The sequence below is a fragment of the Lissotriton vulgaris genome, chromosome 2_1, assembly GCF_964263255.1.
Source record: "Lissotriton vulgaris chromosome 2_1, aLisVul1.2, whole genome shotgun sequence".
Classification (NCBI taxonomy): Eukaryota; Metazoa; Chordata; class Amphibia; order Caudata; family Salamandridae; genus Lissotriton; species Lissotriton vulgaris.
Window position 1 is genome coordinate 276,572,253 of NC_141687.1, and position 72,089 is coordinate 276,644,341.

Genomic DNA, 72,089 nt, shown 5'->3' on the forward strand with positions numbered 1-72,089 from the left:
TTAGTCACGCCCTCTCCCCTCACGTCACTGACGGTGACGCCATCCCTGAATCTTCCCCCCTGGAGGATCGGGTACTGGACGGCCATATGCCGGACAGTGCCATTTCCTTGACCTACAAGAAGCTGATCAACGTGAGGGTGGACTTGCTTGAACGGTTGCGAATGCACTGGGTGAATGACGGTATAGAACTGGATGATGAGGAATGGCAGTCGGCGGCGTCTTCTCCCAGGGAGGTGGCCATATCGGCGAGACTACGTCTGGTCCAGCTGAAAATCCTTCATAGGGTATATGTTACCGGCCCCAGGCTCATTCATATGGGGCTTTCCACGGATGGCCTGTGTCGGCGGGGTTGCGGTCTGCTGGCCACCTTCCTCCACGTTCTCTGGGAGTGTCCTGGTGTGGCCCGATATTGGAAGCGTGTGCATGATGTGATGGAGGAGGTGACGGGTGTGGCCCTGCCAGCCGAGGCTCGCCGCTGCCTCCTCAATGTGTGGTGTCCGAATGACTACAGTGTAGCCCAGACTCGGTGGGTAACCTTAGGTAATATGGTGGCCAAGAGGGACATTGCCCAGAAATGGGGTGCGCCCGCACCCCCGTCCCTTACCCTCTGGATGAATAACATGGACTGGTGCATGGTGCGGGAGAAAACGGTGTATGTGGCCAGGGGCAAGCCCAGAGCGTGGAGATCTGTGTGGGGCGCCTGGAACTCTTACCGGGGCGATTTATGTGAACCCCCGCCTGACCCGGAGGTGGACGTCCCACCCTCCCCATAGAATGCTACCCTTCCCGTGATTCCAGGCAGGTCATCCTGAAGTGAGAGCCCCCCATCGTACTCTCGTGCTGCACATATGTACCTGAGTTGTGTTGGATGTGCGGCCCCCGGCCCCCTCCCACGGTGCCCCTTTACTATGTTTGCTCTGCCCTCGGCCACTTCTCTTCTTACTTTTTCTTCTTTCTAACTCTTCTGTGCTCCGGCACTTCCTTTTCGTGGCCTCTTGAGGCCCTTCCCTTTCTTTAGGTTCCTATATTGTTCCTCATTATAAAAATTAAACCTGATTGCTTCTGCGTGTTGTTGTGTACACGACTTTCTGTGCTATCTTAATGCTGCCTGGCCTCCGGGATGTACGGCTGAATAGCGGTGTACTTTTTCTATAAATAAAGGTTTTTCAAAAAATAATTAAAAAAAAAAAAAAGTTCAGCACAGGATCAACATGGACAACATTGAACCTGCTTAAAACTAGGTCAGTGTTGAATCAACATGGCAACATTGAACCTGCTTATTACAATTTAGTGCAGAATCAACTTGGAAAACACTGAACTTGCTTAAAACAAGTTCAGAGCAGAATCAACAGGAACAACATTGAACCCACGTAAAACCAGTTCAGCACAGAATCCACACGGACAATATCAAACTTGCTTAATACCAATTCAGTTCAGCATCGACATTGACATCATTGAACTTGCTTAAAATCAATTCAGTTCAGCATTGACAACATTGAACCTGCTTAAAACCAATTCAGTTCAGCATTAACATGGACAGCATTGAACCTGCTTAAAACCAGTTCAAAGCAGAATCAACACGGACAGTATTGAACTCCGCTTAAAACCAGTTCAAAGCAGAATCAACACTGACAACATTGAACTTGCTTAAAACCAATTCAGTTCAGCATCAACATGGACAACATAGAGCCTGCTTAACACCAGTTTAGCACCACAGAATCAACTTGGACAGCACTGAGCCTGCTTTAAACAAGTTTGATGCAGAATCAACATGGACAACATTGAAGCTGCTTAAAACCAATTCAGTGCCGAATCAACATGGACAGCATCGAACCAGCTTAAAATAAGTTCAGTGCCGAATCAATATGGACATAATTGAACCTGCTTAAAACTAGGTCAGTGACGAATCAACAGGTGCAGCATTGAACCTGCTTTATACCAATTTAGTGCAGAATCAATTTGGAGAACACTGAACCTGCTTAAAACCAGTTCAAAGCAGAATCAACACAGATAACGTTAAACCCACTTAAAACCAGTTCAAAGCAGAATCATCAACATGGACAACATTGAAGCTACTTACAAACTAGTCACCTCAGAATCAATTTGGGCAGCGCTGAACCTGCTTAAGCAACACATACAACAATGAACCTGCTTAAAACCAGTTCCGTGCGCAATCAACATTGGCAACATTGAACCAGCTTAAAACCAGAACAGCATAGAATCAATATGGATAACATTGAACCTGCTTAAAACCAATTCAGTTTAGAATCAACATGGACAGCATTGAACCTGCTTAACACCAGCTCAAAGCAGAATCAACACAGACAACATTTAACCCGCTTAAAACTAGTTCAGCGCAGAATCAACACAGGCAACATTAAACTTGCTTAAAACCAATTAACTTTAGCATCAACATTGAAAACATTGAACTTGCTTAACCCCTTCCATTCTGATGACGGCCCCCGTCCGTCATGCAACACGGTGGGCGTGTGCTGATGAAGGCTGGGGGCGGTCATGATCCCGCCCACTCTTCAGAAGAAGTGCAGCACAGGCGCAGAATCGCGCCCGCGCCCAAGGGGTTAAAACCAATTCAGTTCAGCATCAACATGGACAACATTGAACCTGCTTAACACCAGTTCAATGCAGAATCAATATGGACAACATTGAAGCTGCTTACAAACTATTCACCATAGAATAAAGTTGGTCAGCGCTGAACCTGCTTAAGCACCACGTACAACAATGAACCTGCTTAAAACTAGTTCAGCGCAGCATCAACATGGGCAACATTGAACCTGCTTAAAACTAGTTCAGCGCAGAATCAACATGGACAACATTGAAGCTGCTTAAAACCAGTTCAGCGCAGAATCAACATGGACAACATTGAAGCTGCTTAAAACTAGTTAATTGCAGAACCAACATGGACAACATTGAAGCTGCTTAAAACCAGTTCATTGCAGAACCAACATGGACAACATTGAAGCTGCTTAAAACCGGGAAACAACACTTACAACGCAACTTTTACAACGCACTACCTTTACAACGAAACTTTTACAACGCAACATCCATTACAACGCATGTCATTACAACGCAACCATTACAGCGAATGTCACTACAACGCATGTCATTACAACGCAGTCATTACAACGCATACCTTTACAACGCATACCTACACTATCCAACACTTACCCTACTGTTGCACCCCCTGGAGTTAGAATAGTAATTTTTACCCCTACACTATCCAATACTTACCCTGCTGTTGCACCTCCTGGAGTTAGAATAGTAATTTTTACCCCTACACTATCCAACACTTACCCTACTGTTGCACCCCCTGGAGTTAGAATAGTAATTTTGACCCCTACACTATCCAATACTTACCATAAATGCAATAGAATGGTATGCGTTGTAATGGTAGTTTCAAAGAATTTGTTGTAATGGCATGCGATGATGATGCAGTTGATGAAGCTTTGCAAGCATAGGAAGTTCTGATTTTGATAGTAGAGGATCTTTTATGAGAATTTCCTGGCAGTGGGTTTTCCCATAAAGAATAAATACAGAAGGATGCCATTTCTTATAGAAGTACCCCACGTAATTCATATCGTGGAAGAATGGCCCTTGGTAAGGATTAACTCCTTTGAGATATATATGAAATTTTCTATTTGTGAAACAGACAAGCATCTACACTAGTCTTGACAAAGGTGGTGCGTATCTGGCAGCACACCGAAACGCTCCGACGCCACAGTTTAAGTTAAATTCGAGGAACTATTTTCTCAGCATTCACTGATGCGATTCTGACGTAGGTGCAATAGATTCTAACGAATTAATGTTTTTTGATGATTTTGTAAAATGTCACTTGATTGAGTCTCTTTCGTGTATTTTTTCCTTTTAGGAGGCGATTATATGTATATTTGAATAATTTCTACCTAGGAAATGTTAATGCTTTTGTTTTTAATTCTAATATCTATTGATAATAAATGTATTTATTATTATACAATTTATAACAGTTTGGGTCTATTGATGAGACTGATGTGTTTGTACTTATAACTATAAGGTTCCCCCTCTGTGGTACTGAGCATGGATGGAGTGTTAATTGTTAAAGATTGAGTGTGACTGAGGATTGTACTGGTTCTAAGGGAGTAACTATTTTATATACAGAAGCAATAGTAACAAATGCCGTCTGCTCTGGTGTATGTCTTCAACAAAACCTAAGAGCAACAGTAGCGGTGTTAGGGATAGGGACCCACCCCTCAATTACAATGACAATCGGGTTCAGGTCAGACCAAAAGGACTGTATTGGGGGACAGTTCCATGCCAGGCGCATGAAATCTGCGGGGTTAGCCAGGCATTGAGGGCATCTTCAGGTGTGAGTACTGTCCATAAGATGTTGGGGTGTAGTAAACTCTATTTTGGAAATTAAAATGTATGAGTCAATCAATCAATCAATCAATCAATCAATCAATAAACCTTTATTCGGTATTTGGAAAACACCATAAGAGTACATATTTATACATTATTTAAAAAAAACCAGTTAAAATATGTACATAAACGTCACCTGCTCATCACAAAGTTTATATATTGAGATAGTCACGGGAAAATCATTCATCACAACCCTCTTGTATTCCTTAGTCTTAAAGCAACTTTGATAAAATGTATAATACAAAATAGCGTTAAAGGATCATTAGCACTTTGCAAGAATAATAGGGCAACCTTTGCATGTCTAAACTTGGCCTGTTTTAAAATCCCTACAAGAAAATTACGCCTTGGTAATACATAAAATGGACAAAGTAATACAAAATGAAGGGTGTCCTGCGGAGTGTATGAGTCAATATCTCTGGTATACTGAAATTGACCCAGTTTGTTCCCAGCAACACCGCCATGCGCCATGTTTTCCATGTGGATTGGGCCCCTAATGTCACATCACAGATGTGAAAAGGATCATTAACCAACTTTTCCCCCACTTGCATTTTTAAAGCGCTTTCACGTACAGATCTTAGGAGTGCTGCTCTAACTTAAGAGGGAAAGGATGGGTGGGGTGTTTACCTCCACTGAAAAGAAGAGAACAGACATGCGGATATCACTCGCAGCAATTGACGAAGCCACATAATGTTTGGCAAACGTCTCGGTCAATTCTCAAGTTTCTAGTTTACTCTCAAGTCAATCTTGCTGTAGATCTCAGGGCCAGTCCACTAGACACAGCAGGCCACAAAGTCGATTTAACAACAATATTAATACATATGTGATTGTAATGATTAATTTACTGGGGAGTACATGGGTCCTATGTGTTTTAAACATGAAACCAGAAAAACAGAATTCTACCCTTGTTTCTGCACTGGATTCATTAGTGGTTCTGATTAAATGTATTTCGTTGGACATCAATTCCTGATCTGCTAGATTGGGTGCCCTTGACAAGGGGCCGAAGCCACAGTATGAAAATGACATTTAAATCTGATCTTGATATGTCATCTGAGTTCATCCACACGGTCTGTGTACAGAGAGGTAGAAGTAAAGCTGACCACTCTATAGATTATTATGGACTAGGTGTATCCAGAACAGAGGGGGAGCAGCCTGCGGTAACCCAGCACTGGGCTTGCTTTGGTCATTATATTGTGCTGCATGCAATGTGTACTTTGTCCGTCACACTTACAAGCTTGAGTTGACCACTGGTTTTGTCAATAGCGAACAACTGTTCTTTATGGGCTAAGAAATGTAAGGATTGTGGCAGAAAGGGTGAGAAGCAGCAAGTTATAGTTATTGGTATCAGTGGTGAGAGAGTGGGGATGGTAGTGGTATGGATTGTGATTTTGGGTGAGGTATGGGGAGTAATGTAATGTAATGTATGTGTCTTGTAAAGCGCACTGCTGCCCTGAGGCGCCTTGGCGCTGTAGACCGCTGGGGAACCTGTCCTGGCTATCCCTGTGAGATGGTCCCTACTGGGTATCTCCAAGGTGAAACCAGGCATCCTCGGCGAATGTGGGGGGCCGTTGTAGAGATGAGGCAAGATAATGCCCAGAGTTGCCGAGTGTGATCCCTGGTTAGAGTAGACATTGAGGCGAGAATTATCGAGTCCGCTGACCTTGGTCCACGACCGTGTCGGGAATTGAACCCTGGTCCCGGGCCGTTCTTTTGATTACGGGTCTGCCGCCTCTAACCAATGAGCCACACCACTCAGTGACTGTGTGAGTGTGCACGTTGTGAGTGCAAGTTACTGAGGTGGGTAATATGAGTGTGGGCTCGAAAGGAAGTGGTGTGTTTGTTGGGAATCTAGTGTGGCGTGTGAGAGAGGTAGCTGTAGGTGTGGTGTGGGCATCAGTGTGTGGTGATGTCAGCATGGGTGGTGTGTGAGAGTAGAGCTGAAGGTGTGCATGCAGGGTATGGTCTCTGTGTCAATGATGGTGTGGCACTGTTACACATGTGGGAGTATTGGTGTCAATGTGAGGAGGCCATGTATTGTGGGTGAAAATGTGGCCTTTAATGGGGTTTGTGGTCGCTGAGTGTGTTTCTTTTTGTGGGAGATGTGGGAAATGATGGTCGTGTATTGTGTGTTTACTGACAGTGTTTGAATCAGTGTTGGTTTCAGTATGTGGGTGTGTGAGTACATGCATACCCAAATATGTGTATGTGTAGTTGGATGGGTGGTTGACAGAGTAGGTGTGGTGTGAGTGTGGTTTTACATTTGGGTGGTGGAGATGTAGGTGTTAAGGACAGCATGTTTGTGTTGTGTGGGGTTGGTGTGAATAAAGCTGGTAGAATGGTGTGAGGTGGTGTCAGTGTGCATGTGACTTGGTGGGGTGTGAAACTGGGAGGCGGCATTGCTGTGGGTGAAGTATTGCTTGCAGAAAGAGTGGGTGATGCGCTTTCTGTAATTGTAGGTTGGTGGTGGTATGGATATGGGTAAGGATGGGGTGCAAGCTGGGTGTGGCATTGGAAAAGGGAGTAGGTGTGTGCATGGACGAAAATGAGAGAACGCTGTAGGTCGGTGTGCCCGTGGAGTTGGGTGCAGGCGTGTGGGGAGGTTGTGTGTGTGAGGGGGGTTGACCGTGTGGGAAGTGTGGGAATGCTGTAGGTGATAGTGGGCGTAGTGTTGGATGTAAGAGTGTGGGGGAGGTGGCGGTCTGTGTTGGAGTGTGGGTGTGACTGTAGGTGGGGGCGTGAAGAGGTGGTGGGGTAGCCAGGGTGTAAGTTCGGGTTGGTATGTGAATGTCGCCGTGATTTCTACGGTCAACAGTTCCCTGCATACCCGGGCCAACAAGCTATCGGTCTGCAGTCTGAGGATGCGCAGGTTCGTTTTCAGCAGGTATTGTGTCCATTTGTTTTATTTTTTATTTTTAAAGGGGCCTCCCAGCCGGCCGCCCCCTCCCTCTGCCTCCGTTTCCTGAGCTCAGAAGCCGTCGAGGCCCGAGATAAGGATCGGCAGACGGGTCAAGGTGTGAGCGGCTTGTGTTGGCGTTTCCTCTTTGCTTCACCAGCCCAGACCCTGGCGCCACCTGCAAATAAAATATCAAAGTGGCGTCGTTTGTAATGGGGGCACTTTGCAGCCGGCCTTTGTCTGGTGATGGGACAGGGTGCGGGGTGGGGGTGTTTGCATGTCTTATCAAACGTCTCCGACTATTGAGTGGCAAGGCCTCCGCCTTAAAGGGCCAGAGGCTCCCAGCTATCTCCGGGACTTGCCAGAAATCACCCGGCCGCCGAATCTCCCAGATAAACGCCAAGTCCTCTTTGTAAACACAGCAGCCATTAATGTTATGAGGGGCCTGCTTCAGCAGTGTGCTTGCGTGCGTGCGTGCGGCCGTGCTTCCGTAGTACGTCAGAGTGCAGTACAGGGTGTGTTACCCGTGTGCCAGGGGTAAGGGACTTACGTGTGGGGAAAGGCATTACATGTGTGTGGTTCGAGAGACCGGCTGCATGTGCGTTCGTCGCCTGTGCGTGAGCTGTGCGCTGGGGCCAGGCAGGGGTATAGAAGCATGTACTATGTGGCACCAGCAGGCAGGACCGGTGCAGGCCTCTCCTCACACCAAGTGAAACGTGTACAGGAGTTGGTGACTACACACACGCCAGGCGGACATACACGTGTACAAACACCGTGTCCTTCACGCACGCACAGGCAGAAGATCAGCACACACTAGGCAGACAAACAACCATACCCATAACACACAAAACAGGCGCGTACGCACCACGCACTGGATATAAACACACTCCAGGCAGAGATACACTCGAAGATACACCATCCCTTCATAGACAAAGCACAAGCACATTATGCAAGGAGGACCAACACATACTACGCAAGCATACACAATACTCCCACATTTAAGCAAACACACCTATAATAAGCACATGGCATGCAACCATACGCCTATGCAAACCATCGTCTCCGACACACCTCAACACACTTACACCACACACACAGGGAAGACAAGTACACACACACAAACAGGAAATATATACAAACATCAGAAACCCCTGCATAAACCACGGAATATAAGCACGCACTACGGAACGGGCAAAAACTCCATAATTTTTCCACACAAGATAAATAATCCTCAAGCATGTAACACAAACACGTGTACCCACCACACAGAATGCTGACATATGCACAGACATTGCACTCATTATAACACTACACAGCAGACAGACACATACACTCACGAAACGAACGGTAGGGCTATTCACCATGAAAACCCTCTCACGTACAGGGGGCGCACAAACACCCACCCACACTCTCAGAAGACATACAAACACCATTACACGTGGTATCTGGACTTTAGATAAGCCGGCTCGGGAACCACACTGATCTAAAAGTGATAAGATAATCGGTTCAAATATTTATAAAGATGTCTACCCTTGCTCGGAAGAGAGTATTTTAAAGTACAGTCCGTAGGGCAGTAGGACGTACAGCCTGCAAGTGAAAGACGCACGTCTACTTGCTACTGTGATTTTACTATAGTTTTCAGTTAGTGGTTGTCTGCGTTCTTTTTACGACACATGTTACACAGAGACATCGGAGAATCTTTGAAAATCATCATTAGTTTAACATTTGCATTCGTCGACACCTTTATATTTCTAGGTTGTTGGTAACAGCGATCCCGTTAGTGTTCTGTATTGTGACCCAAAGTCACTACAAAGCAAACTCGCGCCGGCTTCTGAAGTGAGGTCTGTCATTATTTTCTGCCATTTGAACATTTTTGTTTTAGAGAAAGGGCCTGAAAGGTATCTTCAACGGTGTACAGGGGCACCTTCTTCCATTAAAATATATTTCTATTGTTTGAATGTTATGGTACACGCTCGTCAGTACTCCTACTGGACACACTATGACGCTCCAGAAGAGAGATGGGATACTAAAATAAGTGTAGATTCTACAGGATTAGGCCTGTCGTGTTTAGCTGTTGTCTTGTACCCGATTACCCGCAGGTGCGCACGGATACCTCTTAGGTTCGGGGGTTATCAATGTTTTGGACTTGACTAGACCCGAGGGATCGCCTTAAACCTGTTTTGGTGGCCTCTCATTAAAAAGAACACATTATTGTGAGTTATTACCCTTACAGAGTCCACAAAGCCTTCCATTGCCACCCCACCCCACCCAGCACTGCAAGAGGTTGTAGCGTCATACCCTCCCTGCATATGGCTCCATATACCAACTTGACCAATGTTCCCCAAATCTCCAGCCCTTCCCCCGCACCTCGCACGCTCGCAAGCACTCCCCGCCAACGCTTCCATCCCCACCTGTACGCCGTGGCCCACGTCACGCGTGGATCAGGAGGACCCCCGCAGACCTTTGAGGGCCGCTTGCACCGCAGGGGGAGGCCCAGCCCTGCTTCCGCGACCATGAACACTCCTGCCGCGCATACGCGGCCCTGACTCCCGCTCTCGCAGAGGCCTCTGGGTCTGCTGCAGGCGCGCATGCGCACGCACAGCTCAAGCAGCCAGAGCAATACCGAGCCCCAGTCCAGGCAGAGCCCTGCAGGTCCCTGCCACCAACCCTTTGATAGGTATTGATAACGTTTTATATAGCGCTAGCTTGACCCGTGGGTATCAGAGCGCTTTACATACACAAAGGAAAAGAAAAAATTTGCAGTGCATTGCAGGATAAGAGGGAGCATAAAGATATGATACTCTCCGGGAGGTCAGTGGATCCGACCTGCAGTGATCAGGCCGGAGACAACTGCCAAGGACGCTTCCTTCCCCCTTCTTTAGCACCCAGGTCTACCACCACTCACTGAAATCTAGCAGGTAAATACAGTGTGGGTGCTTCCGGTCCAGGCACAACAAAACACACAAGCTACGAGCCCAACAGTCGTTCAGAAATATGAACGCTGTCGTCAGCCCTGAGTCAGTGCTATGCTTCCCCAGGGCCCCTGGTCTATGCCACGTTTCTCCAGACACCTGGTCTATGCCAGGCTTCCCCAGGGCCCCTGCTCTATGCCACGCTTCCCCAGGTCCATTCCACACTTCCCCAGGCCCCTGCTCTATGCCACGCTTCCCCAGGTCCATTCCACACTTCCCCAGGCCCCTGGTCTTTGCCACGCTTCTCCGGACCCCGGGACTATGCCACGTTTCCCCAGGCCCCTGGTCTTTGCCACGCTTCCCCAGGCCCCTGGTCTATGCCACACTTCCCAAGGCCCCTGGTCTATGCCACACTTCTATAGGACCCCTGGTCTATGCCACACTTCTCCAGGGTCCCTGGTCTATGCCACTCTTCCCTAGGCCCCTGGTTTATGCTACACTTCCCCAGGCCCCTGGTCTATGCCACTCTTCCCAACACCCCTGGTCTATGCCACACTTCCCCAGGCCCCTGGTATATGCCACACTTCTCCAGGGCCACTGGTCTATGCCATGCTTCTCCAGGACCGTGGTATATGCCACACTTCTATAGGGACCCTGGTCTATGCCACACTTCTCTATGGCCCGGGTCTATGCCTATAGGGCTCCTGGTCTATGCCACGCTTCTCCTGGCCCCTGGTCTATGGCACGCTTCTCCAGGGCCCCTGGTCTATGCCACGCTTCTCCAGGACCCCTGGTCTATGCCACACTTCTCTAGGGCCCCTGGTCTATGCCACACTTCTCTAGGACCCCTGGTCTATGCCACGCTTCTATAGGGCCCCTGGTCTATGCCACACTTTCCTAGAGCCCCTGGTCTATTCCACACTTCTCTAGGGCCCCTGGTCTATGCCACACTTCGCTAGGGCCCCTGGTCTATGCCACACTTCTCTAGGGCCCCTGGTCTATGCCACACTTCCCTAGGGCCACTGGTCTATGCCACACTTCTATAGGGCCCCTGGTCGATGCCACACTTCTCTAGAGCCCCTGGTCTATTCCACACTTCTCTAGGGCCCCTGGTCTATGCCACATTTCGCTAGGGCCCCTGGTCTATGCCACACTTCTCCAGGGCCCCTGGTCTATGCCACGCTTCCCCAGGGCCCATGGTGTATGCCACTCTTCTCCAGGACCCTGGTCTATGCCTCACTTCTCTAGGGCCCCTGGTCTATGCCCGTTATCTGGCACCTTGCCTCACCTCTTCGTGGTTCTTGCAGTCAGTTTTCGTTGTGTCTTGTGAGTCCCAGTGCTAGCTCGCCTCTTTTTTGACCAGGTTCACCTGTTTCTGTACTCCTGTCACTAGCGTCACTTTTTCCTGTAGCCATGTGAACTAAGCTGTCATGTGACCCTTGGCTAGTCTCGCCCCTTTCCTCAGCCCCTTGGCCAGTTTCACATTTGTCTGTGAACCTCTTGCTTGTTTTTTGTGGCCTTGTGGCTGGGTCCATCTGTTTGTCTGGTCCCTCTTTCGCCCTTTTCTGCGGTTCTTATAGTCGCACCTCTCTCTTCCTGTATCTCAGGAGCTACTTTCACCTTTTTCTATAACTTGGCTAGTTTCACTTTTTCATAGACCCTGGCTAGCTGAAGGCCTCTCTGCTGGCCGCGCCCCTCTGTCTCTTTCTACATCCGGGTATCCACATTCAAACTGTGTGTCTGTCTCTGTCTATCTGGACCTTGGTCTGTTGTCACTTTCATTCCATTTACCTAGTTTGTACCCACTAAGGCTCATTCTACCGTTTCTATGGTGATGTGTCTCCGCCCCTCGCTGTCATGTGCGGGGCACCCGCCCCGCCTCTTGGTCAGTCTCATCTTCGGGGTTCTCTCGGGGTTCCTTTGGACGTCGATATTACTTTTGGGCACCAGTCTCCTTCTTCAGTCTCCGCTTGATGTCTGTCTTCCGCTTGGAGGTCAGTCCTTTTAGCGGATGTCAGTCACACGTTCCCCCTCATTCTCACTTCCACATGCATCCCCCTCTTGGAAGTCAGTCTCACTTTTAATGCAGGCCTCGCTTCACATGCTAATCTTGCTTTAAGTCGTCACCCACCCCTATGGACGTCAGTGCTACTTTTGGACATTGGTTCTCGTCCTTGGTTATCTTTTTTTCTTTCTTGCTCCTTGCTCCTTTAAATTCCATTTCCAGTGATTGGTTCATACATGTCAGGTTTCTCTTTGAATGTCGGCCACACTTAGGGTGTGGTTCCCCTCTGGATGTCAGTTTCCCCTTAGATGTCAGTCATCCTTTGGCTGTCTCTTTCCTCTTCCGAAACTATTCCCCAACATTGGCTGTCAGTTTTCTGTTTGGATGTCATTTTCCCCTTTTATGTCAGTCACTCTTAGCATTCAGCCTGCTCTTTGTATGTCAGCCACCCTTAGATGTCAGTTTCCTCAATGAATGTCCGTCGCCTTCTGGGTGTCAGAGCCGCTCCGCGTGTCTGTTGTCTCTTTGGGTGTCATTCCTCCGTCCATGTCAGTTTCCTTTAGATTGTCCTTTCCTCCTCCTCCTCTTTGTATGACACCCTCATCTGAGCCCCCGGGCAGGGCTGCCCTCCCCCTCTGGCGGGGTGATGCTGGTGGGGCGGGTGGGAGCCGCGCCCCACCCTCCCCGGTGTCTTCAGAGTGCCCTGTGGTGCCCTGGCACTGCGGCCTGCAGCCCACTGTCCCCGGCCAGGCTGTGAGCCCTGCCCCCCTGTGCTGAGAGGGAGCTGTTGTGGGCGGGGCTTGTCCCCCCTCTCCCCTCCCCATTGGCTCCTCTCTCACTCTGTTGACATGTTTCCTCGTTGCTGATGCTCCCGACACCTTCCCCCCTCTCTCCGCACCCACCGGGCTCGGCCCGAGCTGTCAGACCCCGCCTATGGAGAGCCACAATTGGTCGGAAAAGCGTAAAATCAGCAATCAAGGGGGCCTGGTTCATTAGTGCGGGGGGAGCCGGGCAAGGAAGACACATGTGAGCAGGGGAGTGCTGTGTGCAGCCGAGCAGCAGCAGAGCTGAGCCCGGGACCGCCTGGAGCAGCAGCAGCAGGCGCCCGAGACAGCGCAGAGACACCCCGGAGCCGGCCGGCCTGCCGGGGAGGGCACGTGTGAGCCACGGGCACAGGAGGAGCCGGGACAGGCACCCTGGAGAGGGCTGGAGACACTCGTGAGTGAAGGAGTCCGTGCAGCAGCTGAGCGGAGATCAGACCTCGGAGCCCCCTCACACACCAGGATATCCCATAACAGGCAGAGACACTCAAGGAGAGGTCTGCAGCACCGAGAGACCCCGGACCCGGCGGAGAACCCCCAGATTCTCTCCTGACTGAATTGAAGGAGACTTTGCAGGGCGCAGGAGCCCTTCGGTCCATTATCATCTGTTAAAGTCTGCGGAGCCAGCAACTTTATGATGGAAGTCTGAGCGGAGACCATCCCTGGACTTTGGCTGCTCTTGGACGGAATCTGCCCCCCCTGAGCACAGACTTCGGAGGCTCCCAGTCCAGCACCCACAGACTCTCGACTCTCCTCCCCTCCAGGGGCTCCGTCTCCGGGCCCTCCTGATCCCCCGGACACAGCCGCTCCCCGGACACCCCTGCGCCTCCACCCACCGCTCGGATTCCCCCCGGACCTGTGGATGCCCCCATGAGAGACCCAGCCTTCTCGGGGACTGCCATGGCCTACCACCCGTTCCACGCGGCGCCCCCCCGCCCGGCCGACTTCCCCATGTCCGCCTTCCTGGCGGCGGCGCAGCCGTCCTTCTTCCCGGGGCTGGCGCTGCCGCCCTCGGCGCTGGGGAAGGCGGACGGCGGGCTGTCGGAGGCCGGCCTCCACGCCGTGTCCTCGGCCCTGGGCCACCACCAGCACCAGCAGCAGCAGGCGGCCGCCGCCGCCGCCCACCTGCGCTCCCTGAAGAGCCTGGAGCCGGACGAGGAGGTGGACGACGACCCCAAGGTCACCCTGGAGGCCAAGGAGCTCTGGGACCAGTTCCACAAGCTGGGCACCGAGATGGTCATCACCAAGTCGGGCAGGTGAGCCGGGGTCCCCCAGCGCTGCTCCCCGCCCGCCCGCCGCCACTTCTAGCCCTATTCCATAGGATGCGCCCTGCCCCTTACATCCGTACACCGCTTCTTGCTGCTCCTCATCGCCCTCACTTAGTACAGCTCCTTACACTGCTCCCTGCCACCGCTGCTTAGTACAGCGCCTTACACTGCTCCGCTTCTTGCTGCCGCTGCTTAGTACAGCGCCTTACACTGCTACGCTTCTTAGTACAGCGCCTTACACTGCTCCGCTTCTTAGTACAGCGCCTTACACTGCTACGCTGCTTAGTACAGCGCTTTACACTGCTACGCTTCTTAGTACAGCGCCTTACACTGCTCCGCTTCTTAGTACAGCGCCTTACACTGCTCCGCTTCTTAGTACAGCGCCTTACACTGCTCCGCTTCTTAGTACAGCGCCTTACACTGCTACGCTTCTTAGTACAGCGCTTTACACTGCTCCGCTTCTTGCTGCCGCTGCTTAGTACAGCGCCTTACACTGCTACGCTTCTTAGCACAGCGCTTTACACTGCTCCGCTTCTTGCTGCCGCTGCTCACCGCTTCTATTTACTGTGCTCTTTGACGCCGCTTCTACCGCTGTTCCTTGCCCGCGTGTTCTGCTGGTTCCGTCAAACTGCACCTTACTAACGAAGCCCCTTCGAGCCGCTCCTTGCGGCCTGTCCTTACGCCGCTTATTACAACTGGCTCTTACCGATGCTTCTCATTACTACGCTTAGATTGCTTTTTACCGATGCTCCCACCGCCGCTTCTTACAGCCACTTCCGCCCGGCGCCCGGTGGGCCAGAAGAGACAGGCTGCGCCTCTTATACCCTGGGTTTCCAGGGGCAGGAGATCTGAAAGCGCCCGTCCCTTCTCCCAGGATGCGGGGCGCAGGGCACGACTCCCCCGCAGCAACAGAGAGATCAGAAGCCAACCCGCAGGGGGGCCCCTCTGCTCGGATGGCTGAGGGCGAGTGAAGGGGCTGAGGTCAGTGGGAGCCCCAGAGACATTACACGCATGTGCAGCGGAGAGGTGATCTGCGGGCTCCCGTGTTTCCCTAACAGTGGCCGGGTTCCCGCAGAATGAAACGGACTCCAACTTTCACCCGTGAATAGTGGTGAATACCGCCGCGTCGAAGGACACCCGTGTGTGGAAAGAAAACATCTGCTGCATAGCGCTTGAAGCGCTTCAGAGGCTTCCTGTAGTGTCTTGTATTTGTCAACTCCCACGGAAGAGAGAGTGTCGGGGAACAGGAGGTGACTCCACACATGTACAATGTCCCCCTCTCTTCATGGCTCCCCTCCACAAGGCGAGGGGGGCATTAAGTAAAACCTCTCTCCCATCTTTACAAAGTAATAACAGAAACCATATTCCAGGGCCTAGACACAAGATTAACATTACCATGTTTCTGTGAAGGTTGAATACTCATGTACGCATGTTTGTATGTGTGCGTGTGCGCACGATCACATAAATAAACACACCACATGCTGCGTGTTCGTCCCACCCGCTCCAGACCTGCAGGAAAGCACACCTCGGCATTTATTTCCGTACAGTAAGAACCACGAACCATGAAATATTAACAGAGTGGGTCACGGGGCAGGCAGTGCGTGATTAAACTCCAAGGCGCCCAAACATTCAAGGTTGGAAGACGGGGCGAGGCGCCTTTATTCACATTTGAATTTCTGGTTATTACCATGTGAATTCCGGCCCAGGCCTCGTTTCTGGCTCTCGGCGCCTCGTGCGTACCGCAGAGGGGCCATTCGGTCAATGTTTGTTTACAAACATGTGAAGCAATATGTAGAGAAGAGTCAGAATGGACACACGGGGAGAAGAGGCTTTAGGTGAACGAAAGTACATTCAGATTTCGCCGGGGGAGATACGGGTCTGTCGTCCACCCGTTAATTATTTCAGCAGCAGACAAAACCCGGCCTTCCTCTGTGCATTTTGGCAATGTGCAGTGTTTTTCTCAGGAACTTATATTTTTCACGCGCATCGGTGCCTGCACATTTGCGCACGGCTGCAGAAAGCGCCCTGAAGAGCGGCGCAGGCGCTGGAGGCGCGCTGTCGGTACTCATCTCAGACCTGGTGACTCGAGGTCGTTGGGTTCACAGGCCCGTCCATGTCCGTGCACTGTTCACGCACTCGGGCCCGCATGTGACTTCGTGCGTTTCTACCCTCCCCCCCCAGTGACAGCCCCTCGCAGTCGTTGTGTGGCTGCAGAGGTAAATCACGCAACCTGTCACGCAAGGTGTACACTATGCGCAGTCTGTGTCCAGAGGTGAGTGAAGGGCTGCCTGTTTCTGGACACACAAGGGTGTGAGGTCCCCAACTGAGACATAAGGTGTGAATTCCCGGCCGGCCTGTATCTGATGCCCACGCCCGAGGTGCTGTGTCTCTGCCCCCGGGTCCCCTCGTGTCCGTGGAGCGCTCTGCCTGCTGCCGGACCTCGGGCCTGAGAGGACGGGGTGGCACCCGGCTCGAGGCTGCGTGTCCCCTCGTCCCCGGCGCCCAGGGACCCAACACGGGCAATGCTCTCTGTATGTCTCTGTTGCCGCCAGGTAACGCACCCATGACCGCGAGACGTATGTGATTGCACGTGTGCGCACATACGTGCATATCTCTCTGTGTCTGGCCCCGAGCGCAGGCCCCAGGGACCCCGAGACGTGCGCTCAAACACATGCAAATCACTGCACATGTGCCTGGGCCACCAGAGGTCTCAGGACGTGTCATAGACATGAGCGCATACACAGGCGTGTACACTGCAAAGGTGCGTAGGGACATTTGTGCGATACGATGAGATTGTGCAAAGGCGCTATTGCCCAGTGAAGGGTGTCTTGGCGCTGAGCTTACAATATTTACGAGAGTGAGGAGGTAGCGGCGCAAGATATGGGTTTATTTTATTTTAGTAGTTTTATATAGCGCTAGCTAGACCCATAAGTGTCAGAGCGCTTTACATACACACTATAAAAAAACAGAAGGACATTACATTGCATGGTTGGCCGGCAGCAGGGAAGCAAACCAGAGATAAAAAATACAGCAGGAGAAATGAAATAAACAGCGCAGCTTTGTGATGCCTAAAACGAAGAAAAGTAATCCGAAGTTTGCCTTGCTATGTTTATAAAATGAAAATGCGTGTATTTATGTGTGTGTACCTTTGTGTTTATGGTAACTTAACTACACGTCCTTCATAGAGGAGGATTTGCCCTTTATATATAGGAGTGTGCGTGTATACATTGTAAGCACTTATCTTATTTGAATGTATGCCTTATGGACGCGGAAATGTTTGTGTGCGTCTCTCTCTCTCTCTCTCTCTCTCTCTCTCTCTCTCTCTCTCTCTCTCTCTCTCTCTATATATATATATATATATATATATATATATATATATATATATATATATATATATATATAATATATAGTACAATTCTGTTTGCATGGGTGTGTATATGCATACTATGTGCTTCTATACTATTCTCAAGCTTGTCAGTCCGTATATGTCGATAACGGCTCATATCGGTTTGTTATCTTTTCTGATACACGGTAATCCATGCAGATGGGGTATTTGTGTACATATGTATTTTTATAGAAGAGTTGTGTGTGTAAATATGTATTATTTTCATATAAATATTGTGTGTGTACACTGTGTGTGTGTGTGTGTAAGGGCGTGTGCTTATGTAAAGGTGTGTTCACGTATTGTGTGCGCATACTTGTGTTTTCATGCTTGTGCAAATGCGTCTGTTCGTTTGCGCGGTGTGTTCATGTACGCGTTTTTGTAAGTGCGAGTTCATATGTGTGTAACTTTAAGGGTCTGTGTAAATGTCTCTGTTCATGTATGTGATTTATCGGCGTACAAGTGGCTTTCTGTAAATATCTCTTTTCATATATATGATCCGTGTATGTGTGAGCGCCTTTGTATAACTGAATATATGAGATGTGAATGTTAAAATGTTTGTGTTCGAGAGGCGAGTGTGTATAGGTGTGTTTGTGTAAAAGTTTGTGTAGCTATGCGTGGTACTTGTAAGAAAAAGTGTCTTTGTGTACAGATGTATTTATGTTCATGCGTGTGTCCGTCTCAGTGCGTGTGTGATGTGCGGATAATGCTGATGTCTGTTTTGAGAGGGGAGCAGTGTAAACATGGGAGCTCTTGTAACACCATGCTTCTTTTCTGTGTGCATGTACGAGTGACAGTACCTCATGTTTGATTGGCTGTGTTTGATTTCTGTGAACATGCACCTTTGACAGTGAAAACGTGCACCCTCATATAATTAAGTGTCATATTTGGGTGGCCGTGTTTCCCTTCCGTGTGCATGTACTTGTGGCAATTTACACACACGCATGAGGTCCCATAAGCGCGTCATGTTTGAGTGACCATGCTTTCTTCTATGTGCATGTACGCGTGGCAGTGTGGACTTGTGAACGCCTGCAAGCGTCTCATGTGGCGTGGCCGGGCCTCCTTTCTGTGTGCATGTACGTGTGACAGTTTAAACTTGTCGCATGTTTGAGTGGCTCCTGTGTGTCATGTTTGAGTGGCCTGCTTTCTTCGGTGTGCATGCACATATGACAGTTTACACGTGTGAGCTCCTATGTGCATGTAGCTGTGACAGTTTAAACGTGCGAGCTGCTGCGTGTTATGTACGTGTAACAGTTTGCACATGTGAGCTCCTGTGTGCATGTACATGTGACAGTTTACATGTGAGCTTTTTGTGACAATTTACACATGTGTGCTCCTGTGCATGTTTGAGAGACCTGCTTCCTTCTGTGTAAATGAAACTGTGACACTTTACACGGTTGAACTCCTGTGTGTTAAATATCCGTGTGACAGTGTACACGTGTGAGCTCCTGTGTGTTAAATATACTTATGACTGTTTACACGTGTTTGCTCCTGCGTGTTAGATATACACTTATGACTGTTTACACGTGTTTGCTCCTGCGTGTTAGATATACGTGTGACAGTTTACACGTGTGAGCTTTGTGTGCATGTATGTACGTGTGACAGTTTACACGTGTTCTCCTGTGCATGTTCGAGTGACCTGCTTCCTTCCGTGTGCATGTACGTGTGACCGTGTGAGCTCCTGTCTCTCGTGTGCGAGCCGCCGCACCCCCACTGACCCTCTCCCCTTCTCCCCCGCAGGCGGATGTTCCCCCCCTTCAAGGTGCGGGTCAGCGGCCTGGACAAGAAGGCCAAGTACATCCTGCTGATGGACATCGTGGCGGCCGACGACTGCCGCTACAAGTTCCACAACTCGCGCTGGATGGTGGCGGGCAAGGCCGACCCCGAGATGCCGAAGCGCATGTACATCCACCCGGACAGCCCGGCCACGGGCGAGCAGTGGATGGCCAAGCCCGTGGCCTTCCACAAGCTGAAGCTGACCAACAACATCTCGGACAAGCACGGCTTCGTAAGTACCCAGCGCGGCGGCGGAACCTACCGCCCCGGCGGCGGACCTGACCGCTGTGGATACTACCAGTATTACCACCTGTGCCGCTTGCATCTCAGGGGGTGCTTCTGGGCGCTAGTTAATGCTCTTAACATTATTAATAGCATTATTATGATGCTTCTTGCCCCCAGTCTGCATTATTATTGTAAATCGGATTATTCTCATCGATAGCACGTAGGCATGTTGTTTTAAATGCACAGAACACCACGGCCGGAGTATTCATTTTACAAATGATGACACACACACGGCACCTTAAATAAGGCGGGTGCTCCCCCCGAGATCTAATCTTTAAAGATGAATGCTACCGCATAAGCATCGCCTGTAAGTTGTGCAGCCCACACCGGGTCCTGCCTTCCTGCACCGGCCCTTGGAGCCCGAGAGATCCCCCTTAACCCCCCAAACCCAGCGGCAAACACCCGAGCACGAAACGTGCTCTCGTGTAATCCCATAATACGACCACAGATGACAGCCCAAGAATTAACATGTCTTTAAAACGTCGAGGGTGAAACGTGTAACAGGTCTAAAAACACGGTCAACCCTGTCCCGGTATCTCCCTTTGAAATGTAAACGAAATACTAACCAGAACTAAAAAGTGGGGTTCCCAGTATGATTTTAGAAGAATAAATTAAAAGTGGCAGAAATGAAAGTTCCCAAGTTTGTTGAATCAAGAATTGTAGATGTTATCTATTTTTAAAATAATTTATTGTGCAGTTATTTCTATCGTAGTGCCTCATAAAGTGTATGTCGTAAAAGGACCTCCGTTTTGTATATTAATCGACCGCCTTTAAAGCCCGGCAAAGAAATCTCACGTATGTTTCCCGATTTTTTTTTTATTTCGCAGCATATTTCGTGTTTTCCCACGACCAGTATTTTTAGCGCTGTTCAGAAGACCTACTATAAAAAAAATGTTGAAGATTTCACGTACTTCGTTCCGTTGAGATACCAGATGGCCGAGTCTAACAGGACTTCATGTCTCGGTGAAAGCAACAGACTTTTTTTTGGGGGGGGGGGGGGGAGCCATGTGTAGTGCCCCTCTGAGTCTGACGTCATCTGGCATTAGGCATGAACTCCCGCCATCTCTGTTTTTTGTCGCTCTTCCAGGCCTCACATTTTTCTGTTGACATTCTAACCACACACTTCCCTGTACAAACCCCAGGATCGGAGGCCCGAGGGTTTATGGGAGACTTAAAACGCGGCAATCCCGGGAGTCTTAGCTTCTCCTGCCGCTTTGGCAGGGCCCACCCGCCGCCCGCACGGCCGGGCCGCGTCCCCTCTTGTGATGTGCGTGTGACTTCACCAGTGCTCGAACATCCACGGTTACACACTCGCTGGTGAACAGTGACCTCCGATCGCCACCCCCTCACTGGACGGAAGGGGGCGACAGAGCTGATGCCCCCTGCAGCAGGGATCGGCTTCCCTTGTGTTGTTTGTGCCGTATTGAACCCCCTCACCGCCCCCCCCCCGTGAAGTTTGCGTGATCCCACCAGTGCTCGGACACAACCGGTTCCCCGCTCACTTGTGAGACCGCGAGCTCCGCCCCCCGCTCCGGGATCGATCGCGAGAGGCGATTCGGGCGGTATTGGCATCTAATGAAGTGATCGTTCGATCCTTCAAGGGCTGTCGGTGAAGGATGGACGCAAAGCGGCGAGGCGTGGGGGGAATAAAGCTGTAGGGAAAGAGGTCTGGCGGGGGGCGCCAGGGAGGTTTTAGTCATCTATAGCGCTAATTTCGGGTCCCATCATAGGTCAAATGCTGCCAGGTTTGCTCCCGCCTTTCTCCTCGAGTACAGAGCCCTATGGCTAAAATGCATGACGTAATCAGATTCATTCCCTAGGATAATATGCGGTCTCTATGGTAATATACTGAACACGGAGCCCCTAATTGTGGGGGTTACCTGTGATAATGCACACTCCCTAGTGTGAATATACAAACCCCTGATCATACACCCCCTGATAATGGATATTGTGATTAATAAACAGTCCATATGGCGATATACGTTCTACGTGCTGATAGGCGGTCCCGAAAGCCATATACCTATATGTCTCTGTCACTAATATACGTCATCCGTGGTATTGCACGTCACCATGATAACATACATTCCATCTCCTAACACTCAACCCCTATTATGATCACTTTTCCCCCTTGGCGATATACAGTCCCCACAGTGACTCCCTATGTTGCGTGTATGTATTGTGAAATTACATTTTCCGTGATCATATACACCCCTGCTGAGGAAGGATAATCTACATCCGTTTTTTAAAATCTAGATTTCTACGCTGATGTACCTGGTCATGCAAAATCATGATGATAGAACATGTATGACCTCAAGGCGCTATACAGATTGCTCGTCTATATATTGCCCCTCTTGAATCTCCTATGTCTGTGGTCAAACGTAGTGACAGGTCATTTCCGTTCGCTGGGGTCTTGGCTAGTGCAAAGGCCCCCCCCCCCCACCCCCCACCCCCGTTAATGGCACTTTATTTGTTCACTTCGGTGGTTGTCTGCACTTGTAAGACTTTTCGATGCCTTTGCTCTGGTTTTATCTCAGAACCTCAATATATATTTATTTAGGATGATTTTTTTAAATACATCGAAAGAGGTGATTATTGGGGATGTGAGGAATGGAGAGAAACAAATCCTCGTTCTTTTCTGGGATTTAATTTACCCAAAAACAATTGTCAAAGAGGGTGCATTATTTTAATTACCTCCAAAGACGCATTTAATAGAATTGAAAATTGCATTTTTGAGGGGGAAAAATCACCTAAAATGGGTATCCCGGTTTTTACATTTTTTAAATTCTTGTTCTACAAATTCGACTGCCCGTTTTCTTTGTTGTGGTAACATTCCCAGGGTTGAAAACTAGTTATTGAAAACTCTTTCTATTGGTGGCACATATTGCGATGTTCAGAAATGTGCCCTACACCAGGCCCACTCTTGTAGAAGAAATATTATTTGTAAAGTCTCCAAGGGAACTTAGGCGGGTCGATGGCATTTAATTCAAGGGCCGTCGGGGTACCCTGTTTCTACTCACAGGGTTAATGCAATTAATCTACCAAGATGTTGATAGCAAAGATAATGGTATCTTTGCAAAATATCTCGTTATCTCCGCCTCGAGCCTGACTTTGAAATATGTATAAATACAAACTTGATTGAAGAATGAAAGTTGATAAAAATTCAAAGATGACAAAAAAAAAAAAAAATCCTAGTTTTAAGCATTTTGGTGGGTTTTTGTGGTGGTGTGGGGGGCGGTGATGGGAGGCATGATGTATTCCAGTGTTATGTTTTTTTTAACTCCTCTACACTAAAGGACCTTCCAGTGCAGAGAAAAAAACATTACACCAACAATAAGGTTCTAGAACATTCGTTTGTGTGATGATGTCATCTTGGGTTTTGAGGTGTATTGTGACATCATCATTGGACGGCCCTTATAAGGAGTCATGGAAAGCGTTGCTTAACTTCCTGTATCTAGAACTCTATCGAACCCATGGTTTCTGGTAGCGGGGGTTGTTAAAGCGCTGCATGCTTTCTCGGCGCTAGGTGGGGAGTCTGCGCACAAACAAATGGTTGACTTATATTTCTATACAGAAGTCTCTTGCTACCAAGCAGTAATATGTATTTTCACAGATCCACGTTTGGTCTGGTACAAGGGACACAGAGCTCCGACAAGAACACCCAACATACAATGTAAGGATTCTGAGGCCGGTCTGCCCATGTGCACATCCATGAAACATGCGTGTAACCCTTTTCTTGCTGTACTGAATGTGGCCCCTGGCTAAGAGCGCCCCCGCCCTTGATGTATGGAAGTGAGACGAACAATGTTTACTGAAAAGATCATGAATGCCATGTATAATGTAACTATTGGGAAGCGCTCCAAAGAGGAAGCGGGAAGGGATACTTTTGGGGCACACTGGGGTATAAATGTGAGTTCCATAATTTATCTGCATATATGTCTGTTAGTTACTATATCTATCTATCTATATATATGTATATATATATATATATAGATAGAGATATAGAGATATAGCTATATATCCATATATATGTGTGTGTATATATATATATATATATATATATATATATATATATATATATATATATATATATATATATATATATATATATGTTTTAATCGACGGAGGAGTAATTGAAATATTAATAATAGTTAATGCTATTAATAACAATTATTATTAACTATCTTTTTTATAAACCATGCTACAAGCTGGGTTCAGTATGATCGTTGAGAGCAGGTGCTATAATTTCCCCTGTTTGTATAGAGCTTTGAAGAACAGTTCATTCTGGTGATAAGCGCTGTATGTTAATGTTTACATGCCGTATAGTACCTCGTGTGTGCAGGGGCGGGCTGTGCGATTTAAAAATTATCGATGTTGCGTTTTAAGAGGCAGGAAATGTGCAATTTCCTGCTACCAGGATGCGCAGCCTTTCAAATGAATGATATGATGTATCGTTTTTTAAAGTTATGACTGTTTTTATTGTTATGTTTTTATAATCAGAGCGCACTCCTAGCTATTTACATATCTGGTAGAAGTGAGGGCCCAGGAGCCGGGAGAACTAGTTAATGTGGTGGATATTCAGCAAGTTTTCAGTCCCCTTTTCACCTCATTTCTCCTAAGAAGGGTTTTTTTTTAACTATAATATATTTTAACTATTTACTCACCCGAAAGATGACTGCAGAATTATTTCCGTTTCAGGGGCTTCTCTTTGATGTATATATATTTTGTTGCCTTAATTTTCTTTTTATAGTGCTGTTAGTGCGGTCACACAATTTTGCAGACACATTGCGCCCTGTGCAAAGTGACCTGACCACCAGCGCTTTGTTTCATCAAACCATTTCTAGCTTTTATTGAGTACTAAAATGGTTCTGATCTGAAAAAACACTAAAAGTACCTGGCAGGAAACAGAGACTTTCCGCTTTCCAGGTCGTCTTAAATGCAGCCAGACTCCACCAGGACGGTGGTAACACGGGCTCATGTCCCAGGCCGGCCTTTGTCTCGAGCTTTTAAGGTTGACTGGCATTCACTCGTATAAGTGGGCTCCCTGTTCTGAAGTGTCACCCCCTCTCCAGCGCCCCCTCCAATCCATCTGAATGATCACAGGCCCACTGCAGTAGTGTGTATGTTCTGACCTTTTTTTTTAATTCATTGGTGTTGTAGTGCCCATTCCAAATATACTTTTTTGTTTGACTATATATCTATCAAATGTCATTCTTATTGAACACGTGCAGTCACAAATATAACAAGATAAGAGTGTTCTGTAAACCTTTTGGTGCCCCCTTCACCCCCACCCGCGAGGTCTCTCTCTTTATAGGTCCAGTGACCCCGCCAGAGGCGCCCCTGGGGTCGTCAGTGAGGGGTCCTGTATGAATGTGTGCATCATGGATGGTTGTAGCGTTGTCATTGCCGCTCGCACCGTAGTCTCGCGAGAGCTGCGGATCCCTGGCTGACCTCGGATGTGCTCTTTCTCCTCACAGACCATCCTGAACTCCATGCACAAGTACCAGCCGCGCTTCCACATCGTGCGAGCGAATGACATCCTGAAACTGCCCTACAGCACCTTCCGGACATACGTGTTTCCCGAGACCGACTTCATCGCCGTCACGGCCTACCAGAACGATAAGGTGAGCTGTGGGGGGTCTGGGGACGCTGCATAAACACCCCAATAACCCTGTCTGTCCTCCCCAGCAACGCATGCACACACTTGGGAAACACGCACTCTACCCGGATCCACCCTGCCCGCCTAAGTGGCGTTTTAAAGGGACGCATTTTATATTGGGGGTTTTGGACCGGTGGCCTCGTGTTCACCGTACAAAAGATTGAAACGTTGCACCTGTGTATTAGGTATTGTGCGTCCACACACCTGACTTGTCAAATAAATACAGAGCCCCTTTCCGATCCCTCCAAAGCAAACCCCGACCAGTGAAAAACACTAACAATTGTCTGTCACCTTATCTACTCTAATTTTTTTTCTCCCTGTTGGCTGTTTTGTCATAACTTTTTTAGATTTTTTAATTTTTTTTATTTTGTATTGTTAGGATTTGTTTTCATTTCCTTCTTCTCCCTCCAGTTTATTTCTGTTTGAATTATTCTTCATTGTGTTGCAAGAGGACCCTTTACTCCATACCCCCCATCACCATTTTTTAAGGTAGTGCGTGCTTAGCTCCAATATTTCTGTGTCTAATCTAGCTCGTTTAAAATAGTACGGGCCGTGCCCCCCCTCTGCGTCAGTCCCTGTGTGCCCCCCCCCCCCTTCTTCCTCCCCCCTCCTGCGGGGCCGTGCACCCCTTGTCACTGCTGCCCTCGGTGTGGAGGGGCCGCCGTCCGTGGCCTGCGTGTCACTGCTGTCCGGAGACCCCACGCCATGTGTCCGTCCCTGTGTGCACTGCACACGACAGTCCTCGCAGACCTGCCGCCTGCGAGTGTCTTCCTCCGTGTTTACACGGGGAATTGGCTTCTAAAGGGCCTGGTCTCCCCCTACCGGCCAGAGTGAGGGCCCCTCTCTCCAATCAATGGGCGTCCGAGCCGGCTCTGCAGGGCATCGACCCTCACACTCTCGCGCCCCTTCCAGGCTCGCCCTCTTCCGTCTCCCTGCTCCTCTCTCTACCATGCTCTTTCCCTCATACTCGCCCCCTACCTTTTCCCGCCCCTGTTAACGGCTGCAATCGCCGGACGTTATTTGGGTTTCTTGGCAGCCTAAAGTTCATGGCATCGAGGCGCTATCAGCTGAAAGATCATTTTGTGCGGACGGTCAACCTTAGAGGGGGGCGACAGATTCTAAGTTTCTGCTCCAGGAACAAGGTTTGCTTTCTCACCACGGTGGGCATGACTCACAAGAGCCCCCCCCCCCCCCCCATATTATCTGCTTTATGCCTTGGCATATTTTTGTGTACATTTCTCATATTAAGATGCTTTAATAAATCAGGATGCAGGGGTTACACTTCTGCAGTGGGATGCCTGTGAGATTGCAGATACCCTGGCTTTCAGGCGAGTTGGCTCCCTATGTCAAGTATTTGATCCCGGAGGGCAGTCAAAGGTTTCTGGCTACTGTGGCAATAAACGGAAATCTGACCTTTGCAATTCAAGTATATTAATACAGTGGTCTAAATCACCAGCGTTACCCTACATATTGGTACTAGGATTATTGTAACTGGTGCAAGCAAGTGTACTTTAATATATATGACTGCTTCCGCATTTTCCGTAAGTTACCATAAGGATAAACAGAAATGTAAAACCGGTGCCTCTCACCCTAGCTCTATCTATCTAGGCCACTAAATCTGCAGCCCCCCGAGGCCTGAGACGAGGGGGCCACCCGCCGGAGGACCGCGCACACCATTAACCCCTAGCACACCCCACACTCCCCAAACATTGAGCCCCAGACAGCACTGGGAGCTGAGCGCTTGTTTCGCGGATCCCATATAGCGCTGCGACGCTGCATGCATTTCCAAATGCCGACTGAACCAGGGGACATATTTCAAAAGTCTGAATTATTAATCGGCCCAGTGTCGCCAGCGCCATGTCATTCTTCTGAGCAGATAAGAATAGTTTCTAACCAGCGCGGCGCTGCTCGGCCGCCATCTTCCCCTCAGGGGGCCCTGAAAAATAACTTCCTCTCATTAGGAGCGAATAAATAATTCACCGCAAACCGCAGCATCGTTTTTAATAAAGCATGCGGTGTGTTAAACCGGAGATCCTCTGTGCGTTAAAGGGTTTGAGACAACAGAGGCCTTGGCTGGACCCACACACTTTCAACTGCCTTTATATGCCCCCCCCCCTCCCTTCCATGATTAACACAGCAAGGGTGGCCCCCCAGGACTAGTGGCACAGCAAGGCTGCCTTGCGCCCTAAAGCACGAAAAAACTGCAGCTGCCTGCCCCAGAGCAGGTACCAAAAGCTGTCTTATTTGGGGTGCAATGGGTATCGGCGCCACTGCACCTGCTGCCCAGTGGTAGCTACACCCCTGTCTAGGAGGGTATGGGGAGGTTATCTGGTAAATAAATCGTTTTTCAAAATAGGGTCAAACACATTTCAAATGTGTCGGTTATAAAAGTTGTACAATTTTCATTTCTCTCTCCACTCCCCTACTGTTCCACACATTCGAATCAACCACCATTAACCCTGATCGCTTTGTTCTTTCCAGATCACGCAGCTGAAAATCGATAATAACCCGTTCGCAAAGGGGTTCAGGGACACGGGCAATGGGAGAAGAGAGAAGAGGTAGGTTTGTGGTTTTTATTGGTCTTAGAGTATTTTATTTCAGGAAAGGCCACTCGTTCCAAAACTCAATTTTCTTTAACTCCCCCTTCAATAAAGTTGATGCTTTTATGACAGAAATAAACACACGTAGAGGCAAACCCCAATGAGCACTTAGTCACTTTTTTATTTATTTAACATTTTGCCTAGGCGGTTTTGCAATTGTATTGATGTGCGGTTCTCCCCGTAGTTAAAGCTTTAAAAATTGCGTATTTTTTGTACATATTTGTGCGTTTAATGATGTGCTTGCGGGAAAGAATGCTTTCCTTGTGGTGGACATGCGCACTCGGTAATAGGGGCTGATGTGCTGATTTCGGTGGTGGGATATATTACAGGCGGGAGTGGGATATAAGCACAGGTACAAAGTGGGTAGTTGTGTGCCGTTTAAGCGGTGTGAGGCCGGATTGTGGCTAGCACAATGTAGAACATGGTTGTAAGTAAAGATGGGTTTTGTTGTGGGACGTGCAGGCTGAGGGTTGAATATGTGGGCTTGAGTCATGTGTGTATGTGGTGGCTTTATGCGTGTTTGTGGCTTAGTGTGGGTGAAATAGTTGTGTGGGAGTGAGGGCTCTTTGTGGGTACTTATGTGTGGAAGGTGGTTGCATGTGAGGGCAGGCTGTGTGGGTGGTTGCATGTGGTACTAGGAGTGTGAGGGTATGTAGGTAGTTGCTGTGAAGGTGGTGATGTGCCAGTGTGGCGGAAAGGTCTGCGCAAGGGGATGATGGGTGGGGACTGTGTGCGGTCACCTGGTATATGCTTGCTTGAGTCTGTTGGTAGTATCCATGCCTGACCTGGCGGTCTTTGCCCCCCTCAGGAAGCAGTTGACTCTGCCCTCCCTGCGGATGTATGAAGACCACTGCAGACCCGACCGAGATGGGGCAGAATCGGATGCCTCCTCCTGTGAGCCTGCCCTGGGCAGAGATCTCCTGAACTCCCCCTTGAGCGCGGAGCCCAGCCCCCTGAGACTCACCCGCAGCATTCGAGGTAAGACCACTGCCCATCTACCCTCCTCTGCCCTCCTGCGTGAAGTGTCATGCACAGTTCACCCTCCAGGCACGGTGGCATGCTGCTAGCATCCTGTGAGTTCAGTCTGTGGTTGGCACATTATAGCAGGTTCGAGCAGTGCCCCCTAATCCAGAAAGACTTCCAAACATTCTTCTTTTGTTTAGGTCTGCATAATGAGAAACAGTCAATCCAATTGTGCAGACATTTAGCCCAAAGTAAACATGTTCACCAAGGTCACCACGTGAATCCCCTTTTATACATGTTCACAACTCGGTTTGGGAATATGATTATTAAAGTGATTTCCCATACATTATAACTAGGGCTCCCAGTTTTCAGTTTTTCCTGATTTTTACATATAAATACAGACGGAAAACCATTTATTTTAATGTCTGTATTTATTTTTAAATACAGAAAAATAAGGAAAATAGGCCTTCTCTGGATATTTTTTCTACTGTCAATACTGACTGTCAGGTCAGTAGGTGTGCAGATTGAGAGGTAGGGGAGATTAAAAAAGACAATAGAATTCCTAATTAAGCTTAATTAAGTGCAGAGCTACAGTTATTTATGCTATTCTACAATGCAAGAGTTTTCAGATGACGCTATAGCACTGTGTAGTGCTAAAAGTATGCATTTATCAGTTAAATGTGGAAAAATAACTTTCAGCTTCATTTATAGAGAAAACACAAAAGAAAAATGGATAAATAAGCAAAAAAGCAAACAATAAATATAGCTAAATACAGATGGAAATGTCAAAAAAATAAATACCATAAACCGGGAACCCTAATTTTAACTCACATTTGCGTATTGATCCCCAAGAAAGCTATACAATAACATTCAGTGAGTCCTTCTACCTGCATCTTAAAGCATCTACAGGCAGTATGTGTTACGACAGCTTTTTAGGCCTCCTTGAGTCTGCCGTTTTTACATTTGTAGACTCTTGTACTCTTCGTAGCGTTTGTCTGGGCCCTCTAAAGTAGAAAGTATATGCAACAAGGTGGCTCCCCTCTATACTATAAAATACGGTAGTGCCCCAGTGGCAACGATGACGGGTTCACAGGTACATCCGTTCGATTGTACTGGTTTACAGAACATGAAATAAAGTCTCTTGAATTTCAGGCCTGTTCTTCCCTTGCCATTAATTGCAAACCCGCGAGCACGCACCCATATACAGCAGTACCTTTCCACACACCATATCCCCACGTGCCCCAACACGCCCACTCCAACACACTTGTACCGCTCACACGGTTACACCAGCAAACGGGCACCTGTACACACTTGTGCGGTACAGAAACACTCAGACTGTCGCTGCGTCACTGACAAACACTTAAAGTATACACACTACATAGAACTCTTTGCGCAACATACAATGGAATACATGCACACATACGTTTTTGCACTGCCTTGCATCACATAGACACTTTAACATGTGCACACTCATGTTATCTTTGTAAAATTAAACACTTGCACCTGTAAAAACTTACACTGTTACACTACCTCTTTACACTGACACTTACACACAGCTACATAGAAACATACAGCTTTGCACAGGCATATGTGCCACACACTCTTAAACATTCACACATTACCACCTTATGCTTTTAACATTTGCACACACACACACACACAGACATACGCACTCTCTCTCACACACGCAGTCACTCTTGATATGTCGAGGTAGGCCATGAAAAGTAGACAGGCTGTTTTTTGTTTCCATTGTGCTGTCTGTCTGCTTCCCATTCACTCACTGTCACCTGTCTGAGCCGCCTGTTTACCTGCCCTGTTTCCAGGTCACTTTCCTTGACATGAATTTAAGACCTGCTCTGGGCCTTTTAATTAACTTGTTCCACATAATGTACATACAGCTATGATTTATGAGACACTTGACTCCTGGGGAGAGGGGCAGTCAGTTCAACAACTTGCATCTGCAGTGGCAATGTTCCAACAATAAAATCCCAAAGTAAGGAATTTAGTATGTGATGGAACAAACGTGTCTTAAGTCTGCTTTCTTCTGTTTCCTGTTCCACATATTACCGGTTTGGTTAATGCCCCACATATCTGGTGTTTTCATTCGTGTGTCTTTGGGTATCTATATAAATACACACTCCCTCTCACTTTGGTCTCCCATGTACGCAACGTCACTGTATATCAGTGGTGTCAAAATAAGTCGTCCTCACAAATTATGTCAAACGTGAATTAAACAACTAATTCCGGAGCAAGACCTCATTCCAACGAGAGAGAGATTTACCAATGGCTAATCTATGTTGTATGCAAATCACCACCTAGGTGGTGATGTGTACTGTGGCCCTACAGTGGTTGCTCCGGCTTCTAGTGACGTTTGAAAGGCACTCGCCTTTTAAGACTGCAGTCCAAAGGTAGGTCTGCCTAGTCAGCTGGAGGTTTGGGTCCTGGACTCTGGTCTCATGCTCCAGAAGTCCCATAGTCACCTGGAACCATAGCCCAGCAGTGGGGTCCTGCTAATGCCCTATCAGGGTTTCACATCCTCCTGCTTCTGGGTGTCGGAAGTCTTTATTGCATGATTAAAAAAAACCTTTGCAAGTTACAGAATTTTAAGAACGATATATGCTTCTGGGTGAGCCCAGCAATGTGCCTATTTGTATTAGAGAGAAGGAAACCAGAGGCCCGCTTGAATTTCCCCTAATGAATCCTTTACATCTCGCGAGTTCCCAGACTTCATCCCTCTGGGATCCAGTTTGGTTACTCTTTCCCTGTAGGTTAGGCCTGGTAATTGATGCTCCGCTTTTTTTGTTTCAGCTTAAACTCTTTCTAGCACCCAATGTACCCCACGTATTTTCACAGCCCATATATTTTCTGTTAGGGGGAGTTCTGAGCCAAAGCCCACTGTTGTATTAAAAACAATTGACTTGTAAGATGTTTCCCATTCATGGGAAATGCAGCAGCTGCATTAGGTCAAAAGCCCTTTCAGGTGAGAGTGAATGGCTTTCCAGATTGGCGTTGTTTGTACAGAGGCTGAGCTTCAGAATACAAAAGCGCCTTTTCTTTCTGGGTTGCTTGTAGGTTGCGTGACCCTAGTTATATGTGAATCCTTCTGCATGCGATAAAGAGACATAGCTTGCATGCAGTATGTTTGTTGCTAGTTGTAAACAATCTTCCCTCTTTTTGCAGATGAGAAATCTTGTGTGGACAGTGACCAGGAGGACCTCGACAAACCCGACGACAGGTCGGTGGGCAGCCACAGCCCAGAAGGGGAGGCTTCTTTACCCAACAGCCCTAGGCTTGAAGAGAAGGGGAAGGACCGGCCCAGCCCGCAGAAGAAGGACCTATCTCCAGACCGTCACCACCACCACCACCCACACCACCACCGCAAGGACAGCGATAGCATTTTCAGCATCAGACACTTGGAGAAGGACAAATTAGAGAGCAGAAGGAAGGAAGAGCCCAAGAAGGACCTTGAGTGTGGGACCTTGGGCAAGGAGAGCTTCTCACCGCTGATGGTGCAGACAGACAGTCCTCCCCACCTGAGTGCCAGCCACCTGCAGAGCCTTGCCCTGTCTGGCTTTCATGGGCAGCACTTTTTCAATCCACTTGGTGCCGGCCAGCCCTTGTTTATCCACCCGGGACAGTTTGCAATGGCGCCTGGAGCTTTCTCGGCCATGGGGATGGGGCACCTGCTGGCCTCCGTGACTGGCGGGAGTGGCCTGGACAATGGAGCTCTGTCCTCGCTTCAGGGAGCGGCCGGGGCCACCTCTCCCTTCCCATTCCATCTCTCCCAGCACATGCTGGCGTCTCAGGTGAGAACCGTCCCCTGTTTTAACCGTTCATCTTGTGAAGTGTGACTACATATGCCCTTTTCTCTTTCCCTCCTCCAGTTCCACTGTATATAACCCATTAGTAGGAACAGCCCTACATACAGATAACTGGTCCTCTGTCCTACTTGTATGATGTGAACCATATTTAACCCTTTACGGCTGAATAGGGGAGGGGGCTCTTGGACACAGGGGCCCTCCTGACCCATCAAGTTGATTGAATTTGATACACAGACTTCAAATAACCTTTGAGGGCTTCCACCGCCGCAGAGACGAGGGCCAGGTGGTCCCATTGATGTGGGGTAAGATTTCAGATCAACTGGAATTGAGCTCCTCAATGAACCCTGCTAATTCTACCCAGGAGGGGATGTGAAGGCTGTCACTGGACACCGGGCCTGTATTAATCATTCACTTTAATTTGAAGGAGTGGTACACTGTCTGCGTTATGTGCCGTAGCCCTTATGGCTTGAAATGGCCGCTCTGCCAATCTGCACTTTGCTCAATTCTTTGCATCTCTTTTTACATCTGGCGTTAGCCAAGACCTTTTAGTTTTTCTTAAAATTATTGATTTAATGTACTTTTTGGGGGATTCATTCATTAGTCCCTTGTGTCATTCACATGTTCTTCTGTCCACTACAGCAAATAGCATTAGGCAAAGAGTCCACCCACTTCAGCCATTGGCTAACTTCACTGTGAGTGACACATCTTTCACAAGGAATACATCTGCATCCAAATTAATTTCCTGCTGTTCTAGGGACTTTGATGCCAATGTGTGGTATTTGACAGAAAAAAATATTTTTGCTTTTGGCCAATTTTATTTCTCTTCATATATTGGCACAGGTTCAGTAGCTCACCCAACAATAATGTTTTACAAAAACCATGACAAAACAAAACAGGCACTGACAAAGATAAAAGGCTGCTGGCGAACACCAGACCTGCTCCTCCTGTCAACACTGTCTCAAGTCCACTAATTCTCCACCTCTAGCTGCTCCATTACAATGTGCTGCATTTTATGAAAGTCGCCTCTCTTCTCCATCTCCATAGATATGTCTCTATAGTCTCTTCCTCTCTCTACATTTCTGGACAAATATGTGCTCATTTTTGGTCCCGATCTGTTTCTAATCTCACATTTATAATAATACCAATAATATTGATCAGTTACACATCACCCACAACAAACCCATTGACTTCTAAAAACAGATGGGATTGTTTCCCTTCGTAAAGGATCACATTTCATGACCTTGGAAGGCCCATGCCCATATTCAGTCCGGTACCTACAGGCTACTCACCGGTCTCAGCTGCAAGCCTTCTTCCGGTTCCTACTGTACTAGCGGAATCCGTCACTAAGGACATTTGCATGGCTTTGCGGAATGCATTCGGGATCTGCTTTGCACGATGGTCATATGTGAGAATAGTGACTACAAAAAGTTTGCACAAAAAAAACCATAACCACAATATAAATCTCAAAATAACAATCGGGTAATTAGTGTATATATATATATATATATATATATATATATATATATATATATATATATATATATATATATATATATATATATATATATATATATATAAAGAGAGAGAGAGAGAGAGAGAGCGATATATATATATATATCTATCTCTTAGAAGAGATTGAGTGCTTGATTTGTAATTTGGTGGCAGGGCCACGTGAGGCATATCCCCTTCTGCCGTTTTACGAGTGCCATGAAATAAAAAACACACCCACCACGTTAAGTATCGTATACTTATGTATACATGCTTACTGTGTCGATATTTAGGTTACTGATATCATAATGACTACAAGATTCTATAATATATCATCGAGGTAAATTGATGTGGGGTGAAGTAGGGCAAACCATACCTATCAATATATACTTACTGTGTCGATATTTTTGCCGTCCATATTTCGGCCACAATATTTTTGTAGCATGATCTTTAGGATTCAATGTTCTGCCGCCACTAAAACATTATTAGTCTCTTCAGACCTCCAGCAGTACCAGGGAAATATCCAGGAACGACGCGTTGACGTCACGGGTTACGTGGCTCGCCTCGCACAGAGTGCGTTCTGCGCGAGGGTCTATCCTGGGCGGAGAGGCAGCCTGGGCACAGATGCTGTATTTTCTCAATTTTACCCGCTACCACTCCCGAGCAGAAACAAGTGCATTTCAGTTTGGACTCACACAGAAGGGTCCGACACGTTTCTGAGGGTCATCAATCTCGGTCTTAACTTAGCGGAATAGTTTTATTGTATATTCTTCTGATGTGATAGCTGCGGAGGCCGATGACGCACCTGTGACACGAGGCCCTGTGGGGCCTGGTGGGTGCCGAAAGCCCCCACAATGGTGCTCGACTCGAGGCTGTTTAACCAACAAGCATAGCTCGGGACCGCGCCTCACTCCCAGCCAACAGGCAGGGCATTGTGGGATACTTCACTCAGTCTGGGCGGAATGGACAGTGCTTACATCTAAACAACGTGCGACAATATGCGCATAGAAGGCGGTCAATGGCCGCTGGGGCATAATACGACATGATGAAAGAAAAATACACGCACACACAAATGCAATATTTTATATATACACACTCATACACGCACAACAATAAATACTACAAAAAGACACATAATATTTTATACACACACAAAACTATAAAAACATACCCAAGCACATATATAATATTTTATACACATGCACATATGTAAACATGTACAGTTATAACATGAAACATTCAAAGTTTCATCTCGACTGTCTGGGCTCACGGCTGGCCTCGCATCACCGACAGGTCAGGAGTGGGGATGTGCGCAAGACCTGCAAACTTTTTTAATAGCTGTAAAAAACTATGTGGAAAGTTTTGGAACTTGATAAAGGTTATGGCGTTTTTTCACTTAGCCACATTAGCTTTAAAGTCATATTTTTTTCGACCGTTTCTATTTCCAAAGGAACATACTTTTTAGAATACAATTCTCCTTTGCAATACTATTGTGTGAAGAAAAGTTAAGCAAAAGGTAACTGCAGGTAAAAAAAATCTGTGTGTTTGCCATTATGCACAAAGGCTGTTAAAAAATATAGAAATGTGTAAGGAAAGATTAAAACTCCATTTCTTATCTAGTCTGGGTTTGACTAGAGTGAAAACGTTCTTGCTATGCAGTAAAAATATATCTCACTATGTAGAGAATATCTTTGCTGGAGAAGTTAAACTGGGAAAGTCTGCAAACGTTGAAAAAGGGCAAAATTAGGAACCATCCTTGCAAGGTTGGTAAATAGAGTACCAATAAAGTAAACAATTTACAGCGCTTGGAACCAGCAGCAGTGAATTATGAAGCACTATATAAAAAAATGATTAGTACAGACCTGTTCCCCAAAAGTATGTACATGCCTGATCCTTATAAAGTGAATCACTTCCATCACGCCTGAGTCTTTTCTGCCCAGAGCCCTATGGAATGAATCACCCAGGTCTCGCTTGCCAGATCTCTTTTACAATCTCTTTTAAGAAAGCTACGTCAATGACTAACCCAGACCTTACAAGAGTGAATCAACGTGGATCTAAGGCCGTCCTGTTATATCTATTTCACGCCATTGATTCATGGGCCGGGTCCTTATAGGATTGACACTGCAGGTATATCTCTCCGGGATTCAATGCAATTATTGATTTTGGTATCAGCCTGAATCCCTTTCAGATCCATTCACGGAGTCATTGTAGACTGGATCCCTCCTCTGGTGATTGCTCGGGTCCCCTCTAGAGAGCATCTGTTTCCTTGTTTGTGGGGATTGAGTCCACCTAAGAAAGAATCAATCATTTTTTGTGTGCAGACCATCATATCTTCAGGGTCCAATTTAACAATCCCCGTCTTAGTGTGAATTCAATGTTAGATGTGGAGGAACAAGATCACAGGAAATGTCAGTGGAGAACAATAACTGCCTTTCTTGAAGTCCTTGCTAACAACTCCTGGGCCTTAACCCCTACTGCATAATGGCCATATTATTTTATTTGTAATCTATTTTATCTCCTGCTCTCATTTTCCTTTTTACCTTACACCCTTTCATTTTTCACCCAATCTTATCGTATTTCTTTTTAAATTTCTGCGGTACTCCCCAATATTTGTTCTCCCACTTCATTCATTACCCTTTTTTATATTCCTCCCTTTTCTTTCTCCTTAACCCTGTTCAGATATTTTTTTCCTATCCCTCTATCTTTTTACATTTCTGTGTCCCTGCCCAATATTTGTTCTCCCACCATTTCATTGTCTTTTTTTTCTCCTATTTCGACCTTTCCTTTTTTAACTCCTTTTCCTTTTTTCAAGAATCTGTGTTTCCATTTTCTTTGTGTTTTACACATTTTTCTACATTTTTATTTACATTACACATGAATTTTATTTTTACACTGTCTCCCTTTTCCGATTTTGCTCTCCCACCAATGCCTCAATACATATGCTCTAAAGGAGTTTCTCTCATTCAAACAAAATATGTGAGGTTGCCTTTCCTGTCCTGGTTAACGAGCACCTTTCCACCTGGGGAGCTACTTTTCTGCTTAACACTAACACCTGCTTAGTGAACTGAAAGAACCAAAATGATCTAAAACACGCCAATGTTTTTATTTACTCAACTATTTCACATTTTGCACAAAATGGTTTTTGGCCCAAATGAATAATATATTGTAAGTGTTGTGTGACCAATTGCTTTTCCCATTTTCAACTCGATGTAGCAATTGGGAGGTTTGTAACTTTTAAAAGAACAATGCATATGTATTGTAAATAGTATTGGATGTCATAAAAGCACATAAACTGCCATTGACTGTTTTTTACTGAAGCATTTCGCATTGGAAAGGGTTTAAGTAGTTTCCCTTTTGTAGCAAATAATACCAACGACGGTGCAATGTTCGATATATTGTCGAAGAGTTCAAAGATGTATGTTCCAAAGAAGCCAATTGTGTACGTTCTTGGTTTACAGATCTTTGCCATAATTACATTATCTCATTGGTTTTATATAAGTCTCATTACTCACACCTGTCGTTCTCAAGCACTGTAAATTACACGTTTTACTATAACCTAATTTAATTGTGCTTAATTTGCCGATCTTTAAAAGATGGAAAGCTGAGTTGTCCTTGATGGGATTCAAACTCGTGACTTGCAGAGCACTGCATGTCTCAGGAGCGAGCTTTTAACTCACGAGACATCCTGCCAGTATCTTTACAGTGAAAGTGTAGAAAGACTTCTCCATGTAGGTTTTATTAAAAAAAATTCAATCATATAAATGCATATACACAGCATTCGGTAGTGGAAATTTGTAAGCTGACACGTTCAACAAATAGCCATTTTCCTGCCTCATAGTATGTAATGTATTTTGATGCCAGGCTGGTGAGTGGTTCAGTGCGATCTGAAAGCAATTGTAGTTCACCTTCCAGTTAGCTGGTAAGATAACTCGGTGTGTTGTGCCCATTACAGAGATCTGGCAGAACCAAATCAGTAGATCACTTTTCAATGACAAGAAAATGCATAACATTTATTTGGGCAATATTATTTTGTTAGAATAAGACTATTTAATTAGTTTTGGTGGCTATATCAACTGATACTTTTAAGGTTAGGACAATTCATATAATAGAGGAGGTTACAGTAGTGTTTGGAACTTGTTTTAAAAAAAACTCTTAGAAGTACTGATGCCACGAGTTGTCTTAGCTGATAAGGCACCATCAATTTGTTAGGCAGATTGATTTTTGGGAAAAAAGCCCCCTCTTGCCTAATGTCTGTGGATAATTCTGAAACCAATGTAGATGTTCAGTTTTGTCAGTCGCTTTAACTTCAGTGGCTTTGAATGCGGATTCATTAGATTCCATCCTTAGTCAGCCAAAAATGGTGCTTTCACCTGCAGAGCAGAAATCCTGCTTTCACCACATACTTCTTATTGTACATGGTGGCTTCACGGAGGGATCGTACTGTCTGCAGGGCCATCCATTCCAAAGAGGAGGGAACTGCCATGGACAGCAGACTTAATCCTCCTTTATAGAGATGCTGCTTGAGCATACATTTCGAATTACATCATGGAGAAATATCCCTTAATGACCCTAGAGGTAGCCATCTGTGATTGTAATCAGTCCCCCAGAGCCGTAGAAACCTCTCTTTATGATGAAAGGTGCCTCTGTGCCATAGAAATCACGTCATGATGTAGGTATCTCTTGACCATATACAAGAGTACTCCAGAGTGGTGCCCCCTGAACTGGGACATCAATTGATGAGACAGGGCGTCCCTCATGCGAGAGTCTCTCTTCAGGACAGATGTGTCTCCTGACCATAGAGCTTCATTCCATGAGATAGAACCTCCCCAACCATAGAACCCTCACTTCAGGGCAGAAGTGTCTCCTGACCATAGATCTTCATGCCATGGGATAGAACCTCCCCAAACATAGAACCCTCACTTCAGGGCAGAAGTGTCACTGACCATAGCGCCTCATTTCATGAGATGGACCCTCCCTAACCTTAGAATGCTCACTTCAGGGCAGAAGTGTCATTGACCATAGAGGATCATTTCATGAGATGGATCCTCCCTGACCTTCGAACGCTCACTTCAGGGCAGAAGTGTCATCTGACCATAGAGCCTCACTTCAAGAGCTAGAACCTCCCAAACCATAGAGGCCACACTTTAGGACAGAGATGCCTCCTGATCCTGTAGCCTCACTTCACGAGAGCTGCTTCCTGACGAACCGCACCAGTTTGAGGTAGAATGGCCCTAACCATAGAGCCTGCCTAGATGGGGACTCCACCTGATGATAAGGTTTGGGGTATTGATTATAAAGGACCATTTCACTTAGAGGGAAGTTGCTACCTAACTTTAAAGGTGTTGCCTCTTAATAGGAGAAGTGCTTCTCGATGCTTAACTGAGTAAACGCAAGATATGTCAACTGACAGGAAGACCATAATGCTCATACACACTTGTACATAACATTCTCAGAGTGTGCCCAGAAAAGGAAAATAAATAATTAACGTTGTATGAGACAATGCAGTTTGAAAACAAACCTGCACATTTGCAGCAATATCAGCATTGATTAAATGTGTTTTTCTTTCCTTTGCAGGGGATCCCAATGCCCACCTTTGGTGGCCTGTTTCCATATCCCTACACCTACATGGCGGCAGCAGCCGCAGCAGCGTCGGCAGCCATGCCAGCCACCAGCGTGGCCAGCTCCCTGTCCAGGAACCCCTTCTTGACCACTACTCGGCCTCGACTCCGCTTCAGCCCGTACCAGATACCCGTCTCCATCCCACCAAGCACCAACCTCTTGACCACAGGCGTTCCCGCCAGCCTCAACCCAGGCTCTGAGAGCTCCAAGCCCGGCAGCAGCAGAGAGTCCAGCCCTCTCCCTGAACCCCCAACCCTCAAGAGCAGCCACCAGAGGTCTGCCTCCAGCTCCCTGTCCCCCAAAACCTCCATTAAAGATTCCATCAACGAACTGCAGAACATCCAACGGCTGGTCAGCGGGCTCGAGAGCCAAAGAGAAGTGTCTCCTGGCAGAGAGACACCCAAGTGACTGGACCCACCTGCCAAGCACCCAGCCATAAAGGGCTGAAAAGCACTGGGAAATTGTACAGCACAGAGTAAATATTTATTTAAAAGGGGCAGCGATCAAAGGCGGGAACTGAACAATGATTCTTGCAGCAACAACCCACCCCTGATCATCACCAATGGAAAGTCTACCAAAATTACACATTCCTCCGAACAGAATGCCACAGAAGAGGAAAAATACTGATCAAATTGAGACTTTGAAGGAATACCAACCTTAGATATCTACTGTGGGTTGCTCCCATTTCGGAGGTATTGGGTGTCCCGGCGTAAGAATGTACATTCGCTGTAATGGCAAGTGTTCTGAAGATGAGCAAAAGGGTGGTATTGCTCCCCAACTATGAAGAAGTCCTATCTTTGAAAGACTGGACAGACCTTGCATAAAACCCCTATGCCTGTCCCGATTGCAAAGAAAAAAATACTGAAAGCTCTAAAATAAGAGCGGCTGGAGCCCAGAGATCTCGTAGGCAAGGGAGCCATGAAAATAGACGCTTGTGCACTGTCAGATATTGACATGGGTGCTTCTGTCCTACCTGTGTACCAGACATATTTATAAAAATAAATAGAAATTTGTGTAAATAAGCTATAAGGATCCCAGAATATGCAAATTGGTATTAATTTATTCAGAGTTGTACATGGTGTGTACATAATATGTAGAGTTTAACTCGATTGCATTTAATTTTTTTTCACTTTACCTGATACCTATATATTGTAAATGGGGAAAATATTTAGCTCTGTTGTGATTGAAGGAAGTATGGGTTCTTTAACTGTGTTTTGTTGGGTATTGTTTGTCTCCGCCTGTTCCTAGGACAATCACGTGCCATCAGTATACAACCAGGGTAATGCCCTCGTGGGCTGTCTACCAACCCGAAATGTTCCATCATGTTATTAAGCATCTTCACAGAGCGGGATAGAAAAAGGCAGGAATAAACCTCAGGTTTTTATTTTCACTCCAGTACACAAAGAATCAGTCAATGATCACGCCACGTGCTATACAAACTACATGATTTGATATGTGCTGGTCATCGGGGTATCTTATCTGTTCATTTTTTTTGATGAATCCTCTCACATCTTTCAATAAAAAATAATGAACTACTTTTAAGTTTCTTGTTCTCTCTAACTCTGAGCAGTTTTAATTTGCAGTGTTTATAAATGTTTTCCAAATGTCTTCATTAGAGACAGACTGTTTTTTTTCATCTTTCTCTTGTCCTCAAGAGAATGGAGTATCTAACATTGCTCGCCTCTCCTTACTCTGAGACCTTTCAATCAACATTTTTAGCCCCCATTGATTTTTAGAAAAAGTTTTCTCTCCTATTTTTCCTAATCATGTTCTTTGGAAGAAGCTGTCCAATAAATGTCTTAAAATGTCTTTGATTGAAGTAATTTCTCCAATAGAATTCTCAATACTGTCGGACACACTGCTGTGTTATTTAGTAAAATCATTCACAGAAAGGCTTGATTTATCAAATAAAAGTGTATGGTGGACACGTCAAGAATAATCGAACAGGAAGCTTTACATAGTAGAGATGAAGAAATTGGAATCCCCAAAGGCGTACTTTGAGACCATCCATATTTGTTTCACAGGTAGAGTAAGAACGTATAAGTAATTCTCTAAAGGTGTCCAACAGCAGGATCACTTTTGGATTCTTTTATTTGATGTAAAGGCAACAAAAGAGGTGGGCTGTGCAATACTAAAAACATTGAATATTACAGTCCAGGGGCTGTATATTCTGATGGCTCAAATTCTTGATTGACCAATGGACCAAAGAGAAGCAATATTATTTGTGTCTACTCGCCGTCATGTAGAGTGGTCAAAACCTTAAATGAAACCGAAGCTAACGGCGCTACCGTCAGATGTTTTCTACAGTAAAGAAAACATTGTTTAAGGAATGCTAGTGTTTCTATTGCAATACCGGGTAATGAGAAGGCTTGGTGCCAGCTAATGTTGACCTGTAAAATCTTTGCTGGTGACAACCTGCCCAGAATCCCTGATGACATCTGAAGTGTCCCTTTTTTAGACGGACTGTATGCTACCCCCGCCGGACCACATGCACACAGCACACATCTCCACTAATTTAATTCAAGGTCCACGTTCTGCATTCATTCAAAGTCGTAGAAAAAAGCTGGGTGAGAATTTGGTGTACAGAGAGAGAGAGAGGGGTAAGGGGGAAACAGCAAGTTCTTGCACTAACCTTTAAAGTCAAATTTCTATTTATTAAAGATAACATTTAGTTCACCTGACAGCAAATCTTGGCATCGCGTAATCAGGCCCCTAGGTCCAGTATATTGACTTCATTATGGATAGCTACCTTCAAGTAACCCTTCACACTCTCCCAGACCTCATAGTTACCTCCACCACCAAAAACGGTCTACTTTCATGCCACCGTATTCTTGCCTGTTTGTCACCCCAAGAATTTTCCCTTTCACCATGTACCATACTTAGCTCTTTACTGACTGATGGCACACTCTTCACTCTTCGACTTGGGAGTTCTTCCCCAGAAGGAGGCCTAGATCAACACTTTTCCCGTGACCAATGCTGGCAATTTATGTATGTATGTTTGTAGTATTTATATACTGTGAACGTAACTGAAAAGCGGCCTGTCGAGGCCTCCCACAATGGCTTCGCCACCATCCACATCACAACTCATACTGCACGTGTATTGACCCCTCTGTGGCATTGGGAGTCAAATTTTGCAGACCTATACGCCAAGACTCATGGCGCTCTCCTCCCTTAGCCCCTCTTTTGGCCCTCTCCTACCTTGCATGCACTTCACTTCACCAGCAAAGGCCCTATTGTCGGTGTGAGGCAGCGCATAATGCAGACAACTCCATATTTGCTTTGCCTTACTAGACAGGTTGGAGGCATGCGGGAACAGAAGTTTCTCACCTCAATACCCTTAGTTAGGTCTGTTTGATAATTTGCTCTTGGTGGGCTCCCTTGTTCCACCTGGAAATCAAGAGCTCTAACAGAAGGGGGCTGTCTCCGACCCAGTGGGCCCTGCTCCCACCGCCATAGAAGTTAAAAATACATAGAAAAACATAGACCCAAAAAGCAACGACTGAGAACTGTAGAACACTTGCATGCTGAAGCCATGTATATGCAGGTGGCCTGGTTTTTGGTGGATATCTTGCCTAAGCCAAGTCACTCCACTGTTCACTTCCAGAGAAACCGCGAGTTGTGAACCTTCCAACTAATTTCCAACTCTGGGAGGTAGGCGCAACCTTTTCCCACTTAGAGCTTGTACTTTCACGCAGATGGAACTCTGGCCCGCGGAGCAGTGGCGAGTAGACCATCGGTTAGTGGTCTTCTCTTACCAATGCTACATGCCTTCTTTTTGCAGCAGTGTTCTGTGTCACTGGAGCGAGGCGGGTCCTCACTGGTATCGGTAGGAAAAACTTCAAATGGTGGTAAACAAATTGTGGTGGTTCTTTCGAAATCAGCCATTTGCCATGGAACAAGGCTCTAGTCGTGGTCTGAGACCTCTTCGTCATGGATCCGTTTTGGAGAACCGCTATGGGTAATATTGTTTCAAGAGAAGGCGGAATCACCCAGGTGGAATACGGCTCCCCTTGTGGCAGGGGTGGTACGGTGCAGGCCAGTCAGCTGGTGATAGTATTTGCTAGTGGGAATGAACAGGCCAAACCTGTTGCCATTAAAATGGTAATTGTAATGGCTGCTATTTTCAGTGCTTTAAACTGGCGCTTTATAAATACAAGATTATTATTATTGTCGCCAGCATCATTTGCTTTCATTCAGCATTTTCTATTTGATACCACACCACCCATAGAGCATTAGATTCTCACTGATGTGAATCCATAAATTAAGGATGTTACGTGAAGCTTGGGTATACCCTATTATTGTAATCACCTTTTATTAAAGACCGAGAATACATTTTTCAGTGTAATTATTTTATTTAAACTGCAGTTCTATTAAAGGAATAATGCATTTTCCCTGGGTAACACTGAGCAACGAAGGATGTATTTCGCTCAATGTTTCACCGCTCTCCTCTGTTTACAGCATTTCAAATAAGGTTTTCTTTTTAATATTTTCTGATTTGATTTTTACATTATGCCAAGCAAGCTTTTTTTTAATCATTTAATACATTTGTGGGCATTTTGTAGCCATTTACTTTGATTTCGGAGACGGGGTCTCTTTCCTCGTCTATAGACCAGATGCATTTTTCCATCTGTGCACTTAAAAAGGACACAGAACTGTTGATTTTGTTCAAGGTTATGGTTTTTGTCTGGAGTTTTTCTAATTTGAAATTGGTCATGACGTTTTACATGGCTGCTTTCATGCCATAACGCTTTTAATTGTCATTTGTAATTAGAAAATGTTACTGTTTATTCGAACGAGCTAATAATCCGTGGTTAGAAGCATTTTTTGCTGGAATTCCTTTGTCTAGTACTCCTGCAGTCACACAGATGTGTTTTCCTTTCTCCGCCCCCCAACTAAATAGACTACTGTCGAGCATCTGTCAACATTATTGTTTTCAGACATTTTGAAAAATGTACATTTAAATACTATGTAAAATACTGGGCATGAGTCGCAAACAAGTCATGCTTCTTTACCTATAAGTTTACACCTACATTTTGGTGTAAATGTTTGATTATTTTCGTGGTTTCTAAAGGATTTCATGAGTACTCTGGGAAGTCGTAGTTTTCTGGAGAACTTCTAAATGTAAGCAGTTGCACATGGGTAACTACATGTCGTGTAGAGACATGTGTAAATGCTTAGCTGAAGATCAATTGCTAACCTTTTTTCTCCAGTGGGAAAATATTTTTCCCCGTAGGGAGACCCATTCCCGTACTCTTCCACTTTGTCTGCCTTTGTTTCTATGTTGTGAGAGGGAAGATGCACAAAGTCATCGGTATTGGTGTTCACCCAGTTCTTGCCCTGAGAGTAGATTTGCTTCTACATAATATTGCGTCATACTGGTGTGCAAATGTGTGCTTTGTCAAGTTGAAGAAGTGAACTTATACGCACAAATCAACCGTTAGCACAACTGAGGCTTTGTCAAAGGGGTTCGGGCCCCTTCTTACAGCTAGAACATTTCAGAATCTCAAAAAATAAGAGCATATTCTAAAAAGACAGATGGTTAGTTGTTGTTTTCCTTGTACTTTTCCGATCAACCACCTTTTCCCTATTTGTTTATTCCTTTGGGTAAGATATTTCACCTGACCCTACTCAACTTTATGGAAGGGACTCTACTATGAGAATCAAGCATCTAGTGTTGCCGGCATTGTTCATTTCCCACCACTTCACTCTTGGAATAAATGTCACAGAAGAAATCCCACAGGCTCACCTTGAATTATGACTCTAAATCCTAGAGTTTTCTGGGCCATAACATTCCCTTTTCACTGTCAATGTATGTGTTTCTTTTCTTACAGTACTTCTTAAGTTTTTAGGGGCAGATTTACAACAAACTGACACATTTGTAGAGATGCGTTGGTTTCCCTGGGCCTCCATGTGAAACCCTTGCGCCACCATGGATGGAGTCTTGTCGCAAGCACAACGCAACTCCAGCAATGCATGGGGAGGCCTATACTTATTGTACTGCATCACTCCTTAGCCTTGTGGCGCAGTGGCGTCCTAGAAATGGCGCAGTGATATCTTGTAGATTTCACTGCCTCACTGCTACGAGGCTGTCCTGCGTGGGAATGCCCACCCTGCATACATTATACCGGGTGCAGATATCATGTGGCGCAGGGCTTTACAAGGTGACGTATTTCCCTAGAAGCGTCACGTTGTAAATAGGCCTCAATGTGGCGCATTGTTTACACCACCGATACGTCACAAAAGGTGATGCAATGGTAGTGCAAAAGTGACGAAGGGGCTTGTAAATCTACTCCACAGTCCCAGGATTTCAATCTGTCGCCATCTTGAAGACGACTTCCATGTTGGGGCTTTGTGGCCCTGCGCTCAAACATGACACTAATTTGGCCGTGATGCACCGATGGTGCAGAAGAGGGGCATACACTTTCATTAAACAACTTCTAGTCTGCAGTCATCATGGTTAAATTCAGAGAGGAGTACCGATGAAAGCCCTGTCCAAAGCTACTGCTTGACCTTGTGCTAAAACAACTCCGCCCCCAAGACACGCCTTTAGCACAATCCTCTTTTACCGAAAAGGCTGTCTCCTTTTGACTTATACTTTTGACCCTATAGCATGTGCTGCACCAACATCAACATAAATTGTCTCATGAAATGGGATACTAAGGAAGTGGGCTGATAAAAATGGACTACCCCTCCAAATTTGTAGCCCAAAATGCCAGCCTTATAAGTGGCTGTTACTAATTTTTTGAAATCGTTATTGGCAGCAATACCAATAATGACTCCACTGGGGTGATATTTTTGTAAGCAATATTTAAGACAAAATATTTCTGTAAGATGATATTCTGATATCATATCTTGTACGATATAAACTTTGGGATGAGTCAATTGATACACATAATGTTGTCAATGACTTGTACAAAGCCATATTGTCGTCCTTGGCAGGAGTGGCCCTTGGGACTAACCAGTCTGGTGCCCTGGTAACTGTCACCAGTACATCATCAGGAGGTTCAACTGGGTAAGTATTCAATGGGCTCATGTGCGCCACGCACAAAAGACTTTTATATCTTTCATTCTGTGCATCCGCGTTCCGCGTTCCGCGCAACTGTCCACCAACAGGTCCAGCTTTTAAATCTTTTTTTTCTGACTTATTTTGTAGATAATTTTGCAGCAGGATACTACACATCCCAGATTCATTCATTCCCTACTTCTTTTTTCTATGAATTGGTTCATAAAATGCAACTTGGTTTATGCACCTGATGTCTGGAGTAATTAATCTTAAAACAAAAAATAGGACGATGGTTGAATGGGTATTTATAATTACAGCAAACATGACCTAAAAATATATATTTTTAAATGTCTCCCAATTGTGACTGCCTAATGCTTGTAATACATTTTTTCTAAATAAAAATAACAAAACAATTACCATAGCATACATTTTTAATAGACCACTATTGGGTGGTTTCTAGCAAGCAGCTGTACAGGGAACATGTTTAGAAACCTTTATTAGATTTAATGGAATTCACTGCGAAAGATTATCTTCTTGACGCAAACAAATATATTATTGACTTTTAAGTATTGTAACTTGAATGCATATTCTAAAGTCACAAAGATGACTAAAACATATCGAAGGATAAAGAATGGAGAGAAAAAAGCATTTGCAAAGTAAAGTGTTGCCCCCCGGGTCTTGGCTCTCAAGTGCACTTCTTTTTAGGCCTATGTGACGTGATATGAAGCACTGTGACAATTAAACACATAAATGGATAAAGAGGGCTTTTCCAAAGCACCCTACGCATATTAGCATGTATGTATTTTTATTTATTCATCAACACAAGGCTACAGAATCAGCTACAGTAGTCTTTATGCCAGATCTAAACAAGCAATGGCAAAACCAATAGATCGGGTGTTGAATGCCTCCCACTTGGCTTTGCCAATATTTGTTTTCCTCTGTTATGACTTTTGTAAAACTTTTTTTTTTGAGGGAGCTGCAGCCAACTCGACATTATTAAAAAAAAACATTGGCTAAAAATAAAAATGTTGTTCTCAAAAAGCACACGTTGCTGTAGTAGTCCCTGGAATTCAAAGGAACTACTTTACGAGCGGATGTGCTCCTTCTGAAAGAGCAGAACGCTGTCACTCACAGATAAACTAGCCAATGGCTGAAGAAGGCTGACTCTATGCCCCATGCTGTTTACTATGGTGGGTGGAAGAAATATGCGAGTGACTCCACAACTGACCAATGGATGAAGCTGGCTGGCTGGAAGCCCCTATAAATATATTTTTAGTAAAATCAAAAGGTCATGGGTAACGCCGCACCTAAATAATGTAAGGTGAAGAGTATGGCTGCCTCGGTGGCGTAACAAAAGCCCCTGCAGCCCCGTGGTGCAAGGGGCCCCTTCTGGCACTGTGCATGGGGACCCCTCTGGCACTGCATGGGCGGTGGCTAAGAGCTCCTGACTGGGTCAGGAGGGTGGAGGGCCCCCTCCAAGTACTCTGCAGGAGGTCCCCCTCAAGTTTCATTACGCCACTGGGCTGGGTACAGGGAGGGGCTCAAGGGCACTTCCTGCACAAAGAACCTTCTGGGCACATCCAAAGGTTGCATTCAACGTCCTCTAGAGCAGCGGACTGTGCTCATTGGGCAGCCAAGTACTAGGCACCAGCCCTGGCCCTTGCAAGTAAGAGCTGTGGGGCCGGGTGGGTGGGGGATTCCGACAGACGATGATGAGGGGAAATTAAATAAATAATTAAGGTTCCCTCGTTGTTGTCTGTCGAACCACCCCCCCCCCCCCCCCCCCACCCCCTCACCTGGCCCCACCGCTCTCAACTGCACGGGCCGCGGCTGCTATGCACTGGGCCTTATACCCTACACAATAAACAAGCATTCTAATAGATAATCCTAATGTCAAGTAGACACTATTAAAACCCTAGGTGCATATGGACTTTATCTTGGGACACTGTGCAGTGGACAAAGAGAGTATACCCGCCTCTGTGTCCACCACACTTTAGAAAAGCTTCAAACCCCATCTGTGTAATTAATACCAAACACCATTGCAGCCTCAGAGCACCTGGGGGCTGGTCTGTCTCTGTGTTCAGCCACTGAAACTCCCCCAGAAAAGAAGACAGACCATCTGAGGTCTTTGCTGCCAGCCTGACCATGCTGGGCTCTCTGTGAGGCACACTTCCTCCCCTAAACGCTATACTCGCTAGCTTAGACTGGGCTCTTCCTCCTCTAAACACTATAGTCGCTAGCTTAGGCTCTTTGTAAGGCACACTTTTTCCTCTATAACACTATACTCGCTAGCTTAGGCTGCGCTCTCTGTGAGGGCACACTTCCTCCCCTAAAACACTATACTCACTAGCTTAGGCTGGGCTCTCTGTGAGGCACACTGCCTCCTCTAAACACTATACTCGCTAGCTTAGGCTGGGCTCTCTGTGAGGGCACACTTCCTCTTCTGAACACTATACTCACTAGCTTAGGCTGGGCTCTCTATGAGGCACACTTCCTCCTCTTCAACACTATACTCGCTAGCTTAGGCTGGGCTGTCTGTGAGGGCACACTTCCTCCTCTAAACACTATACTCGCTAGCTTAGGCTGGGCTCTCTGTGAGGCACACTTCCTCCTCTGAACACTATACTCACTAGCTTAGGCTGGGCTCTCTGTGAGGCACACTTCCTCCTCTGAACACTATACTCACTAGCTTAGGCTGGGCTCTCTATGAGGAACACTTCCTCCTCTTCAACACTATACTCGGCAGCTTAGGCTGGGCTCTCTGTGAGGGCACACTTGCTCCTCTGAACACTATACTCACTAGCTTAGGCTGGGCTCTCTATGAGGCACACTTCCTCCTCTTCAACACTATACTCGCTAGCTTAGGCTGGGCTGTCTGTGAGGGCACACTTCCTCCTCTAAACACTATACTCGCTAGCTTAGGCTGGGCTCTCTGTGAGGGCACACTGCCTCCTCTAAAACACTCTACTCGCTAGCTTAGGCTGGGCTCTCTGTGAGGCACACTGCCTCCTCTAAACACTATACTCGCTAGCTTAGGCTGGGCTCTCTGTGAGGGCACACTTCCTCCTCTGAACACTATACTCACTAGCTTAGGCTGGGCTCTCTATGAGGCACACTTCCTCCTCTTCAACACTATACTCGCTAGCTTAGGCTGCGCTCTCTGTGAGGCACACTTCCTCCTCTGAACACTATACTCGCTAGCTTAGGCTGGGTTCTCTGTGAGGGCACACTGCCTCCTCTAAAACACTATACTCGCTAGCTTAGGCTGGGCTCTCTGTGAGGCACACTTCCTCCTCTAAAACACTATACTCTCTAGCTTAGGCTGCGCTCTCTGTGAGGGCACACTGCCTCCTCTAAAACACTCTACTCGCTAGCTTAGGCTGGGCTCTCTGTGAGGCACACTGCCTCCTCTAAACACTATACTCGCTAGCTTAGGCTGGGCTCTCTGTGAGGCACACTTCCTCCTCTGAACACTATACTCACTAGCTTAGGCTGGGCTCTCTATGAGGCACACTTCCTCCTCTTCAACACTATACTCGCTAGCTTAGGCTGCGCTCTCTGTGAGGGCACACTTCCTCCTCTGAACACTATACTCACTAGCTTAGGCTGGGCTCTATGAGGCACACTTCCTCCTCTGAACACTATACTCGCTAGCTTAGGCTGGGCTCTCTGTGAGGGCACACTTCCTCCTCTAAACACTATACTCGCTAGCTTAGGCTGCGCTCTCTGTGAGGGCACACTTCCTCCTCTAAACACTCTACTCGCTAGCTTAGGCTGGGCTCTCTGTGAGGGCACACTGCCTCCTTTAAACACTCTACTCGCTAGCTTAGGCTGGGCTCTCTGTGAGGCACACTTCCTCCTCTGAACACTATACTCGCTAGCTTAGGCTGGGCTCTCCGTGAGGCACACTGCCTCCTCTAAAACACTCTACTTGCTAGCTTAGGACAATGGAGGCCATTCATCCCTGCATTATTGGTGTCTTCATAAAGCGCCACATCCCTCCGGAGCCGCTTCGGGGAGCGCCGCTGTTTCTAGGTCTCCAGCCTGGAGCCTGGGTCCATATGTCTGTGTTTTCAGTGCATGGAAGTTATTACTTCCAATTAGAGGGTGTGTAGTGGGCCTGCTGCCACCCCTCCCTCCCGGCCTGCCTTTCATTTCCATCAGGAAAGATTAAAATGCTTCAATCCGAGAAACATCCGCTTTTTATCATTGAAGTTTAAGCTAAGTGGGGGGACTGTTTCTTTTATTCAAATAGACAGTCGGCCCCGTTTCTAAATAAACGCAGCGAGGCTTTCCTTTTCGGGTGTTTCTTTAAGGAAGCACAGTGTTTTCGCACATCATTTTTCTATTTGCCACTTGCTTTTATGGCACATCGAATTACATTCGATTTTTTAGGAACAAACATTTCTGATTGCTGCAGTTGCCTTGACCTCAATAGTTCTGCAACCTGTACCCTGAACTTGTTGCCCTTTTGGTGCATTTAGGACCTAATTCGAATTGTTCGAGTCTGAACCGAATTGCAGGTCATCGGAGCACCGATGTTGCATACTTTGGAAGAGCAGAGGAAGACAATGTTTTCAATAATGAGTTATTTAGGCTTACAAATGACTACATCCAGGTGGTGCATCTGGAGGACAATGGTATATGATATTGACAAAGCATTTCGTTATAAAAACATCCGCAGCGTGTGGTAAGCAATTGACTTTCTGTTTGAGGGTGGTAAGTTGCTTACCTTCTGGGTGATTTGAGGGTTCCATGTGAAAACATTGACTCAAAAACATAGACAGAAAAAACAGACTCGATAACTTCTACATCCAAAGTATCCAACATGCATACACTTTCCCCTACAAAAAGTACATTTGTTTAACATCCTCAAACTCAAGTAACACATGTTCTAGAGATTGTAGGATTGGATTAATGTACAATTTTAAGTCACACCCTACAGTAACTAGGACCAAATGCTCGTTATTGGGTGTAGGTGCATGTCAACATTTTTGTAGGGATAGTTATGTATGGTAAATGTTTTGGCTTTAGATATTTTATGAGTGTTTGTTTTCCAAAATATGTTTTTGCCACGTTTGGGGACTTGTAGACTTGGGGTGCTTGCCCTAGAGGAAGGACCATGAAGGATTAGCTTCTGGGATGGTATGGGGCAGGGCTACACTGGAAGTTCTTCATAATCTCATGCTGTGAGGCGCTCAGTTCAGTCCAGATGCCATCAAAATGAACAAGATGAAAATGAAGATGACCAGTTAAGTGCGCGCAGCCTCTCTCTTCTGTGTGACCCTCATGCCACATATCCTGCGCACATCTACCTGGACTTCCTTTCATTTCCTGGATTGTTTGGGACATGTGCCAGGATGCCTTTTGTAATGCTACACCCCTGCATTACTCATTATGTGAGATTTTCCTTAAATTTCCCATTAGGTCTTGCACGGTAAGTATTGATTTGCTTGATTTAAGCATTAAACATATAATTCTAGATAGAAGTAAAATAAATATCTGGAACTATATGAAGAAAGTAAACATAACTCAGTTAAGGATATTTTGATTTTCATTTCTCTTTATCTGATGTTTTTTGTTTTGTAAATATCAGTGCTGTTGTAGTCAGATGACGTAAAGTTAATCTGTTTGTGTTATGCTACATTTAGGATGTTTAGGTATTTTTCATTGTTGATCTTCTCAGGGATGCCTCCGAGGATCGGGAACTCCCTTCCCCCCCAAGTCAGGGTGATCCCTTCTACTGTCTTCTTCAAAAAAGAGGTCAAAGGGCTCCTGACATTTCTGCCTTAGCATGGCGCCTGCATCGGTGTCTGGGTTTATACCCACTGACTCTGGCTCAGCCACTTGGTTCACGATTAGGTCGGACAATCCTAGACTGTGATTTTGCCTGTTGGTGTGTTTACCTTTCCCTCACGAGACTATTGGACAATTTTAGACTTTGATCTTGGCACTTTGTCTATTCTGTTTTGTACATTTATACCTTTGATGCGTAATCTGATTATACCCTTATGATGCATAATTTGTAAAGCGCTCTGATACCCTCGGTGGTCATGTTCGTGCTATATAAAACTTTCAAAATAAATGATCTGTAATGATTCCTATGATTTCTGGTTAATCAGACACTGAAGTATTGCTTCCTATTGCATTAAGCATTGTTCAATATTCCAGCAATCTTAAACTGCAGATTGGCTGCAGAAATATAAGCCGGGGGAATGTGTATAACTTTACAGTTCCGCTTTAAATCCTCTCATATCTATAAAGTGTTTTTATGGATGCCTGTATTAGTAAGAGTTGTCATGAAGTTGTGCCATCAAACCTTCTGATTGTGGTTACAATCATTAGTTTATATTTTTATTAGTGGTAGTAATAATAATGTTGTTATTTTTTATAAGGTGGGGCCACACACACCAACACTGCATGCAGAATACATATTGCACAAACTTCTTACATCTAATATGCATATTTTGAAAGGAAGTCTAAACTGCCAATGCTGAGAAAGCCATTTTTGACTGATAACAGAATTTAGCGCACCCGGCAGCCAGGGCTCAACCAGATCTCTACCTTGCCTAAGAGTTTGTAATCTTGTCATACGATACACAAATGTATTTGAGCTACACAATTTCAATTAAATTCATGAGACTTTATTCGGTTGAGAAACAATCATAAAAGCATGCATAAAATAAATTAAAATATATAGAAGAGCTAATTTGCCAGGCCAACAATCAAAGGAAAAGATGCATAAAATATATTAGGATAAAGAAAGATTAAATTACAAAAACCCATTAACCTTCCAAATTACACTGCCTACAAAAGCTCATAAAACATACATCTCCAGCGAAATACAATAAAATCAGTTATTAAAAAGCATTGAGCCCCAGGAGCATACAGCTGCACAGAGAAATGAGCTTACACAATTTAACGTGTCTTCATCTGATAGCTGCTGGAGATAATGGTAAGTTGGAATGCAGTGCCTAAGGTTTCTATGTCTCAAAAAAGGAGCTGAAAAGTTTTTGGTAACAGTTTGAGCTACATATTCTTTAAAACTGCGAAGTGCTCGAGCTCTTCTTGCCTTTGTAGGGTAGATCGGCCATTTTGTTAAAACTTATAATTTTTCACTGTTATTGTGCACGCTTAGGCTACACAGCCCTTGTCAACACTATGTAGAATTGCATTTAAGCCAAATAGGGCACGTTTCATGGAACTAAACACACAAATGATTTACGAAAAGCAAAAAGAATGCAAGCGGCCTTGTGGCACAAAATGTCACTCTTGCTTATCTGTACTTTTGGGAGACTTGCATAGCAGTTTGGCTATTCACCTTTTTATTGAGCGTGTGCTTAACACATCCACTTATGTGGTGAGGTCTTTATTTTCATTCATCTCTAAATGAGATCGGCTAATATCCCGTTGTCTCAAACACTGTAAGTTTTAATGCCTGCTCAGATAGGAACATCTACCATAATCAAAACCTATATCGAAACCTATATATATATATATATATATATATATATATATATATATATATATATATATATATATATATATATATTTTTTTTTTTACAAACATGCCGGAGTTGCCGATCCCCAAGGCTGCCTCTATCCTCATGAGGTTGAAAGCCAAGTGAGTTGTAAATGTCACCAGAACCCTGAGATGACAATATGGGACCATGATATAGTTTTTAAGCTAAGTATATATAAGAATGTAGAATTGTAGAATAAGCACTCTTTCATCTCTAAATAACACCTATTGGGGCATATTAAGCAAGAACCTCGTTAAAATTATCACCGTGTTAGCGGCAGGAAACTGCCGCTAAAACGGCGATAATGGCCTTGCTAATATGCGTAATAGAATTCCACAGGACATCTAACCTGGGCTTCTATTGGAATTCTAAAACGCATAGTAGCAAGCCCATTATCGCCATCTTAGCGGCAGTTTCCTGCCGCTAAAACAGCGATAATTTTAATGAGGTTCTTGCTAATATGCCCCATAGTCTTCAGCAGGGAGAGATTGTTGAAGCTGTTCTCTGCAAGGAGCAGGCAACAATGAGAAATGACTGGAATTAGAATGTTCTGGTTTGCTTACTTTCCACAACTAAAATGTTGAGTAAATAACTAACAGCTATACATTTGCGAAGATTGGTTTGGGGCTGCATTATGAGGATGATGAATGCAATATTTGACAGGAACCCTTGAAATATTGTCAATTTATACAACTACATTTTGTGTATAGATAGATAGACAGACAGAGAGAGAGATAATTTTCTTTCTGTATTTTTCATGCATACAGGGCACAGTATTTGTTGATTTACAGATCTGTAGGTCTAAAAAAGAAAAAACCTCAACGTAAATGCAACCGCACCTGTTTTATTTATTTTGGGTTGTTACTCATGCCACAGCTGCTCGCATTTTTTGCTATTTGCAGTTAGAATTGTTCATTTACTAAATATTTTTTTATTGAGTATCCTATTACCAATTTGCATACATATCGTTTTGCACATTTTCTGCAGTTATTTATCTACAATAAAAAATAATATATGCATATAATAAATAGATTGCACTGTACAAGCCAAATGTGAAATTTGGATGTACGTGTATTTGTTGGGCTTAAAAAAAAGAGGCAACATTGTACAAGTAAACAAACACTCAAACACATTTTTGCGTTTTAGAATTGACCTTGAGGTTTATTTGAATTTGTCTTTTCATTCAGTACAAGCTTTTTTTTTTTTAATGCTGCCAATCCAGTTTGTAAGCAAGTAAAGTTACGTCTTATTTTGCAATCACAGGACTCAATAAAAATATAAATGCGCGGGCTGAACCCATCAAATAAAATGTCTAAAACAGGAAAGTCTAGGGTTTCTGGTTTAAAGCAAAACTCGACGACCTCACGGCAAAGCTATAAACGATGGCATGAGTGCGGCTTTTCTTCACCAATTACCCTCTTCTTTTTCTTTGCGTGATTTATTAGTCAAATTCTCTTAAGAAAAATATTGTCTCCGGATAAGTACCAAGTAATTGTAATGGTTAGCCTGCCATCTGGCGGCCTTGTGGTGTAAAACATAGGTATTTTAGGTCACTTTTCAGTTGAAAACCACCACTCTTGGTTTGCAGTTTTACATGTGTGTTTTAACGTATTGCACCAACGCTCTCTTCCTACATTGTACGGCACCAGCATAATCAAAGTGCGTATTTTTAAAACAAAACAAGGCGACAAGCATGTTACGAGAACCAGGGCTTTGTTTGATGATTGCATTCTTAAGTATTGTGTTGTACTGTAACACTTATTTATATATACCGTTTCCATTGGCGCTGGGAGTAGGCGTTTGGGTGTGCTGCAGCTTCCGCAGAATTAACCATGCTGGAGTTCAGAAGGTGAATGAGCAATAGAGATGCCTATACAATTTGTGTGTGTCCCGCTCAAAGGTGTAGCTACAAGGGGGTGTGTGGGGTGTTACCCCCCCACACTAATAAATGTATTTTCTGAGGAATAGTTGGGTGCATGTGCTTTCAGTCGGGTATGGTGAGGTGTCTGTCGGATTTCACCTGGGATTTTTTGCAACCACACACTGACAAGAAAACACACACTCTCATCTCTGTTTTGAAAGTCCTAAAAAATCTTGATTATATTACAAAATAATGTTATCTCTCACATAGTACTGATACCAATCCGCATTTCTCTCCCTGTCCACTGCCCCATAAGCCCCTCTCGTGCACCCTGGTTGTTGTATAATGTATTTTAACATTATAAGCCAGCGTGACTGTCTGGAAATCTGAAGCTCCCCCCCCCCCCCCCCCCCATCCCCACCAATCTTACTAACCAAGCTAAGCCCATGATCCTGCAACATTTGACGCATGTTCAAAAGCAAAGGTTTAATATCAGACTATCAGCCCGTTTCATGAAGCTAATTTGCGCTCGCAAAGGGCCAGATTCTGAGAATCTGGCCCTTTGCGAGTGCGATTTTTGCATTTGGGATTCATCATCCCAAATGCAAAAATCGCTCTTAGCGAAATCGCATATTTGCGAGGTATTGGATTTAAGGAATCTCTGTTAGAGATTACTTAAATGCAATTCATTAACCAATTGGAAATTGCGAATTCGCAATATTTGGTCGCTATTTACCACGAAGTCTGACTTCGTGGTAAATAGCAAAACAATAGTAAAAAGCACTTTAGTGCATTTTTTTCTGTTGCATGTTACACACACACATGTCCTTTGGACATGTGTGTGCGCAACACCTGTTTAAATTTGTATTTCAGGGGTGCTACAGGGTGTCCTTTGGACACCCCTGGCAACCTTGAAATCGCTATCTTATTTGCGATTAGCTAATTGCTAATCGCAAATAAGGAATACTCCCCATTCGTTCCTATGGGCCTTTTGAATGGGGAGTTATTCCTTATTTGCGATTAGCAATTTGCTAATCGCAAATAAGGAATGTGTAGGAATCGCAATTTAGTTTGCGATTCCTACATGAATCCTGTTTTGCGAGTCTGTAATAGCCATTCCTTATGAATCGCTATTAGAGACTCGCAAAACGGGTCTTTGATGAATCTACCTATATCGTCCAACAAGTTGCTCCTTATTGGAAACTTGGAGTGTCCTGAGAGGATTCTGTAAAAGCTATTTCTGTGACAATCCAGCTGGGTACAGGAAATGAATGGAAAGGCCAAGGCATGTCAGTTTTTTTCTAACCCACAGCAACATTTCAATATTGGGAAATGAACTATAGACATATTTCAAATTATATCAGCAATTGGGAAAGCACAAATGAAGCAATTTTGTGTAATTCTGAAGTGTGATGGAAACAAAGATTTTAATAGGACCAACAGAAATCAAGACACTTTACTTGGTGATGCGCAAGTGATAAATATTCACAGAATAATTTCCACACATATTCAGTTTTGCACTTTATATTTTTACCAGTAAAACTGCACATCTATACACATTTTGTGACCATTTCAAGGGAAGATATACTGTCTGTAAATGACAGTGCGCTACCTCATCAGTGCTCCAAAATGCATCCCAGTTATTATATATATAGAGTTCCCACCTTTCCAAGAAAAAAAATATCGACCTGCTGCTGTTTTAAGAGTCCGCAAATGCCGAAAATTGATAATAAGTATAAACGTATGAATTCATTTGTAACATGACTTTCTGTCTTTGTTACTTTAATTATTAGTCAGGGATCACTAGTGCATCTCTAGACCACATTTAAAAGTACTTTTTATTAATATTTGCTGTTTGAAGCATGTATAATTAAGGATTAAAAATTCTGGCTTTAGGTGATTTTGCTTTTTATTGTATCGGTGGGACATCAAAATGACGGTGGTGCCAACAAAAAAGCTGCCAGCTGGCAATCCTAGCACCCCCTTACCACTCTCCTATTGAATAGGCATAGCTCTTTTGATACACTTGTGTTTTTTGTATGACGCCTGGATCATACAATCCCTCTGACTTCAGTGAATTAACTTCATTGGCAGCACCCCCACTTTAAACATTGTTCCAGCCCCATTGACCATTTCATGCTGCGATGTGGCCGCCAAACTCTGATCAGTGTGGTCACCTCAGACACAACCCAGCTTGCTAGGTATGTTTGTTAGAGCATATGCTTATTGTATCACCTCACCAAACGTTTGGTGCCGTGCGTCTGGTTCAGAGACATGTTATAGTCACGTTGCTGCGTGCTTGGGATGCAATTAGGCATGTGAAGCAGAATAGTGTGAGGAATAAACGTCTTTGTCATTATACACTTACACAGTGTCCGCTGGTCTTCAGAACTGGAGCGCTCAGAGTCAACTTCAAGATGGCGCCCGTATGTGTGTTAATTCAGTCGCATAGCTAGACTAGACGTATGGCCGCCTGTCGCGGCCCCTGCATGAGCCGCCCCGCGGCTGTGTGTAGGAGCGGGGGGAGGTGTGTTGACGATCTCCTTGGCGGCTACCCCGTGACAACCACAGGTAAGAGCGGGGGGAGGCCGCCACCCCCAAACCTTGTGCCACCCTTGCTACGCCACTGGGTTAATTGGAGGCAGAAGGCTTCGATACAGAAGAGCTGGCAGGTGAAGAGGAGTGTCTATTTGCACACTCGCCATGAAGACGAACACTCAAGTTTCTTACCCAGCAGAACGGAAAGTGCAAAGCACAATTTTCACAAACTGCAAGATTGCGGTGGAAGCTTCCTCTATTGAGGTTCAGTACAGAAAGTGTACGGCCATTACTTTGGGCCTGAGGTGTGGTCTTAAAGAATAATACACCAAATAGGGACCTTTTGGTTGTCATATTGGATATTATGAAAGTAGGCGTATGGTTTACTTGTTGGGTTGCTGATAATTGTGGCATCACAATTCCTGAATTGAAAAATGCAGTTGTTAGTACATTTTTTAAAATAATTTTCTTATTTTTGTATATTTTTAAGCTTTGTTTTACACTTGCTGGGTTGCTTAGAGCAGGATTTACAGACAGTGCCTATTATGTACCACTAATTGCATTCATTTTACATTCAGTTTTGGGCATTTTCAGGACATATTTTTCCTCATCAGACTGACCCACAGCAAGAGAGAGACCACCAAAAAAGGGAGACAGGAGGAACATTTTAAATAGGAAAACAGCATAAAAAGGAAACAAGCACAGACAACGCTAATATATGTGGGCTAGGAAATCTGGGGTGATTTTTTTAAAAACTTTTTATTGTGAACACATGCCACACAAATTAAAAGCAAAACAAGAAAACATGCTGGGAACTCAGTGAGACTGCCACATGCTTACAATACAATTTGAAATGTAAACAGTGTTCACTGATGTAACTATTTTACTAGTGATGTTTTTAAATAACAAGCTTCCCGGCTGTGCCTTGCATCTTATATGTAAAATTTTGTGGCAGAGATAAGACTAAATTATCACCTAATCAAGCAGTCAAATCACAGGCTGCCACAATTTTACAATGCCACTGAGAGACCTGTTATAACAGCAATTAAAAAAGGAGACAGACATTAAACCACCATCTAATTGGGCACTCGAGGTAGAGGCAAAATAACTAGCCAACAAGTGAAATTAATACAAAAAATATATACATTTATGAACCACACTTTGAACCACAATTTTCACTGAAGAGAAAGGAACTATTTTGATGTGGATACGAACAATGTGCACAAGCTTTGTGCAGCCACTCAAAGTAAAGGTAGCCAACGGGTACAGTGGGCTAACCCATTGCGCTATGCTGTGGTGGGTGGGATTATAACGTGAATGACAATGTAACAATCCAATTGACTAAGCCTGCTGACCAAAACCCCTTCTTAGTATATATGTTATGTATGTATATTTTGGAAAACCAACTGTCTTGCAACACAGATCAAACTGTCTCAAAGGCCAGACCTAAAAGCTTTCTAGAGTGAGTTAAAGAGACAGGAAGTGCAGGACGATGGAAGAATGAGGCTTGAGGTGGGAAGAAAAAGCAGACAGCCTGTGTAGTCAGCAACCCCAGCATTCTGCATTGAAGGGCTTCTAAAGAAATATTTGGGCCCCTGCAATTTTTTTAAATAAATTAATCATTGACACTATATAGGATTCCCATCTGTGAATTCCTTCCCTGATTCTTTTGGGCTGTATCTATCTGGTTGATACCAACAGCATTTCTAATTTATTTTAAAGATAAGCCTTCAAGGGTTTTGCCACTTATTGCTTAGCACACTATTTTGTGTTATTTTTTCCCAGTCTCTGAGTTTATTCTTGTTGGCTGTTTGAGACAGACTATCCTCATGAATATATAACAAGAAAATAGGGAGAGGATGTGGCCTAACGGCTAGAGTGGTCTACGGCTTCAAGTGACCGAACACAAAATGAATGGGTCTGTCTCTAACACAACTGGTGCGCGTGTAAAGCGCTCTGATACCTTCAGGTTGAGTTCACGCAATATAAAACTAAAACAAAGAGGTAGAGTGGGTTCCTAGAAAACACGCTGATTCCCAAATATGCTTGAATTATATAGTGTCTGATTGTGTGGAAGAGCATTCAGGAGAGGTGGATTAATGGTGACACCGAGGCCGTTGTACAAAGAGAGACAGACAATGAGTGCTCAACAGGACACGAAGTGCAGTCTTACCATCACAAGTCATTTACCTATTCCATGCTGTGAAAATATAAGCATTAAAGGAACCTCTGGTCCGCTATGTCAGTTGTGCCCCAGGGTTTAAATACCAGTTACTTAAAACTAAGATGCATTAGTCTGCAGTTTCATGCTCACAATTGATGTATCTATTTATTGATTCCTGAAATAGCACCAAAAATCACGTCAGCATGAAATGCTGCACATAAGAACAGTTTCACAGTGCATAAGATTTGATCAGTTACGGTGGGAACATATGGAGGAGCTTATGGTAGTGATGGAAGACATCTCAGGAAAGCTTAGAGAGAAATCGGAAAGTGTCTGGTAGGATTACCAAAGAGACCAACCAGGATCGAGTAATTGTCCTTGGAAAGGCAAAAGGTGGATGTCATGAGCCCCTCCGCAGGCAGCCATCGCCGATGTTCAAGTGGAGGCAGGCAAGTGACTTCTGGGAGCACTGCTTTCCAAGCATGCAAGGTTGGGGTCCTCGAAGCCGCGCGCTAACGGTAAGGTTCACTCTGCAGGTTCAGTGACCTCCAAGGACGTGGGCCAGGGTAATCTGAAAAAGAACTTCAAATGTTTTCCTTGAATAGCGTTTTTGTCTCCAATGCCCCTGCTCTTCTGAGTAGCCCACGCTTTAGAAATCCTGTCATTCATTCATACATTCATTTCATGGCATTTAAATAGACCATTCCCCAGCCCCACATGACCCTTGCAGTTCTGGACATGGGACATAACCATAGACCCGAACCTGTGCCCCCAGCAGATGGTATTTCGTAACTGCTCATTTTCAATGTCCTTTTCACAATGGGGCATTTTGTGGGATGTAACAGAAACCCAGAACTTTAATTCCTCGCCCGTATTTTGGGTATTTTATGTTGTTTTTTCTGCCTGTGCCTCCTGTTAATGCTTACCTATAGCAACTATTTCACACTTTGCAACAGCCTTGCTGGTTGCCATTCGCTACAACACCTGGACCTGGGATTGCTCGAGGTCGATTATGCGCCCATTAGCTTACTTTCGATTTACTTCTCAATATAGACTTGTATCTAAGTCATTAAAGTTTTATTTATGCATGTGGTATTTTTACAGCATTTAGGGCCAGATGTACCAGTTTCTCACGCATTGCAGCCGCAAATGCTGTACTGCGTGAGAAGGAGAGAGCAGGAGAGCGCCATAATTACAGAAAAATAGCACTCTCCTCCCCTATACCTAACCATGGCGCAGAAATGTGTGGCCGCGTGCCACAGACACACCTTTGCACCATAGTCTAGCATAAGCTTTGCACTGGAAGGATTCCCTTCCAGTACAACATACTATGCTGAGACTAACTTTCCACCTTTTCTCACTTTGTATGCATGCTGTACAGTACAACACACGCACAAAGTCAGAAAAGAAAGGAGAAATAAAAGCATTTCTCCTTCATAGAGCCTATCTATAGCGGGCGCGATTTTCTGACGCTAGACGTGTCTACTTTTTTAAGTAAATAGGAAATAGCATCAGAAACATTGGGTGGTTGTATGGGAACGCCAATGCATCACCCATGGAACCACCCCTTGGCTGCTAAGTAACACTGCTTTCACATTTTTAATGCAAGTTCCACAAAAAGAACATATCAATTGGCAGATGCACTTAAAAATAAGCATATTTATAATATATACTTCATTTGCATATTGATGTTATCAAACAGAAAATTAAACAAGCTTTATTCTGGTCAATGAAAGTTTGCTATGTATAGATTACTAATCCTTACTTCCTTATAACTTTCAGTTAATAGGTCACACATAACACTATGAAATAACACGTGCATATTAGATGGTTGATGTATGCACAAGAGATATGGAAATCATAATTGGAGTTAATAACAGCACAAGAGGGAGGGGTTTTCCTGCAGAAAGTTTCTAAACTCGAAGTTACAAAATGAGACCGAAGGGGGATTAGGGCTAGTAAAACATACATTTTAATACATACTTCTGTGCATGGACCAGCCACAAAATATAAAAGACAAAACAGGAAAGGAATTGAAAGTAAAATGGAACAGAAACATGGGAGTAAAAAGTGCTGGGAACGCAAGGGCGACAACACACTGAATATATCACGTGTCCTAAAATTAGGCAGGGACACTCGTGAGTTATTGTACCTGCCATCCAGCGGCATGGTGTTGTGGACTGGTACAGTATGTATCCGTACCATGAAACAGGGTACCTCCCAGGCACTCTTCTTTCATTTATTATGGTAACAACTCGGCAATCTCATCTTATTGTTGGCTACATTTTTGAAACTTTTCATTTGTTGTGCTTCCACATAGAACAGGCGTATAGCTAGATATTACTATTTAAATATGAATTGGCAATGCATGTCTAAATTGCCTTCCTTTATGAACAAACAACTAACAAACATCTTCAACTTTACCCTCCAGAGGATATACAGTGAATGGAAAGATTATATATATATATTCAGAGAAAAACATCCCAGGCCTGTCCCTTGTCTCCTGCGCTATCTTCGCCCCATTGAAAAATGTGTTGCCTGCACACGACCCCGTCGCCTAAAATAGAAAACGCCCAGGGCTCCCACCAATGTTATTCCACTGGCGTGTAATGTATATGTTCACATCAAAGAATGTTTAACAAAAATGAGGTGGGGTTGCTCTGTTTGAGATAAATATCCACATGCGAATGACAGAGCCACTCAGTGGCTATTATGGCGCAGCGTCACAGGGGCTCAGGAAACGCAGTCAGCGGCGCTATTTTGGGCGTCATGCTGATGAAGGGTTCCAGTGTTTGTTTCCTCCTTGCCATTGGTTGTTATTGTATTTCCTAAAGTATTAGGCCTTCCGGTGCTAATCAGGGGCCTATTAATAGGCCTGCTGTGTATTTTAAGGTACTTCCGCTGTCGCTTTCAACTATAGAAAGGATATTTCCTTTGCTCTTTCAGCTCAGGAAACAAACCAGGAACTACGTGAAATTCTTGGTGTCGCTGAGCTTGGCCCAGTAGCACAATGACCTCACGGGGCGTGTGTCGGGCGCTACGCCTAAGTGGCGCTGGGCTCCTGCCGCACGTTCGGAGGCAGCGGGCTGCCATTTACTGACCAGGAAATTGCAAGCCTCCAGGGCCTTTTAATACTGATGATAACTTCTTGTTGTCCACGCTGATTGCCACTAGGGTCTAGTGTCCTGTAAATAACAGCAGCCGTTGGTTTTACCCAGCTCAGTGGTATTCCTGTGGTCAACCTCAGATGGTCTTCGTTGATGCCACCAGCACCTGGAGAGCTACATCCTAAGGGGCAGATTTACTAACATTTTGCGTCAGGTTTGCATCTCAAAAGTGTCGCAAATCATAGAAAACGTTTATTTGGAATTTATTTTCCAATCTATGTTTGCACTGGAAAGTTGACTGAAAGTAAAGCAAGTACTTTGCATCAAGGATGGGACCATTGTTAGTACCTGGGTGTTGCCATGCAACCACCTATGGCAATTGAAGCGAAGCCCCATCTACTAACAATATTTAGGCAGGATTTTCCACCCAAAAATAACAAAATATTTGATTTTCTCCTTTTTTTCTCCTAACTTGTCTGACATTGCATGTGTGTTGCACTGTGCGCACACTTCCAAAGTGTGAAATGTTCAAAAGTTTGTCTAGGCATTGTGTTTTGTACTGGAAGGGCAACCTTCTACTACAAAGTCTATGCTAGACATGATGCAGCTTGAGTGAGTGCTATCTCTAGGGAGATTGCAGGACAGCATTGCATCTTACTAGATAGTGGTATAATAGGGATTGTTTATGCAGAGCACTTCTAGAAGAACTAAGTCACAAAAAGACACCAGAGAGATCTCAGTTCTAACAATATATTTAATGTAAAAATCTGTGACTGATTGGACCAATCTCTCAAAGTGATGCAAGATGCAGTAGACATATTTGAAGCAATCCTCTCCAGACGCTTGCGAGCAAGCAATCTGGAAAGACACATGCAAAACTCTCACCATGATATTTAGTTTAACTAGATTTAATTAAAAAGAAATTATGCCAGAGTGGCTTGGATCCAACTATTGTTCCAAACAGCATAAACATTCCCTGTGATCAATGAAATATTACTTTCCACTTGCATATGTAGAGTGGTCATTTTATAATCAAAGGGCTAAAAGAAGGTACTGGTATACCAATTTCTGCCCAGGAACACTGACCTTTGACCTTTAAAAATGTGCTAACCTATGTTGTCTGATTTGATTTTTAGAGTCAAAATTAACAAACAGTGGCAAAACCAAAGAGCCTTTGGGACCTATGCTTTGCCAATGGGGTTTAGCCCAGCTGTACAGCATCCCTGATGATTAGAAGCACACGGCGAAACAGAGCAACACAGGGACCAGGTTTGAGGCAGAGAAGCACACAGAGAGGACACAGAGCAGACAAAGCAGCACCAAAAAAACAAGGGAGCTCATTTATGTTTTTTTTGCCTTAGGGCAGTGCAGCAGGCCTTACTGCTGCGCTGCCATATGGCAAAAGGAAAGGGCAGGAATGTGTCGTATCTATGGCTCATTCCTGTCCTTTTCCCCTGCGCTGGCACACAATGGGCTGCCGTGCGCCAGCGCAAGCACCTTTGCACCATGGGATGATTATTTTGGGGTAGGAAGGGAAACCTTCCTGCACAAAAACAATCACAAGAGGCGTTTTCCTCTTTCTATGTGTGATGCACACATAGAAAGAGGAAAAACTAGGAGAAATAAAAATATTTCTCTTCGATGTGCCTCCCTAACGCCTCCCGTGTGGGGAGGCCTACGTTTTTTGGCACACCTAAGACTTACAATTTCTCGTAAATCTGGGGCAGTGTCAAAAAGTCATGGATGTTGCTGGGAACGCCCCCAGCAACACCCATGTAATGCCCCTTTCACACAGTTTTCTGCATGAAAGGGGCACTGTTTAAAAGGCCATGAAAAGCCAAATAACATGGCATTAGTTGGCCTTATAAATATGCCAATGGCACATTGAGCCACCAGAACGTCAGAAAAGTAACGTTCCGGTGGCGCAACAGTGCTGGTAGGGCCTCATAAATGAGGCCCAAGCAGTGTAAGGACACAGTAAAGAGTCCATGGTCCGTAGAAGGTACAAACCCATGACAAGGAAGTAATACCCACACAAGCCATCAAATGAGAAGCAAGCGAATAAGAGTGACAGTAAGGACAACCAATGGCAAGCTATGGACAAGCTCTAAACCCATTGTAAGTTAAGAAAATGTCTTGCAACAGATAGCACAAGCACTGTCCTGGTCCATATCTAAAAATATAATATTATGAGGGTTGCATGTCAAGGATCATTGAAAACTACCTCACCTACATGCTACTAGCAACGCTTAACACCATTTTGTACTCACTATTCCATTGAATTGACTAGCAATCAGCGTTAAGGGAAAGTTTTTCTTTTATATTGGAGATTTAAATTTGAGCTGCTGAAATCTGATTACTTTGGGATTTGTATTATCAGTATGCAAGGCTAGTAGTGTGATTTTAGGTGCCCACACTGAGCTTACATTTACCTATTTTCTTCTTTGAGAAAGTGTCTATCGTTGATACTTCTACGGCAAATCTGCTCCTCCAGTGCCCTACTCACTGTAACATTCAAGATGGCTGCCAAGAATTGCTTTGCCCTAGCACTGACCCTCCCAATTTAACTCGACAATTTGTCGTGCTCAACAGTGTATACCTAAAGTTTGTAAACTATGAAAGATTCACACCTCTGAGATAAAACCTTCAGGAAAAGGACAGTTATGCATACCACAGAATTTGAAGCTATGCAATGTCTTTCACAAGAATTGATATTTTCTATTTGTCCAATCAACAAAACAACCAGCATGATGTTTGTTACTCACCAATGCCCTAGTGTGGTAACTGTTGCTCCATGGGATTGGTTGCCAGAAAGCAGTTTTGTGGCCAATGGTTAGTTACCAAGGGCCTCATTTATGTGTTTTTACCAAAGGGCAGCACAGCACAGCAGGCCTTCCTGCTGAACTGCCCTACGGCAAAAGAAAAGGGCAGGAATGAGCCATATCTATGAAATACAGCGCATTCCTGTCCTTTTCCCCTGTGCTGGTGCACAATGGGCTGCCGTGCACTAACGCAGGCACTTTTACACCATGGTGCAAAGGTGCCTGCGTTGAGGAGATGAATGTTTTTGTGCAGGAAGGTGAACCTTCCTAGACAAAAACAATCCTAAGAGGATTTTTCCTTTTTATATGTGTGCTTCAAAATGCAGCGTACATAAAAAAAGGAAAAATGAGAAGAAATATATATATTTCTCCTCGTTGTACCTCCCTTATGCCTCCCCTGCTGAGGAATACGTTTTTGGCGTTGCCTCAGATTTACGATTTGCTGAGAACACCCGCAGCAACACCCATTGCACACCCATTTATTGCAGAAATCTTGATTAAAGGGGACAGTATTTTCGAGGCAGCATTAAGCCAAAAAAAGTGGCTTAGTACTGCCTCGCAAATATGGTGCAGGCTCTTGCACCACGGAACGTCACAAAAAATGACATTCCGATGGCGCAAGGAGCCTCATATATGAGGCCCTCAGCTTTTATGGGCAAAAGTCACATTTCTCGTCAGAGTGATTTCTTCTGAAGACCGAGACAACCAGAACTGCTTTATTCACAATGCTGGATGTTTCAGAATCTTTCACAATAACAGAAAAACTTCTTACCAAATATTGAAAGCATTCCACAAATACTTTGTCGATCGTGCAGCCTGTAACCATAAGGAAGGAAATGTTGCACAGTGACTAAGACGCTACAGGGCTTGAAGAACAGGGATCTCATCTTTGCCATGTCACTCGCACACACTTAATGTTCCTTGGCCAAAAACGAAATGCCCCCACATCGGCAAACCTCAAATATTAGGTATGCTCAGAATAAACCTCATTTTGGTGTGAGGCACTCCGTAAAATTATGTTTGACATATGTTAAAAACCTGAGGGCTACATATTTGCAAGCCAGTTGTCCATGCATTGCAAAGTGAATACCAGAGAGCTGAGAGCATGAAATAGATTAACATCAAATGTCTGATTTACCACCATTCTTAAACGAGTCACCAATTTCCAATAGGCAGATATTCTCAAATTAGGAAAAACCATCCAACCTTCACTGATAAGATTTTTGGTCCCAATAAACAGGCCTAACCTGCACAGAGAAGGTGACTGAAAGCCAAAGACATAGCGGCAAGTGAACTAGGAGTTGGAAGCACCTGAAAGGAGACCAGGCCATGAGTAAACTGGCAGGGAGGGCACATTTGAGACTTCAGCATGGGCTTATGCTCAGCCAGTTACACTACTGGCCAAGACCTCTGACATCCAGAGTAGGCGTGCAGTGACTGTCTATGGTGACATGCTAAGTTGCAATTGAGACAGGTAACCACCGACTTTGGACAACATCTGGCAATTGTGAGGGTCCCTGCAGTACCAGCCCAGCACTCAGTGCCTATCCTACCACCGAAAGCCTATGAAGCCCCTATGTACAGGACCACCGTGGGAGAGACCCGAGCAGCCAAATATCCTGTGGGCACAGACAGCATTGATTGAGGCTGCATCCTCCTTCATCGTGAACCCATGTTAGGTTTAGTGCTTTTTGTATTTTAAGCTACTGAAAGTGTACTCTCAGAACACGCTTCTATGTGCACCGATCCAGTTAGATCTAGGCCTGTATTTTGCGTTAAAAAGTTAAAACATTGAAACATGTTAGTGGAATGAAACATGTCAGACACTATGGGGCACATTTACAAGCACTGTGCGTCACTGGAACGTCATTTTCTGTGACGTTCCAGCATTGCACAGGGCTTAGAAATATCTACAAGGCCACATAAAACCACTCTGTGTGGCTTTTCATGGCCTTGGAGGGTGCAGAGCAGGAATATCGACGTATAAATATTGAGGGACATAAATATTGCTGCAAAACTATTGTGGGGAAGAAATATCGACAACAAAAATATCATGGACAAGAATATTGACTGACAGGTAAGTAATATCGATTTCAAAAACATCGACCTTTTAAATATTGTTTACAAAAAATAGTTGACAAAAATACCGAATTATCAATAATGTTATGTATATAAGTGTTTTTAATGAGAATTGTTTGTCATTTTATTATATGTTTTAAAATTTTACTAGTATTAATTTATTTTAAGTTTAATTTTGTGGTTTTGGTTCCGTAGAGGTTGTGGGTTTACAGTGGAATAGGGTAGGAAGGAAGTCCTTACTGTTGCACTTACTGGAGTGGGAATAATAATTTTTACCCCTACGCTATCCAGTTCTTTCCCTACTGGTGCACTCACTGGAGTGGGAATAGTAATTTTTACCCCAACGCTATACAGCGCTTTCTCTACTGTTGCACTCACTGGAGTTGGAATAGTAATTTTTATCCCTCCGCTGTCCAGCGCTTTCACTACTGTTGCACTCACTGGAGTGGGAATAGTAATGTTTACCTCTCTGCTATCCAATGCTTTTCCTACTGTTGCACCCACTGGAGTGGGAATAGTAATTTTCACCTCTACGCTATCCAACACTTTCCTCACTGTTGCACTCATTGGAGTGGGAATGGTAATTTTTACCCCTACGCTATCCAACGCTTTCCTTACTGTTGCACTCACTGGATTGGGAATAGTAATTTTTACCCCTACGCTATCCAACGCTTTCCTCACTGTTGCACTCATTGGAGTGGGAATGGTAATTTTTACCCCTATGCTATCCAACGCTTTCCCCACTGTTGCATTCACTGGATTGGGAATAGTAATTTTTACCTCTCTGCTATCCAGCGCTTTCCTTACTGTTGCACTCACTGGAGTGGGAATAGTAATTTTTACCCCCTCGCTATCCAACGTTTCCCCTATTATTGTGTTTATTTTGATATTAAATGTATCTTTTATTCTTTTTTAATAGTTTAATGTGTTAAATATATATATTTTTTATTTTAAATTATTTATATACGAGTATATTTTATTTTTATATAATTTAAAAAGTTTATAAATTAAATAAAGATAATAGTTAATAACATGTATTTAAGTAAATATATGTATATCTGGACATTTTTGTGTGTTTATATTTATTAAATTAAGTTTATTAGTTTTAATTAGTTAAAATATATAATAAATTACGTTTATTTTGTTAATAATATTAATATTTTTAAATTAATTTTATTTAAGTTATGTGCTTTTTTAAAGTTGATGTTTTTACTTCTATATTTTTCACATCAATATTTTTGTGTCGATATTATTGTACTTACCTGTTTATGTATAGGAAGTCGATATTTTTGTTAGCGATATTTTCACATCGATATATTTTTCATCGATATTTTTAATATCAATATTTTAACATGGAAACTTCTTGGAGATATGGAGTAAGGCGAGGCAAAGCAAGTCGCCGCCTTGCCTTACTCTGCGTGAAAGAGGCATTCCAACGGTGTTGCTGTGAGCGTTCCTACTTAACACCCACAGAATTTGATACTGCCTCAGATTTACAATATCCGTTAAACCTAGAGCAGTACCAAAATCTTGTGCCTCCCTAGAGCAGGCATAACGAGGAGAAATGTTGACGTTTCTTCTTGTTTTCCCTTATTCCAAGTGTGCTGCATTCTGCAGCACACATAGAAAGAGGAAAACGCCTCTTGAGATTGTTTTTCTGCAGGAGGGGGCCCCTTCCTTCACAAAAACAATGGACCAACAACACAGACACCCTTGCACCATGATGTAAAGGTGCCTGCTTTGGCATACGCTGGCAAAGTGTGGGCCAGCGGAAAGGATAAGAATCCATCGTATCTTGTAAATATGGTGCATTCCTGTCCTTTCAAATTGGCAAAGGGCAGGGCAGCAAAATGATTTGTGACGCTGCCCAGCGCCAATATCTTATAAATATGCCCCTATATATGTTAAGGTTGTGGTATTACTGACCTTCCATGGACCCCTCTTGCCCAAATTACACCTGGAAGGTCCCCGCTGATGGTATTTAGTTGCAACGCTGCACATGATTGTTCCGAACATCACTGATACAAGACAGCTTCCTCATATTTGTTCAGCCACCTCAATCTAGATTTCATCACACCTTGTTTTTCTTTGTACATTGTAACAGTGTTACTTCACTGTTGTGGTGTTTAGGTAGGGGGAGGGTCCACCAAAGTGTACTATGTGCATAATCAGCTGACTGCAGATGACACTGATTGTGAGATGTGCGTTTTTCAACTTACAAAAATGCCTCCATTGCCTTTAATTCTTCACCAAGGAGGTATGAGGTATGTACATAGGGCCTCATTTACGAGGCCCTAGCAGCAAGTTTTGCGCCGCTGGCGCCTCACTTTTTCTAAGCTCCGGTGAAGCAATTTGCCACAGCATAATTACAAGGCACCGCACTGCCGCTTTACGTGACTTTTCATGGCCTTGTAAATATGTGTTCCTTTCACTGAGAATGCTGCTTGAAAGGGGCATTCCATGGGTATTGCTGTGGGTGTTCCCACGCGACACCCTTGGAATCTGAAGCCTTGCCAGATTTACGAGGAATCATATACCTAGGAATGCATCAGATTCCTGTGCCTCTCCAGGGCAGGGGGGGTGTAGGAGTGGCACAACAAGTAGAAATACTTGGGTAGAAAGAGGAAAATGCCAACAATTACTGTTTTTTTTTTAGTAAGGTGCTCCTTCCTGCACAAAAAAAATCATGTCCCGCAACGCAGGCACCATGGCAATATGACGCAAGGGTGTCTGCGTTGGTGCACGACTACAGCTGCTATTTGTGCGCCTTGTGACTCCCGACAGAACCACTGTTTTTGTTTTGGATACAAACCCAGGTTCTGAGGGTTACAGGGTTACCCCATTATCCTTGATGGCTATTTATGCGCCAGCGCAGGGTAAAAGGACAGGAATGTGCTGTATCTTGTAGATAAGGTGCATTGCTGCCCTTTTCTTTTGAAGCATGCCAGCGCCGCAGGAAGGCCTGCTGCACTGTGTGCGTCAAACATTTCTAAATGCTCTTTCCAATTGGTTTTTCCTTGGCAACTCTGCGTGGACTCATCAGACTATGTACTGTCTGTGTGTGCATAAATTGGGCAACCTGGAAAGGTATGT

At 44.9% G+C, this 72,089-nt stretch overlaps 1 protein-coding gene across 2 annotated transcripts; it reads left to right on the forward strand.

The window, feature by feature from the left end:
• Nucleotides 1-13,068: 13,068 nt before the first annotated feature.
• On the forward strand, nt 13,069-41,436 carry TBX2 (T-box transcription factor 2). 2 transcript variants are annotated; one of them, XM_086954925.1, is made up of 8 exons: nt 13,142-14,297; nt 19,432-19,699; nt 23,363-23,422; nt 25,227-25,373; nt 27,890-27,966; nt 28,817-28,986; nt 32,152-32,777; nt 39,855-41,436. In XM_086954925.1, exons 1-8 carry the CDS (start codon nt 13,912-13,914, stop codon nt 40,305-40,307), a joined length of 2,187 nt encoding a protein of 728 aa, XP_086811051.1. In that variant the 5' UTR covers nt 13,142-13,911; the 3' UTR covers nt 40,308-41,436. The 2 variants fall into 2 exon arrangements, with proteins under 2 accessions (XP_086811052.1, XP_086811051.1); XM_086954926.1 differs by lacking the exon at nt 23,363-23,422 and having other exon boundaries at nt 13,069-14,297.
• The last annotated feature ends 30,653 nt before the right edge of the window (nt 41,437-72,089 follow it).

Coding starts and splice junctions, on each gene's coding strand:
- TBX2 (XM_086954925.1), top strand. CDS start 13,912: ATGAGAGACCCAGCCTTCTCGGGGACTGCCATGGCCTACCACCCGTTC. Junction 23,423..25,226: donor AAGAACACCCAACATACAAT/GTAAGGATTCTG, acceptor TTCTCCTCACAG/ACCATCCTGAACTCCATGCA. Junction 32,778..39,854: donor AGCACATGCTGGCGTCTCAG/GTGAGAACCGTC, acceptor TTTCCTTTGCAG/GGGATCCCAATGCCCACCTT.